This window comes from Acinonyx jubatus, chromosome B1, assembly GCF_027475565.1.
Source record: "Acinonyx jubatus isolate Ajub_Pintada_27869175 chromosome B1, VMU_Ajub_asm_v1.0, whole genome shotgun sequence".
Taxonomy (NCBI): Eukaryota; Metazoa; Chordata; class Mammalia; order Carnivora; family Felidae; genus Acinonyx; species Acinonyx jubatus.
This window is the reverse complement of record NC_069382.1, coordinates 19,230,090-19,302,178: the sequence shown is the minus strand read 5'-3', so window position 1 is coordinate 19,302,178 and position 72,089 is coordinate 19,230,090. Positions and strand designations below refer to the sequence as shown.

At 36.8% G+C, this 72,089-nt stretch overlaps 1 pseudogene; it reads left to right on the top strand.

Annotated features, from left to right (window-relative positions):
- Nucleotides 1–19,439: 19,439 nt before the first annotated feature.
- Nucleotides 19,440–38,740, top strand: LOC106988326 (nascent polypeptide-associated complex subunit alpha-like; annotated as a pseudogene).
- Nucleotides 38,741–72,089: the final 33,349 nt, after the last annotated feature.

Below are 72,089 nucleotides of genomic sequence, written 5' to 3'. Positions count from 1 at the left end.
GAATGCCTATGATTCTTCTGGCTATTGCTTTGTGACAAGATGGCACTTGGAGATGCAGCCAAATGTCTGATTGGAGGCAGCAAGAGGGACGAAAGGGTGGTATCCATGTCAGGAAGAGTGGCATACTAAGGTGGTAGGGGGGAGTGGTGGACGTTGTCTGCCTAAGTGCAATAAGGGGTACATTGTCTGCATAAATGTAAACACGAAGTAAATCTGACCAAAAGCCTTTTGGCTTTCATTATCACCATGAGCCAGCAGCTTGAAAAAAATGTTGGTAAGAAAATATTCCCAGTGGGGTGGTCCTCTCTCACTCTCTGTGTTCCCCATCCCCACCCTCCTGGTATTTATCAGAAAAGGGAAATCTTTCACAGACATTTCCAGATGTATACATAACAGCTATATCACATAACCAATAAGGAGAGTCTGGGGAGGTGTATTTTCAGCTTTCAAATTTTGACAGATGATTAAGAAGAAGAAAGTGGATTTGTATGGATGCTACATGAGTTTACCTATAATATTTGCCACAGACAGGAAGGGCTGGACTGAAAGATTTCCTCCCAATGATACCAAGGTGCCTTGGGTCTTGTGTAATTATATCTAAAACTAGAATAAATACTTTGCTGAGGATTTTGTGAGATGACACATGTAAAAAATTAAAGAATTGGCCCACACTTCAGACTTCTGAGTTCTCCAGTAGCAGGAGGAGACATTCTGGGAGGGTAAGTATAGAAGAGCTATCACGGGGCAAATTTATGAGACAAAAATGAAAATGCTTGTCCTCCATGTTCAATATTTGCATAGGTGGATATCTTGAAAGTAAAAACCAAAGAAAAGAAAACAAGACATTTCTTTAATCAGAATAGGGGTGAAATTATCCGTCATAATCTTTCAAATGTATAGTTTGTTTCTCTTAGAACTACTCCTTTTTGTTGATTCCATAGTCTTATCTCCTCTTCCTTACTTCCTCTTACATGCATATATGTGTGCCTTTTCTTGGTGATCTCTTTTCTAGGAATCTGTCTTCTACTCTGTTTATTAACTATTTTTTATCAGTTATGTTTCCCTCTCTACTGGGCAAGTATCACAGATCAGCCTGTTCCTATTGCCAGAGGTTCGTTTGGAGGTGAGTGACAAACTGAGTCTCTTCAATAAATACATGCTCTTTATTTTGCTAGTGTGGACTGTGGAATCTGTGAATCAATTATCTGTCTCTGTGGTCCCTGATGCTATTTTGTGAAGCTTATTAAGACTGAAACATGTTTCCACAGGGATGTAGAATGTAGAATATGTGGCTAGTCTCAGGGATCACACAACATGTGGCAGAGTACTTAAGAGATAAAGTCCTCTGTGTCTGAAAGTTTCTTTACATAGGCTTACAACTCAGGAGCTGTAATTAAACCAACAAATAGAAAACAATGTCATACTCCCTTCCCCCAAAAGAGAATTCTTGCTCATGTTTCAAGGTCAGTCAGAACTTGCTTGAAAATTTTCAGTAGGTTTAATAGAAGTAATGGGATATTCCCTCCATTCAATTAGCCCATTCCTTCTCTATAAAGAGAAACATTCTTATGGTCAGAAACAGTATTATCTTAATGTCAAAAAATAAATATGGATGGATATGGGCTGTGCGTCCTGAATTTGCACACAAATAGATCTGAGCTTTGGCAGTGCGGTGTCACAGACTCATTAGCTCTTGGATGGTCTCAATCAGGGCTCTTGTGTAATGCTTCTCAGAGGAAAGTCTGAGTGGAATGGGATGTGTATAATCCATTGGCCTTGCCAGCAGCAAACATGATGAATGACCTTGCCCTTCTCTATTTCATTGGGTCATGCTGAATGTGGCCAAGGATATATCTTCTCCACATGGACATGGGCCCATGGAGCTGTTGGAGGAGACTGTGTTTGAGATCCTTAAGAAGCTCATGGCATATACCAAGTTGCATTCTTTTGGGTCTACTGGGATTGGATGCAGCACTGAATCTCTGCCTTTCCGTGTATCAGATAATCATACCTGTTTGTGGCTGTTGTTCAGTTGTAGTGGTGTCTAGACTAGCTTCAGTGTGACTGTTCTCACAGTGCGTAAATATTCTAGAATTTAAATGTCTGTATATTGTATAAACAGTACTTGATATGAAAAGAGTTCACCATATTAGGTATCCATTTGCACTATCACATTTGCCTTCTTTAGGATTAATACATATCTTTTGTTATTTTTTCCCCCATATTAGCTTACATTTTCTTATTTTATTGGCTATCTTAGAGATTATAACATATATAGTGATATCTCACAATCTAATGCAAATGATTGCTTTTCCCACTTCCTTGATACTGATAGAACCTTAAAACTTATCTCCATTTATCCAGATCTTTTCCTTAATTTTCTGTTTTAAATCCCACAAGACAATTGTCATTGTGTTGTACAATTTTTATATCCATCCACAAATTTATTCTTTTAATTCTTGTTCATTTCTTCCTGAATTTCATTATTTCTCTTTGGGGTAACTTTTCGTTAGCCTGAATAGCTCACTCACTTTAGTGTGTGTGTGTGTGTGTGTGTGTGTGTGTATCTTGTCTGAAAGCATCTTTATTTCACTTTCATATTTAAGGAATATTTTTATTTGTATTAGATGATGAATAATCAGGTATTTTTTTTTAAGTATTTCAAGGATTCTATTCTGATTTCCATTAACTTCTATTGAGAAAGCAGCTACAGTCTTGAGTTTCTCTTCATTGAGAGTAATGCATCCTTTTTCTTTTGCTGTGTAAAATTACTCCCTTGTTTCTGTTCAGACATTTTAGTGTGATTGAAGTGTGTTTCTGTTGAATTTTTCTTGCTTGGGCTTCCTGGATCTGTGAGTTGATACCCTTTTTCCATTTTTGGAAAATTCTTGGCCATGTCACCTTAAACTTCGCTTTTTCCTCCTTCTTCCCTTTCCCCCAAATCCTGGAATTTCTCATGATGTGTTATTTGTTCCTTATTCTCGGTTCCATCCATGTTTGTCATTACTTTTTTTCATTGTGTTTTAGATTAGGTTCTAATGACCAGTGTTCAAGTTTGATAATTCTGTTCTGTATCAAAGCCACAGACCCATTCAAGTTTTCACATGATGGTATTTTTCAATTCTAGAACTTCTTTTGTGTTGATTAGTGACTCCTGCAGTCTGAAGAGATTCTCCATTTTTTAAAATTTATTCCTCTCATCATTTCCTCTGTTTTCTGCACATAATATTTACATAGTTACTTTAGATTTCTCATCCTCTTTAAGTCCAATATATCATTCACCTGTATTCCTGTTTCTATTGTTATTATTTTCTTGGATGGTTTGTTAGAATATTCTGTTCTTTGCTAATTTTTTTATTATTAAAGGCCCCTTATTATGCATGAAATAACTGTCATAGCTCCATGTGATGTTGCGTTCTTCCAGAAATGATTACTCTTTCCTCTGCTAGGTGAAGCGGGCTATGATAGTGGCAAGAAAAACATTGATTCAAGTTACGTTCTGGTCATAGGGTCAGCAAGACTTGAGGATGGTTGGGTGGAGTTTAGATGTCCAGGAGCAAAAGAATGTGAGGAACCAAAGTCGATTGCCAGAATTCCGGCCAAGGCAGCTTGGTGGTTTTTGATGCTGTTGCTTGGGCTAGGGAGCATGGAGGAATGAACTTGTTTGAAAGGTGATGGGAGCAAGGGTTCACATCTGTATGTATGAATCTAAGGTGTCTCTGTGCCGTGGAAGCAGAGGCAATGTTACATGGAGATTTCTATATGCACCTGTGTCAACTTGCAGTGAGTTGTGATCTGCTTCTCATTATTGCTTAGCTCTTTCAGTCTCACTCCTGAGAAAGGGTAGATGGTGCAACAATTAAAAGTTACTGTATTTTAGCAAGTAAGTTTTTCTTCAATTAGTGCAATCTGGCTCCATGCCCTCATTTTAGCGTTTATAGAGAAATCTGTTAACTACCATCTGTGCTCTCCCTGGAAGGCACGATAACTGTTGTTTGATTTGAAATAGGGATCTTCTTGTCCTCAACTATTATCTTAGTATGCAGTTCTTAAATTTGCCTTACCTGACGTTGAAAGCAATGTCTGTGTGCAACAAGCTTGGTTCAGCTGCCCATGGGTACAGCATAATCACTCTGTGTCGTGGCATTTTTTTGATGGACCAGCTTGTGTTCTCATCATGCCCCTACAACCTCTAAGTAACTTGAGGACTTTGTCTTTGACATTTGTCTCTGCAGGAATAACAATGAAAACACTTCCTGAATTTCAGCAACCTTTATTTATCCACATTTCGTGTATAAAAAACACTCCACCTGCTGCTGACTCCTGTCTGTTGAGAAACTGTTGCTTATTGTTTTAGAAACATTATTGAAGAAAATAGTCCTCAATTCATTGAAATCAGTAGACTGAATATTGAACATGTTTCAAATACTAAATTTCTTAGTGTTCAGCCTATTCCTGAACTTTATTCTTTATAGATAGTATTCTGAATGAGGTTATTTATTCCTTGTAAATTGTAGAATTGGCTTTTTTCCCCCAAAATGCAATTTGTTTTGGTACTTTCCATTTTCTTAGTTTTTGCTTTTGCCATTGTTATTCTTTTAGGAAAGGGCCTGAAAGAAAAAAAAATCCTGCCAGTTTCTCCTTTTCAAGCCTACCCTTTCCTTTCCTTTCCTTTCCTTTCCTTTCCTTTCCTTTCCTTTCCTTTCCTTTCCTTTCCTTTCCTTTCCTTTCCTTTCCTTTCCTTTCCTTTCCTTCCTTTTCTTTTTTTCTTTCTTTCTTTCTTTCTTTCTTTCTTTCTTTCTTTCTTTCTTTCTTTCTTTGTTAGCCCTCAATTTCTCAGAATTTTATAAAAAGCTTAAGCAACAGGTCCATAAATCCCTGTTCTTTAAAAAAAATTTTTTTAAATTCATATTTGAGAGAGAGAGAATGAGTGGAGGAGAGGCAGAGAGAGAGGGAGACACAGAATCGGAAGCAGGTTCCAGGCTCTGAGCTGTCAGCACACAGCCTGACGCAGGGCTTGAACTCATGAGCCGTGACATCATGACCTAAGCCAAAGTCAGACACTTCACCCACTGAGCCACACAGACACCCTATAAAACCCTGCTTTTGAAGGCACAATGTATTAGAAAGCTAAACTCCTTTTTATTTACTACTCTATCCCCAGCCCTCCTGGCAGTGCCCATGAGATACTAGGCATTCAATTTCTGAATAAGTAGCTGGGCTAGTGTATCTAATGGTTTCTGATTACTTGTTAATGAGGGAAAGCTTCATACTCCAGTAGATCTCCCAGATCTGGGCCAACCACTTCCAGCTCAGTCTATTTTTAATCCAATTACTTGCAAAAGACAGGAGATGAATCTCTCTTCACGTTTCCAATGAAGAGGTCATGTAGCATAAAGATAGTGACATAGATTACAGGCTAGTTCAGGATAGTGTTATTCTGTTTGTTTTTTTTATTGCACATAGAGTCTAGGAAAAGAAGCAAAAAATATGTTTCTCAGTCCCACTCTTGGCAGGTTACAGGCTTTCCTGGGATCGATCAGCATCTCTGGGGTAGGGAATCATTTGGGCAGCCAGGGTGAACACTTCTCTGTCAACTTTGCTTCATATGTATTAAATTCTCAGTGAACTGTCAGCTAAGAAGTATTGCTTGGGATCAAAGGTGTGTGAGAAAAAAAAAAAATCTCTCAAATGTGGCCCGGTGCCCTTGACTGGGTTAATGGCCCAGACTCTATTCTTTGTCAGGGGAGGCACTCCCAAGAATTAGTAAAAAGTGCAAGAGCAAACCTGACAAGGAATGAACGGCACAGCCAAAGTGTACAGGGAAATACTCAAAAGAGAAATTATGTTATTGTTGAGCAGAGAAACCTGTGCTTTGGGAAAGGCCAGGAAAAGAAATGTACTTTGAAAACCAGGGCCTTCTGATAAAAGCTTCTTGGTGTGGTTTGTAAATGGTACCTCCTTGATCGCATCATTAACGGAAATAATGGCAAAAGACAACTGTGTTTCAATATAATCAAGATGCCACTGGACATGTCTGACTGACACTTAAGGATTAGTAGGTTGTGTATTTAACGTTGCTTACTGTATGCAACTGTACATGATGGGCTCTGGGATCGCTGGGTTCTCCTGAAGCCAATATTGTACTGTATGCTAACTAACTTGAATTTAAATGAATCAGTAAAAAAAAAAAATAGACAAAATGGCATTTTCTCTTTCGTTTCTTCTCTACCTAAACAAGGGGTACAGTAAATACTAATACCAATAATATCACCAATGCTGTATTTACTGAGGGCTTGATATGTGTCAGGAATTATTCTCAGGTCATTATCTTCATGGACTGACCCTCGTAGTAACTGGCAAGGTAGGTACTCTTATTTTAACCACTTCACAGATGAGACAACTGAGGTAGAGAGAGTCAGTAAGTTGCCTCAGGACCTACAGCTATGCAAGTCAGAATAGAGATTCCAATCTGACCTGACTGTGGAGCACAGACATTCAACAAGCAAGTTATACATCTTTGGCCTCCTTGTTACCTTTTCTTTTTTTTTTTTTTTTTGCTGGGGCTGGGGTCGTGGGGGGGGGGCGGTGGTGTTAGTTTAAAATGATGATTATGAGTCACTGATGAATACAAATAATTTTGAAAAGCTTCAAGTCTTCAATCAAAAGACATGCCGCTATCTTTGTTGGGAAAGTAGCCCCATAGCTGATATAAAATCAGTGAACAGGGATAGAGAGGCTTATAATACTTGGCTTTCTGCTTGTTTCTGGCACATGCACCTGTCAGATCTAAAGTCTATTATTAACTAGGGTATATAAAAGATTCATTAATTTTGCCAGTGTTAATACTTCAGGGCTCAGCCTAAAGGATTATTTAGTCAACTGAAGGCTGTTTATTATGGGGTCATTAATTGGCAATATTTATATATTATTCTGTGTTTGTTTGTTCCTGAAGCTAATTATAATTGTTAGCTATTTTAAATCGTGTTCCAAGGGATACAAATTTAGCTTTTAAATAAATAGGTCCTTAAAAATGTATCATTATATAACACTAGAGCCTCCTAGGCTGTTAAAACTCTTCTTGCAAAATGACTTTGTAACCTTAACTCCTCTAGAGCTTTTTCTTCCCATCTAACAATCATACTAAGACTTTGCAGTCACCCTTTGTGTGGGGTTGAAAATTGGAAAAATTTGGACTGCAAATGATTGAGGCTTTAGAAAACTTTTTCTAAAGTTTGTTTATTTTGAGAGAGAGAGAGAGAGAGAGAGAGAGAGAGAGAGAGCGCGCACAAGTGGGGGAGGAACAGAGAGAGAAGGAGAGAGGGAATCCCAAGCAGGCTCTACATTGTCAGTACAGAGCCGGACACGGGGCTCAAACCCACGAACCATGAGATCGCAACTTGAGCTGAAGTTGGGCGCTTAACTGATTGAGCCACCCAGGCACCCCTGAGGCTTTTTTTTTAAGTTTATTTATTTATTTTGAGGGAGGGTGAAAGAGAGCAAGTGAGTGAGCAGGGGGAGAGGTAGAGAGAGAATCTCAAGCAGGCTTCACATTGTCTACACAGAGTCTGACTCTGGGCTCAAGCTCACCAACCATGACGTCATGACCAGAGCAGAAATCAAGAGTTGGACGCTTAACCCACTGAGCTACCCAGGTGCCCCTATTGAGGCTTTTTATTTTTTTTTTCTGTCTCATGGCCACATCCTTTAATCTTTTATGATTTCAGGGTTTGGTCCTAGCCCAGTTCTACATTTTCTCCTTAGTCCAAGGACTGCCTGTGCTTCCTTCCTTACCTTATCTGTGTCAACTTCATGTCTGCAATAAGGTACTTTGTTCTCAGTACACTGGGATGGCAACAATGAAGACAGTGAGAAAGACAAAACCTGATAAGCAGTGTTGTGTTAGCTCAGAAGGAATGGTGCAATGCTGCCCCATGTTTTATGTGCTAGGAGGAAAATTCTGAAAACCATGTGACTTTAGGAATGGAAGTTTTATTGTTGCAGTAATATATTGTAATACAATTTAGATATAACCTTTCTTCAGATAAATATTTATTACTACTTACTAATTATATATTTCATTGCTGGGAAATAAGTTGACATATATGGCTGATATTTTCCAAATTAGTGTATTTTCTAGACTCCTCTTCACATTTGAACATTTTTAGATTGGAATATGTCTTAAAACTAAGGTGGATCTTTAATTTGGTACTTTATTTGTCCTTGGAAAGCTGTTATTAAATGTACTGTGTCATAATATGTATATCTCTAAATACTAAATTATCTGAAATTTGAAAGAGGGAAGAGGAAGGATAAATTGTATAGATGGAGATCAAACTATGTGCTGAGTGATCTGGACTGGAGACTACATTTAAGAACACATATCTGGCCTGGGGGCCATGCATGCTTTTGCCCTATGGCAGCAGAAACATGGAAGTCTGACTCTCCTGTGAACAAGATGCTCTGAGAAAACAAAGAGCAAACCCAAGAGAGTTTCTTGTCTAGTTGTTGAATTGTTACACATTGCTGCCTCCTTAGAGATAAGCTATGTTTCTCTCACCCTTTTCTCAACTGGGAGTGGAATGGAAGTTTTCACCCTTCTTGAGAAACTTGGAGAATTTGGCAATCTTTGTTCCTATCATTAGAATTGAGGAAAAGTGGTAAACTATACATAGTACTGCCTGTGAATAAACTAGGATAAACAGAAAAAAAATCATGACATTGTTATTCTAAAACATCTTCAACCATTTTCCTACTTGTACACTTATGGTCGTAGAGAAATGACTTTCTGCCATGACCTTTAGTCTGTAGTGGAGATGTTGAGATGTTTCTATCACCTTTGCCCCATTTCTTACAAGAGGCGTTATCGGTAATTTGGCTTGACAATTCTTCATGGTATATACCCATTGTACAGAATGATGCCACTTTTCTCAGGACAGTTTAGCATCCCTGTGATTGTGTGAAACAAAAATACCCTCATTTCTTTCTCCCAGTGGTGTCATCTGACACCCTTGTGAACCACTGAGTCTGCTTATTTGCTCCTCTTCTTGGCAGATGGACTGATTAACGTGGTGAGGTTGGTGACAGCCCAGCATTCACTGGCCATGGCTCTCTAATGGGCAGAGCTGGGGTGGGAAAATTCACTCTTTTTTTTTTCTCTCACTGATAAAATTAAAGACTGTTTTTTGAGAACAGTTTCAGACTCACAGCAAATACAAGGAAGTACAGAGATTTTCCATATATCCCCTGCCTCCACACATGGATATCCTCTCCCTTTGTCAACATCATCAGAGTAGTACCTTTGTTACAACTGAGAAACCTACACGGACACATCATAATCACCTGAAGTCTATAGTTTAATTGACTGGTCACCCTTGATGTTGAACATTCTATGGGTTTGGACAAATGTATAATAACATGTATCCGTCATTATGGTATCATACAGCTTATTTTCACTGTCCTAAAAACCTTCTATGCTCCATCCATTTATCCTTCCCCCTCCCCTGAACCTCTGGCAACCATTGATACATTTTTTTTACTGTGTTTATAGTTTTGCTGCTTTAGAATGACATATAGTTGGAAATGTACAGTATGTAGCTTTTGTTCGCTTAGTAATACAAATTGAAAGTACCTCCATGTTTTTTCATGGCTTGATAGCTCATTTCCTTTTAGTGCCAAATAATATTCCATTATTTGGTTGTGCAACAGTTTATTTATCCATTCACTTACTAAAGGGCATCTTGGCCGCTTCCGAGTTTTGGAAATTATGGATAAGGCTGCTACAGACATCTGTGTGCAGGTTTTTGTGTGGACATAAAATGTTTACACTTTTGGCTAAATTCTAAGGAGGGTGATTGATGGATTGTATGGTAAGAGTATACTTAGTTTTGTAAGAAACCACCAAACTGTCACCAGCTGAGACTCACTTTTCAGGCAGGACCTCTTTGTCCTTTTATGTCTTGTGCTGTGCTTTGGTGCAGCTGGCCAGGCAGCTTCTCTGCCCAGGCTCATGCAGGTCCTGTTGGTAGGCGTGTGGAGGTAGCACAGAAGTTTCCAACTCCACATTATTGTGAGTCAGAGAGTCCATTGCCTAAGAGCAGCTGGGCCCTTGCCTGCCATTTTTAATGACATGGGAACTTGGATCAGTTAATGGGTTTCATCTGCCTCTTGTCTTCTAGTTAGGTCCAAGTAGATAGGGGGATGTTTTGGGTATCTGGATGCCTATAAATCTTAGGAACTCTTCTGAAGGGTCTTTATCTAAGGCTGTTGTAAATTCCTTGGGGGCTAGGATTATGCATTACTGACTTTGTCTCCTGAAAAGCTTTGTGCCTTGTTCATTGTGGGTACTTGATCTATTCAACTGAGATAGTAGCTTACACATATTGAGTGCTTACTATATAGGCCAGGCACTGTTTTAATGGTTCCATATGGATTAACTCATTTAAAACAACTTAAAAACTCTATGAAGGTAGTTATATTTATTAGGCTACTGAATAGATGCGGACACACAGGCTCAGAGAAGTCAAGTAACTTTCTCATGATCACCCAATTAGTAAATGTCACAGCCCACATTAAAAAACTAGAAAGCCTGGTTCCAGACTGCAGAGCATGAGATAGTGCTTTCAGACAACAAAATAAAGCTGGAGATAAAAAAATAACACTTGAAAAGTACTCTCCATTTAGACCTTTTAAAAAATGATTTTTTAGTAAAAAACACTTAATGAGTGGTGGGAAGAGGTCTTGAGAGCCCATTTAGCAGGGTTATTTTCAAAATAGGTGTTTTGGACCTCCTCAAGAATCATGCCCTGTTTGAGTGTGTGTGTGTGCACATGTGTGCACATGTATATAAGTGTGTGTGTGTGTGTGTGTGTGTGTGTGTGTGTGTGTGTGTGTAGTGGTCCATTCCAAGACCTAGAGGAGAATGGGGTGCTCTGGGCTCTGACCCCATTTTAATTCGTTCTACATACTGCACTCCTGTGTGTGATTCCAGTTGAAGAAAACGTTCAGCTACTTAAATGTTTAAAAACCCCAGCAGAACAATACCCATATTGCCTAGAGTGACTGGATTCCATTTATTTACGGAGTTTTTAGTGTGAATATTTTATTTACTCTGTTAAGTATACCAGAGAATGAAAGCCACTGTGTTACCTCTTTAACAGCTAAATAATTAAAAATTAAAAATAGGTTGGATCCTTTTCCTCAGAAGTTAGTAGGCAATCTACCCAGTTGACAATAGCATATAAATACATCAAATCCTAAATTACGGAAAGTATTCTCAAAGGAAGGAAGTTAAGATGCCAGATATTAGCAGGGAAGGTGTGCTTTGCGGTGTTTTCAATTACAGTTCTGCTTTATCTTCCATACCTTAAATGCTTAAGCCATAAAATCAGGTTATGTCCTTGCTGGTTCCTTCGGCTTCCATAGATCAGAACTTGTATTCACATATTTTCTTTGCATCCATGACCGCTTCAAGGTTCCTCTCCCTTCAAGTGGTTTGCCTGTTGGTGTTTGGGCCCCTTCAACAGATAATCCATAACTTTCCGTGCATTATATTTACCACTTCTGTTTCTGTAACGTTGTTGAATGTACTATGGGGGTAATGACCATCTTTTTGGATCTTGAATTCATAGGCTCATAACAAATAAAAGTCAAGCCTTCAAGGTCAAACGAATAGTTACCTAGATGCTTTGAGAGAATTATAAGGCAAGTGTAGAGAAAAAGAGGCACTGTTTAGTAGCTGGTTAGATTTAGCTACAGTACAGATAAGATTTCAGAATAGATCTTTTGTTTTACTTCGACAGGCTGAAAAAGATGAAAAGGATAGAGAGTAAATTACTTAAAGATTAGAAACAAGATAAGAATCAACAAACAGATAAGAATAAACACTATACTTAGTAACAGCTGAGCCCCCAAAAGTTCTGTAGTATTCACTTAATTTATGTTGTGAATCATCACAAAATAGATTTGACATCCTACACCTTTAACATTTCAGTTGAAATCCACTTGTGTATGGGAAAAGAAATTAAACATAGATGGTTGCCTCTCTGCCCTGGGATTTAAAGAAATGGCTTAAATAAGCACCTAGCCAATGAGTTAAAGAGAATTATTCTTGGAAGAATGAGCTCTGAGAGATATTTGAAAGAGTATGCTTTTTAAAATTTTATATTTCCAATTTTACAATCATTGTATAGCTGTTTAATTTGACACTTGTATATATGTGTTTACACTAAATTCCAGCAAATTATAACATGCAATACATTAATAGTTTCAGGCCATAGGAATCAATCTTTATCAGTCCTAGTAATTGATTACTTAATAAATAAGTAACACTGGGAGTAGGGATTGGAGTTGGCACATTAAAACCATCAACAAAAGAATAATTATGAATGCAGTTTTTTCATTGCTCTGGAAGATTGAGTCCAAATTAACTTTTTAGTTGAAAGGAAAAGGTAAACACAGGTAGAATTGGTTAAAATGATACTTTTAAAAGTTGGTTAGTTTTTCTTTAAAAAAACAAAACCAAACCCAATTTTGTCTTACACATAGGAGTATCAGTGTAGGTGTTACTTTTCTGGCAGTGTATGCTTTGTCTGTAAATTGAGTTATGACTAAAGATAGACACAACCATTTTGCTACTTTCAAATTAGCTGGCATCAGATGATGATTAGTAATTGAGCAAGAAAGGTCATTCCTATGTCTCTCTTGCTTTGTGATGCAATAATTTTCAAGCCATCTGTTCTTTGGAATATTTATGTGGAGGAAATGAAGAACTCGGAGATTTATGTAGAAACTTTAGAAACCTTGCAGAGCTCATCCATAAGCCTCAGAGGACATCAGGCACATATCAGAAAACACAGGATGAAGGCAGACCAGTAATACCCCAGAAGGAAGTGCTCCAGACGGTACATCTCCCCTTAATACCTGACTGTGTTCTTATGTATCTAATCTTTGACAATTTTATTCAATAGGGAATTCTCAATCATCATAAATTAACTGGTAGAATCACACTATTGATAATCCAACTAGAATTCTAATCTTAAATGAAAACCAAGCCAATTTAGAGAATATAAACTCTCCTAAAATATTAAAACATGACGAAGGATGAAGTAAAGAATTCCTATTTTTCCCAAGGGCTAGAAAAACAGGAAAAGACCAGTTCAGATACCTGAAACTTTTCTTCTGGAGCTAATTTTTGTTCATTATCTCATGTTTTATGGTCAGAAGTTCGGACTGGGGGTTGACAAACACCACTTACCCAAAAGCACTTGGCTATGTCAGCTGAAACAGAGGTTGCTCGAGAGATTGCGTATTTGGTTATGCTTTGAATCAACATTTGGCCAATGTCGAAATGCCAGGAGGGAACGCAGCTGTTAGCGAGCCCAGTTTTGCTGGTGCATCCGGCAGACTCATAAGCTGTGTTTTTATGACAGGGCCTGGGTTTAATTTTCTTGGTTTGACAAAATCTGACTGTCTCTGGCAGAGCAATCTGTCCATTTGACACATTTGGCCCCGGCAGAATATGAAGAACAGGTAATGCAGCAAGGGAATTGGCAGTTTTAGAATGCTCCAGTAAGAACTGATCTTACATCAAAACGTGCAGCATTATGGGGAAGAGGATTTGAAGGCCCAATATTTTATACTTGATCAGAGAACATACGTGATGTTCATGGTGAGTTCTTAGCTCCCCCTTACTTACATGTTGGTGAGAAAAGGTCCTGTGAGCATACAGAAAAATGAATCGGGGTTCTTTACAAACACTGCACATCAAATCTAGAAATTCTCTCGCTAATATCAGTCATTTCTTCCCTCTGCAAATCTGAGAAGTCAAATGGCTATAAAGAAGGGTATTGTCAGCCTTTTCACAGGGATCATTACTTACGAATTTACCTTGTAAAGTGTTTTGTCAAGAGTATACAAATACATAAAATGTAGGTAGATCGTTTTTCATTTTGGAAATGAAGTTGAAGATTCAGCATTACTATTTGTTCTGATTCATTTTCTCACAATGTCTAGACTCCAGTGTTATGCAGGAAGGCTTACCAACATGTTCACAATGAGACCAAGAAAAATGCATCATGTAAACAAGTGACACTGGACTGTAGGGGTTTATTAGCTTTGAACTAGCATGATTGTGCTCTTACACAGATGATTGAAGGATATTGTGTTCACCAGCACCTCAAGATTTGAAACAAAAGCTAAAATAAGAATAATGCTGTTCTCACTTCCTGTCATCCCCTAGTAAAAATTTTTTAATTGTTTTTGTATATGTAATACCAAGATGTAAATTATTCGTGCCTACTGTCCCTTTCCATATGATTTACTGCTTTGACTCTTTCAAAATTCCATGTCAGAGATGTTTGTTTTTTCTGAAAGCTGTAAAATAAAATAATAAAAATAGTCAGCTGATTTAATTGCAGGAGACCCCAAATGTCAAAGGAGTATGCCCTTTGGTTAAATACCACGACAGCTCTTATCGTGATGAGGATTGTGGTGGGGAAGAAGGGTAAACTGGATGGTGATCCTTCCTTGTGCCTACTCTGGAAGCAGGTTGACAGGTTACCAGACTGCCTTCCACTGTTGTTAGACTCAGTTCAGCTTAAGCCTTCTCTGGGGTTTCAGATGGAGGGATTAGAACACACAACATACTTTACAGATCATTCCTGTTGTTAAAAAGTTCCAGGAACAGGCTAATCACTAGGAGATTTCAGACACAATTCATAATCTACTTCATTCTTTCTCCTTCCCCCACGTTTGTTTGATTGTCTTTTTGTAAGTTTTTATTTTAATTCCAGTTAATGTATAGTGTTATATTAGCTTCAGGCGTACAGTACAGTGATTGAACAGATACATACATCACCTGAGGCTTATCATGACAAGTGCACTCTTTAATCCCCATCACTTATTTCCCCCATCCCCCACCCACCTCCCTCTGGTGACCATCAGTTTATTCTCTATAGTTCAGAGTCCATTTCTTGATTTCTCTCTCTCTCTCTCTCTCTCTCTCTCTCTCTCTCCTCTTTTTTCCCTTGTTTGTTTTCTTCTTAAATTCCACATATGAGTGGAAATCATAGGATATTTGTCTTTCTCTGACTGATTTATTTCACTTAGCATAATACTCTCTAGCTCCATTCTTGTCATTGCAGATGGCAAGATTTCATTCTTTTTAATGACTGAATAATATTCTATTGTATGTGTGTGTTTATGTGCCACATCTTCTTTATCCATTCATTAATCAGTGGACACTAGGGCTGCTTCCATATCTTGGCTCTTGCAAATAATGCTGCAATTAACATAAGGGGTCATGTATCCCTTTGAATTAGTGTCTTTGTATTTTTTGGATAAATACCTGTTAGTGCAATTGCTGGATTGTAGGGTAGTTCTACTTCTAACTTTCCGAAAACCTCCATACTGTTTTCCACAATGGCTGCACCACTTTGCGTTCCCACCAATAGTGTGAGTGTTCTTTTTCCTTTGCATCCTTGGCAATACCTGTTGTGTCTTGTGTTGTTGATGGCCTTTATTCCACTGACGTATGTTCCCTTTCTAAACCGACTTTGTTGAGAATTTTTATCATGAAAATGGATGTTGTAGTTTCTTATATGCTTTTTTTTTGCATCTATTGAAATGATCATACGGTTCTTATCCTTTCTTTTATTGATGTGATGTGTTACGTTGACTGATTTGTGAATATTGAACCACCCTTGCAACCCAGGAATAAATCCCACTTGATGGTGGTGAGTGCTTTTTTTAAATGTGGTTTGGATTTGGTTTGCTAGCATTTGTTGAGGATTTTTGCATCTATGTTCATCATGGATGATTTTATTTGTTTTTAAATCACTCTTTGAGGGGCGCCTGGGTGGCTCAGTCGGTTAAAGCGTCCGACTTCAGCTCAGGTCACGATCTCGCGGTCCGTGAGTTCTAGCCCCGCGTCGGGCTCTGGGCTGATGGCTCAGAGCCTGGAGCCTGCTTCCGATTCTGTGTCTCCCTCTCTCTCTCTGCCCCTGCCCTGTTCATGCTCTCTCTCTGTCTCAAAAATAAATAAAACGTCTCAATACTATACCATTTGCCAATCTGATAAGCTGGGGTGTGTGTGTGTGTGTGTGTGTGTGTGTGTGTGTGTGTGTGTGTGTGTGTGTGTGTGTGTGTTTATATTTTAAAAATGTTTCAAGGGGCGCCTGGGTGGCTCGGTCGGTTAGGCATCCGACTTCGGCTCAGGTCATGATCTCATGGTCCGTGAGTTCGAGCCCTGCGTTGGACTCTGTGCTGACAGCTCAGAGCTTGGAGCCTGTTTCAGATTCTGTGTCTCCCTCCCTCTCTGGCCCTCCCCTGTTCATACTCTGTCTCTCTCTGTCTCAAAAATAAATAAACGTTAAAAAAAAATTAAAAAAAAAGTTTCAAGTGGCAGGTACCTAGGAATTTCCTTTCAGGGTGTTATCAATCATTTTAGGAATGCTTCTCAAACTTATTAATCTTGTGAAAGTTACAGTATGGGACACTCTGAGATCAGAGAGTTGTACCAATCAGAGAAACCTAGCTCATAATAAAATTGTGTTGCCTTCAGTGATTGTGACTTTTTTCTCTTAGAGGCTCAAAAACTATCCTTTCATAAGCTTTATTGAAATTAGGCAAAGGAACATTAAGCTCACTGGTCTGGTCTCTGATTCTTTGGTCCCCTTTTTTGGATGTAGCATATTTTCAGTTTTTCTTCAACTTTTCTTGAAGAACTCATTGAAGTGCCCTGAAAGCAGCTCAGAGGCCTTACCAACAGGGAGCTGGGTGTGTTGGTGGGGTCGATTCTGTCGGCTGGCCTGCCTACACTCTGATGGACAGACATCCACACAGGATACTTGGAAGAATGCAAAGAGGAAACTGAGGCAGTGGCCATGTGGGGAAAGGTGACTCTTGCAACAGTGTGCTGGAGATACTTAGTTCTTCTGGAATGCTCTGGTTAGACGTTCAAGTATCAGATCCCTGAATGGTGACCAAAATTTGTTTCCTTGTGGTGCCAGAGATTCTGGAAGCTTTTTAGTACCCTATGATAAAACAATTTCAGTGTGTGTTAGTCTGCTCGAGTGGCCATAACAAAACCATAGACCATGTGGCTTAAGCAACAGAAATTTATTTTCTCAGAGTTTCAAAGGCTGGATTTCCAGGATCAAGGCCCAACAGGGTCAGTTTCTGGTGAGTACTCTTTCTGGCTTACAGATGACTGCCTTCTTGGTGTGCCCTCACATGGCAGGGAAGGAGCAAGCTGTCTGGTGTCTCTCCTTAGAAGGACAGTCCATTTGGATCAGGACCCTACTCTCATGATCTTAACTACTTTTGAAAAGGCCCATCTCCAAATATGGTGACATTGGGGGTTAGTACTCCCACATACGCATTTGGGGAGGCACACAATTCAGTGCATAGCACAGCTTAACCTATCAGAGGATTCTGGTTTGGGCAGTGAAGGACCTTCATCAAAAAACATGGGGTGTCATTTCTTGTTTTAAAGCTTGATTTTAGAAGCACCCAATGCTACTGGGTAATCTTCTTACCACATCTGATCTTGAATCTTTAGTATCTACTAAATATCCCATAACAGTAAGTATGGAAACAAAATAGAAGTTGAAGATTCCTAGTTTTTCTCCTTTTTTATGTCAATGTATGATTTCACATTCTGAATAAAATATATTTGGGTACAGTCTACATATAGTAAAATTAGTCCACTAATTTAAAAAATGTGTAGTAATTTTGACCATTGTATATACCCATGTAACTGCTACTTCATATTAGATGTAGAACATTTCCACCATTCCAAAACCTATCCTTTTGTCCTTTCCCAATGATAAATGAGTTTATAAATTTAAAATGTGAAATGAACCATAACCCACCCCTGGCAACCCCTCATCTAATTTCTATCATTATAGTTCAGTTTTGTCTGTTCTAGAACTTCATATAAATGGAATCAGATAGGATGTATCTTTTATTCTGGCCTCTTTCACTTCAATATTTTTGAGGCTTGTCCATGTTGTGGAATGTCTGTGTAATACATTTCTGTTTTTTGAGAAGCATTCCATTGTAGGCCGTAACTTGTTTATCTGCTGACCTATTGATGTATATTTGAACTGTTGCCAGGAGTTGGCCGTAATAAATAAAACTGTGATCATTCAGATACAAGTCTTTTTGTAGACATAAGTTTTCGTTTCTCTTGTATAAATACCTCGAACTGGAATTGCATCATAATGTAAGTTTATGTGTAACTTCATAAGACACTACCAAATGTTTTCCAAGGTGGTTATAACCTATTGAATTTCCAGCAGCAATAAAAAAAGATAGAGATTCATGTCTTCACCAGTGCCTGCTCTTTTAGTCTTACCCTTTTAGCCATTTGTGTGAGCGTGTAGTAATCTTACTGCACTTTTAATTTGTATTTTCTTTGTGGCTAACGTTAAGCTCTGCTTATTTCATGTTTCCTATAGTTGATGTCTAACCTAAAATCTTTCTCTCTTTACTTTTTAGTTTTTATATTTTCCCTTTATTCTGGCTTTAATATGTCTTAGGTCATGCTCATTTTCTTTCATGTGTCCTTGGTTATGCACGAGTCTTGCATTTATTATTCATAACCTTTTGAATTTGAGCTTATTAGGAAGATAATTGATATGCCGCCTTGATTTTTGAAAGTACGTCTTTATTTTCTTCCTCACAGTATAGGTTACAATAAGAGGCAGAATTCTTTGCCTTGTAGAATCATCATAGAAGCTGTTGCTTTTTCTCTTATTTTGAAATTTGCCTTGTAGATTTATTAGCTCAAGGTACAGACCATGACTCATAATTTTATCTTTCAATCATTTATTTATAATTTCAACAACAGCAACAACAAAACCTGTTGTTTACTCTGTGCTAGGCATCTTTCCAGGCAAAGGTGCTACAGCAATGAACAAAGCAAATATACAGTGTTGGAGGAAGACTGTGGATGCTTATATAACTTAGATATTTTCTATTAGCCTTTTTTTTTTGCAACTTAATTAAGTAATGTTTGATGGCTTGAACATATTTATTGAGCACTTACGTATGCAAGGCACTGCAGGGAAACAACAGGAATGAATAAATTCGATGAATTTTTGTCTTATATGGGGCATAGTTACTAGTTGAGTAAAAATCACACACTGGAAATGTCACCAGGTGCTAGGAATGCCCATGTCAGGAAAACAAGGCATGGTCCTGGTGTTCATCTAGGGGTGGCAAGGGGAGGCAGAGGTTATTCAAATATTCAGACAGGGAACTAGAATCTGTAATAGGTGTTGTGAGAATGTGTAACAAGAAGATGTAGCACGGGTGGTGGCATGTGGTGTTCAGGAAAGACCTTGCGGAAGAAGTGAAATCTGAGACCAGCAGATCTAAGAATCAACCAAATCGAAAGGAGAGAACATTAAGACCCTCATCCAGAGTGAGATGACATGTTGGAGAAGCTGGTGAAGGCTTCTGTGGTTACACTTGGAGAAGAAAACACACAAACATTAGTTTCGTTCTTCAGTGCCCTGCAATCTGGCTTTGGCCTAGAATTTTCTACAGCAATTGATCCTGCCACGGTCAACGGTGATCTTCTAGCTGTGAAATCCAGTGGGTATGTTTCATTCTTCATATTACTTAGACTATTTCCAACACTTACCACTCCCTCCAATATGAAACTTCTGCCTTGGTTTTAGGATGCCACCACTCATTATCCTTCTACATCCCCGTGACTCCTTCTCAGTCTACGCTTATGAATGACATATGAGTCTCCTCAGATTTGGGCTGCTACTTTCCGGTGCTCTGCCTTTCCCCATATAGTCATGCGTGATGTCATGCGTGATGTCTGTACAACAGGAGATGGCTGTGTCTGCTTCAGTAATTACAGTGGCTGCAATGGGTCTCTAAGATTTTAGAAGTCATTGTATATTCAAGTTTCAGCTATATAAAATTATTTTCCTCCTATTTTATGTTTCTAACCTAAGTTGACCCTGCTAATCAAAGTTTTATATTAATTAATTAATTAATTTTTAGGGAGGGAAGGAGAGAGAAAGAAAAAGAGAGAAAGAATTTTAAGCAGGCTCCATGCCCAGTGTGGAGCCTCACATGGGGCTCGATCCCATGACCGTGAGATCATGACCTGAGCCAAAATCAAGAGTTGGATGCTTAACTGACTCAGCTACCTGGGCACCCCAAATTTTATTCTTATTTTTTACTTAAAATGTAAGCCAGGAACTGTATTAGATACTGTGGAATAAGACTCTAAAGTTTTCTGCTGTAATTGTCCTCTGGACTCAGCTCACAGGGATCTTTTCCTGGAAATTTTCTTGAACCTTGATACTTTGCTAGGTAGTCTCATTATGAGGCCTTATACTACCATGTGCTTTCCTCCTGCATGTTTTATAACACACTGGAAGCATCAGTTTGTTTTTTTTTTTTTTTAATCTTCCTTTCCAAGTTGGGAAGCCCCTCCTTCATATATCCACAATGCCAATGCCAATTCAGTGCCTGCTACAGAGCAGGTACCTAATACACACACACTCCTATCCTCATTATTCACATGTTTTGTATTTAAAATTTGCCTAACCACTAAAATTAATTTGTAATAACAAAATCAATAATCCTGGTGCATTTTCAGTCTTTCAGAGACTTGTGCAGTGTAGTGAAAAATTTGTGCTTCCTGATACGCACGTTTTCAGCTGGGGTTGAATAAGGAGGCACTCTGCCTTCTCATTTTCACTCTCACACCAAAAAACTGTCCTTACAGTCTATATAGTATCATTTTTTTGTTGCGTTTTGTGCTTTTTGTTAGGACTTTATTGCTTAAAATGTCCCTCAAATGTAGTTTTTCTTTTTCTTTTTCTTTTCTTTTCTTTTCTTTTTGTTTCTTTTCTTTTCTTTTCTTTTCTTTTCTTTTCTTTTCTTTTCTTTTCTTTTCTTTTCTTTTCTTTTCTTTTGAGAAAGAGTGAGCAGGGGAGGGACAGAGGGGGAGAGAGAGAGAAAGTTTTAATCCTAGCATGGACCCCAATGTGGGGCTGGATCTCCCCACTCTGGGATCATGACCTGAGCCAAAATCAAGATAAACCAACTGAGCCACTCCTGTGTGCCCTTCAAATGTAGTTCTGAAGCACTGTCTAGAGTTCCTAAGTCCAAAGAAACTGTGATGTACCTTATGGAAAAAATACAGTGTGACAGGAAATCTTTATTCTGGCATGACATTTTAGTATTGTTGGGTGTGAGTTTGTTAATGAATTAAAAATATATATTAAGTAAGGTATTTTCAAACATAAAGACATACACAACATGGTTATGTATCGATAACAATGTTGACAACAGTGTTGTGACCTAAGACTTATAGGAATTAACCCTGTATTTTCCCGAGGAGTTCAGTAGTTGCTGATTCAGTGTTTGCAGTGACTTCGTAGAACCTATGTAACTATAGCAAATAATGAGAATCATTTGTGTCTTGTGAAAAGGCAATTAGAGAAATAAATAACATACAAAAAATTTTCAAAAGAAGGAGAGATAATATCTTCTTGAAGATACCAGGATATGTTATATAAGGGAGCTGCTGTTTGTGATAATCCTTAAATAAAGTGTAAACTTGAATATGTAGAGCTGGCTCTAAGGGAATTATAATAGAAGGTAAGAAAACAAAGTCAGAGGTTAGGGAATGTTGAGGAATTTCTAGGTAGTTGAACTTAAGCATAGCAAACAGATTAGAAAGTTAGTGCCATATTTTGTTGAATCTCAGGTGGGAAAGTAAAATCTGATTTATTTAGCAGCCATTACTCGTTCAGCATTCAGCCTTGGGGCTTAAAATAGTGCCTTACATCCTTTCCTATCTTTCCAATTAAATATCTATTAAGATTAAAAAACAAAGCCAAAATTCACAATAACACACAAAGTAGGTCCAATGATCAACACTGCCAGACTTTGGAAGGAGTTTCCAGCAAGCAGAAGACCATTAGGATGAATTGCTTCCTGGAACCAAGAACAGAGTTGCTCGTCCTTATTAAGACATGTAACGTCTTTAACTAGGCAGTCATCTCTTCCATGTAAATGTTGCTCTTGGACCAGCCGGCACACTATCCCTTCTTCCTTTAGAAACACCAACATGCTGTAGGCTCAGAAAACAAGTGAGGAAAAAGAAAAGAAAATGTGGGATACTACCCAAAGCAATGTACATATTCAATGCAATCCCTATCAAAATAACACCAGCATTCTTCACAGAGCTAGAACAAATAATCCTAAAATTTGTATGGAACCAGAAAAGACCCCCAAATAGCCCAAGCAATCTTGAAAAAGAAAACCAAAGCAGGAGGCATCACAATCCCAGACTTCAAGCTATACTACAAAGCTGAAATCATCAAGACAGTATGGTACTGGCACAAGAACAGACCCTCAGATCAATGGAATAGAATAGAGAACCCAGAAATGGACCCACAAACGTATGGCCAACTAATCTTTGAGAAAGCAGGAAAGCATATCCAATGGAATAAAGACAGTCTCTTCAGCAAGTGGTGCTGGAAAAACTGGACAGGGACCTGCAGAAGAATGAACCTGGACCACTTTCTTACACCATACACAAAAATAAACTCAAAATGGATGAAAGACCTCAATGTAAGACAGGAAGCCATCAAAATCCTTGAGGAGAAAGCAGGCAAAAACCTCTTTGATCTTTGCTGCAGCAACTTCTTACTCAACATGTCTCCGGAGGCAAGGGAAACAAAAGCAAAAATGAACTACTGGGACCTCATCAAAATAAAAAGCCTCTGCACAGCGAAGGAAACAATCAGCAAAACTAAAAGGCAACTGACAGAATGGGAGAAGATATTTGCAAACGACTGTCAGATCAAGGGTTAGTATCAAAAATCGAGAAAGAACTTATCAAATTCATCACCCAAAAAACACAAATAATCCAGTGAAGAAATGGGCAAAAGACATGAATAGACACTTCTCCAAAGAAGACATCCAAATCGCCAAGTGACACATGAAAAAATGCTCAACTTCACTCATCATCAGGGAAATACAAATCAAAACCACAATAGGATACCAACTAACACCTGTCAGAATGGCTGACATTAACAACTCAGGCAACAACAGATGCTGGCGAGGGTGTGGAGAAAGAGGATCTTTTTTGCAATGTTGGTGCGAAGGCAAACTGGTGCAACCACTCTGGAAACCAGTATGGAGGTTCCTCAAAAAACTAAAAATAGAACTACCCTATGACCCAGCAATTGCACTACTAGGCATTTATCCACAGGATATGGATGTGCTGTTTCAAAGGGACACACGCACCCCCATGTTTATAGCAGCACTATCAACAATAGCCAAAGTATGGAAAGAGCTCAAATGTCCATCAATGGATGAATAGATAAAATGTGGTATATATATACAATGGAGTATTACTCGGCAATCAAAAAGAATGAAATCTTGCCATTTGCAACTGGGTGGATGGAACTTGAGGGTATTATGCTAAGTGAAATTAGTCAATCAGAGAGAGACAAATATCATATGACTTCACTCATATAAGGACTTTAAGAAACAAAACAGATGAACATAAGGGAAGGGAAGCCAAAATATTATAAAAACAGGGAGGGGGACAAAACAGAAGAGACTCATAAGTATGGAGAACAAACTGAGGGTTCCTGGAGGGGTTATGGGAGGGGGGATGGGCTAAATGGGTAAGGGGCATTAAGGAATGTACTCCTGAAATCATTGTTGCACTGTATGCTAACTAATTTGGGTGTAAATTATTAAATAAAAAACATTAAAAGAAAAAAAGAAGGAAGTGTGGGAATGGCATTATCACATTACAATAAATCTGGGTTGTGTGTTTTTTCTGCCTTAGATGCTGAAAATTGACCTAGAGGTCAGGCACGTAAACAATTGGGCTTTTATAGCAGAGGCGTGAATGGGCAAAAAAGCAAGGACAGTTGAAAATCCTAAAGAGGATGTTCACATGGGAAAGGCAATGGTGGAGAGGAACTGTGAACTCACAGGTGAGCACATAGGAATGGAGAACTAATGCCTCAAGCTCACTCCCCTCCCTCCACCTGAGTTGCTGTCCCTTCATGAATCCAACCAGAATCCAGAAGGCTAAGGAGCCTTTTGATTTAGTCTACAAGGGCATGCAGGAGGGTAGAGAATAGTGGAGAATGAATTTGAAATCACTCAAGGGGAGAACATACACATATACTATGTTTACACTCTAATATATCTAAGCCATTAAGTTTTTTAAAACCCATTGCACAGTATAATGTAAAGTATAATTCAATTTAAACTTTGGTAGGCCAGTATCCCAGATTTCTATTAATGGCTATTATTAATTGCTGAATCAGTTATTAAGACTGATTAATTCCCTTTAGATTTAAGAGAACAGTCAAATCATCAGTATTCAGTAGCTTACAGTTAAGACTGCCTAAAGGTAGAATGCTTGGCTCTTTGAATATATTAGTTCTCTATTCCCTTGGTCCTGAATAAGAGAATGCCATGGTCTGGAGACTGTCCTGAGTGAGGAAATAACTAAGTGAAATTGTTCTAATGCTAAGTCAGGAGACTTCCTGTTAGACCTTACTCTTGATGTATAAAAAGCTTAGAAGTCATCACTCTGTCCTTTCACTGAGAAGCTGAACATACTGAAGAGCAGTGACTTTTTTTTTTTTTTTTTGATCCAGTGGGGAACTGAGGTCCCAGGGCAAACCCCTATCCTGAAATCTGGAGAAATAGGTGAATATAAAAAAATCAGTCAAGATCAGCTTAAAAGCATCAGCAGTCATAAACTTGTAGGGATGCTTAAATGCTAATTTTTATAAATTGCTAGAGGATGAATGTAGACTAACTTGCGAGTAAGAAAGTGCTGGGGAGTCTCCACACTCTAGATGGAACTTGGAATCCCACCAGGATCTCGTGGTGAAGAGCTGAGAGAAGGCTGTTGTGGTTCTGGCACAGGTAGGATAAGAGTTATTCTTATGAAATATGCCTGGAGCCTTCTCTGTAACAAAGGCCCAGTATCCAGGGACAAAGACTATTGGGGAATTATCCCGCCTGGGGACTCCAGCCCCTCCTAACCATCCTCTATCACAACTGAGGAAGGGAAGGAGAGCCAAGGCACATTAATGAAAGTGAACATTGATGGTTAACACTGAGATTTAATCATGAGATTCTAGAATGAATCCTGTCCCCCAAACCTTAGCACTACACCAACAGGGCTCTAGTATAGTAACAGTGGATTACAGCTGAGCTGAAAGACACTGACTATCTATGGAGCAATTCTTAAGGAAACACAAAGACAACTAGAGACATACATAAAGAACTCTAGAGGAATTTGAAGCCTTGGGTGTCTATGGTCACAGCAAATAGTAAACATAGCTCAACTTCTAGCCAGGTTAATATAAATCCTCATACTAAAGGGTATGCAGATCTATATCTATGTCTGGTTTTCAACAAAAAATTGTAAGACATGCTAAAAAACAGTAAGAAGAGACAAAGCAAACATCAGAATGAAACTCAGAATGATGCAGATTTTGGAATTAGCACACTGAATGGAAAATAATTATGAACAGTATGTTAAGGGCTCTAATAAAAAGGTGGTCAACAGGTAAAAACAGAGGGATAATGATACCAGAGAAGTAGCAATCAAATAATCAGAAGAAAGTCTAAGAAATCAAAAATATAGTAAAAGAAATGAAGAATGCCTCTGAGCTTATGGGTAGATGAGCTCAGGTTCACCTCAGGTTCATCTGAGGAAAACACTAGTGGACTTGAATATGTATCATTAGAAACGTCTAAACTAAAATGCAGAGAGAGAAAAAGAATAATTATAAAAAAAAGGGAACATTCAAGAATTGTGGGACAAAAGATACAATATACATTGACTTAGATTATCAGAAGGAGAAAAAAAAGAACATGGTAGAGGAAATATTTAATGACAGCCGAGAATTTCTCAAAATTGGAGATATCAAATGACAAATCTGGTTAGCTCAGAGAACACCAGAAGGATAGATATAAATACAAATCTACACCCAGAGTTGTCAAATTAATATTGCAGAAAACAAAAAGTCTTAAAAGAAGCACAGGTACTGAGGGCATTGATGGACAGACTAACATAAATAACATAAATAATATAAATAATGGCTCTGAAACAAACATTGTAAGTAGTTCTTCAGGAAGAAGAAAAATGATAGGTCCAAAACATGTATCTACATAAAGCAAGGAACAGCATCGGAGTAGGAGTCAGAGGAGGTAAAACTTCTTTTACTTTTCATATTGTTAATTGATCTTTAAAAGAGTATAGCCCTTAAAGTAATAATAATAACACTGTATCTAAAAGTAGAGCCTTTAAAGTAATGATAATAATAATAACATACTATAATAACAAAGTAATAATAATAACAACATGTGGCAGCATATGGTTAAGTGAAATAAATGATAGAGTATTAGTCTGCTCTGGCTGCTATAATAAAGTATCGCTTACTGGGTGGCAAACAACAGGCATTTATTTCTCCCAGTTCTGGAAACTGGGAAGTGTAAGACGAAGGGGCTGGCTGATTTGATTCCTGGTGAAGGTCCTCTTCTTGGATTATAGATGGCTGCTTTCTGTGTCCTCATGTGGCTGAGGGAGAGAGGGAGAGAGAGCGAACTCTGTTTTTTCTTTCTTTGCTTTCTTTTCCCCATTATAAAATCATACCTCCACTCTCATGACTCCTTCTAAATGTAATTAACACCCAAAGACCCTGTCTCCAAATACCATCACATTGGAGGTGAGGACTTCGACAGAGGAATTTGTGCAGGGTGGGGGTGGGAAGGAAGGACATGACTCAGTTCATAGAAGGTAGCAGTGTCATAAGGGATACAAGGGAGCTATTAGAAATTCTTTTACAAGGTACTTGAAGTGGTATAGTGCTATTTGAAGATGCAACTGGCTTAATTAAAAGATACATTACAAAATTGAAGACATCCACAACAATTAAAAAAATTATAGTTGATATGCTTGGAGAGATGATAAAATAGAATCATATAAAATGTTCAGTTACAATGAGATAAGGCACAAAAAGAGGGTAAACAGAAAGAAAACACAAATGCAAGGAAGGAATAGAATCCTTACAAACATCTTAGGTATTAATCCAATTGTATCAATAATCCCTTTAAATCTTAATGGTCTAAATACACTATTAAAGAGACAGATTATCAGAATAGATAAAAAAAAAAAAATAAGACCCAACTATGTGTTGTCTACCTGAATCCCATTTAAATATAAAACTCATGTAAGAAGTAAAAGGAAGCAGGAAGATTTACAAGGCCAACTGTGAACACTATGTTTATGGCAGAAGTTTAAGAAATGGAGTCAGAGTTACACGCTGTTGCTTTTATAGTTGGGAAATCCAGGGAATCCAGCATTCACCAAAATCCTTTTTTTCCATTCACCAAAATTCTGATGCTGCCAGGAAATAGAATTAATGCCAGTTTTAGCATTAGTTAAGTCTTAGGGATACTAATTTCATAGCTCCACTTAAAAAACCAAACATCAAAATACAGTAGATTAATTCTTCAGAGTTATCCACAATTCGTGTTCAGTGATATTTTAGATCACATTTGTCTTGAAGAATAAAAGAAGACTAATGTGACAAGCAGCAAAAAAATCCAAAATAAATTGATTAACGTCCTCCTTGTTTTACTGTTTTAAAGCTGGCTACATTAGTTGTGAGGCCCTACCCTTTAGAATTAGTGATTTCATTTGGGTATCAAAAGTAAAGTCACTTTGTATGATAAGGAATTACGAAGACATTTATTCTGACTTTTAGAGAAGTACAGTTGTACATTCCAGCAGCTGACATGATGTTCTTTCTTATGACACTCCTCTGATTATTGTTTCGAAGTGCCACCCACAGATTACTCTTCTCCTTGTCTTGTTAAGAAACGATGTTGAAAATATGAAAGGTTGCTAAGTGCTTTTGTGGGAATAACAAGGCAAAATACACTATTTAAAATTTTTTCCATTCCAGAAAATAAAAGAGCACATCATGTCACATCTCTCCATTTATAATCTTACAATGCACATCTTGCTAAAATGTATTTTATTGAAAGGATTCCTTCTTTTAGAGGAAGTAACACACATATATTCCACCTTGACTTTAATACATAATTTCCTTGAAATGACATTTTAAGAATTTAGAATATTTTTTTTATATGCCAGACTAAATGTTGGAAAACTGTTTAATTGGGCCATAAGCACATTGGGTATATAAGCACAGCTTGCATTTAAAGAAAGTTTAACTACTCTGTAGCTGTTGATAAATTTCTCATTGAAATGAGCCTCACATTAAAGAACATTTCAGGTATATAACATACTTTGTGATGCTCTGTACGTGTATTGTTAATATAAAAAGACTCAGAAGACATTCCTGAATTCTTGTGCTGTGTAAGTAAATGACCGTGATTGCACCAAGAAATTCATTTGTCATACTGCAGGCTTCCTGATTCCTAGAGTGGAGATGATGTATTGAATAGTTTCTTTGTCCATCTATTTGGTGATGAAATAAGCATACATATATATCATATATACATAATAAACATATTCTGTGTACTTATATCTTTATACATATGTGCTTGTATCTTTGTGTGTGTGTGTGTGTGTGTGTGTGTGTCTTCTGTTCCTGGAGTAATCCTTGTTGTTATATAGTACCTTAGTATATAACCTAGTATAAAACCTTAGTGTATAACCTAGTATAAAACCTAGCCTGTTTTAGTGTGTTGCTGACCAAGTAGTATTAGGGAAATATAGCTTGGCTCACAGAAAGTCCAACAATAACCAGAGAAATTTCTCTTTGCTTCCCTCTTCTAGGGAAAATATAAGTAAATACTCAAGCTGGAATTTTGCACAGTGCTGTTTAGTTTATTTTATTTTAATTTTTTTATTAAATTTTTTTTAATGTTTTTTATTTATTTTTGAGACAGAGAGAGACAGAGCATGAACGGGGGAGGGGCAGAGAGAGAGGGAGACACAGAATCGGAAGCAGGCTCCAGGCTCTGAGCCATCAGCCCAGAGCCCGACGCGGGGCTCGAACTCACGGACCGCGAGATCGTGACCTGAGCCGAAGTCGGACGCTTAACCAACTGAGCCACCCAGGCGCCCCAGTGCTGTTTATTTTAAATATGTACCAGTAGGCTCCATATGCAGCTTTGTTTCACTTCATTTCTGGGATAAGTGACCTACATCTACACTGTGAAATTTTCTAAAGTCTCAAGATCCAAAACTGTTATATGAAAACAACGTGTTACTCAATCGGTGATTTTATGAGACAGCATCATCTGTATGTTTACAAACACTGACCGAGGTTAAAAGCAAGTGAGAAGGTTGCTGCCAGTCTATAGCCAATCGCAGTTTGCACCAACAGGGAATTGGCAGTCTCAGCTGAGGCCATGCTGGAGCTAAAGGTTGCTGACTCTTTCACTAGAATTCAGTGTGACCGCCCTGTCATCTGCTTGAGGCATGAACATTTTAGTTATAAGAAGAGTTCCTATCTCATAGAACTCTTTAACCTGGATGTTCCTTAAAATCACTACTTTATGAAACTGTGCCAGGATTTTTCCTTACTAAGGTTCCAAGAGGTATCAATGGGGGAGTGCCGTTCATTACTCCAGATGAGCCAAACCAAAGTCTTGAATATTTAATATTTTATTTGTCTTGGAAAAGTGAGCCACCGGTACAAGATAAGTCAGGGGCGTGTTGTAGTACCAGAGAGTAAAGAAGGGCTCAGGAAAACCTAAAAGGATGAGGATAGGCCATAGGGACACCGGAGCCAAGGGGAAATAGTGAACTCTCAATTGCCAAAGCTGAAACAGTTTAAGTGACAAAATAGACAATGTAGTATTAGATCATAATGACCAAAAGTATACAATAAATATCCATGTGTCTATACTGATATAAAAATGATTACAAATAAATGAATGAGGTAGAAGTTACAGAAGACCTCCAAATAATAGATGTAATTATTTCACTTTAGAGAACATACAGCTTTAATCCCCCTCATCCCTCCCCCACCCACCACAGGCTGACCTCAGTGACTCAACTCTATAGAGTAGGGAATGAAAAAAAAAATGGTAATGCCAGATTGGGAAAACCTAGCACAAACCACCTTAAATGAGTGGTAAAAATTTTCATGTGCAGTGATGTCATGTGGATATCATCTATTCCTGATAGGATGTAACAGTAAAAACACTTCATCCCTATGATATTCTCCCCATATCTGTTCATGACAATGACATCAGGCAAACCCACACTGGAGGGTTTTATGTGGGATAGGTGGTCAGTACACCTCAAGATTCTCCAGGTCATGAAAAATTAAGGAAAGGCTAGGGAACTGTCACAGATAAGATAGAATGTGGAAGACAGGACACCTGAATGCATTGTAATGCCCTCAGTTGGTTATTGGAATAGAAAGATGACATTGATCAAAAAAAAAAAAAACTATTTGCAGTTTAGTGGATAATAATAAAGTAATACAAGTAAAAAAAAAATAATAAGGCCAATCAAAAGATAGGTCCATGTCCTAATCCCTGGAATTTGTGATGTTACCTTACTTGGAAAAAGTATCTTTGCAGACGTAATTAAGGATCTCCAGATAAGATCATTCTGGATTATCTGGCTGGCTTAAATCCAGTGGCTAGTTTCTTAAAAGAGAAGCACAGAGAGATGTACAGAGATGAGAAGGCAGCAGTGTGACCGTGGAGGCAGGGATTGGAAATTGGAGCCACAAACCAAAAAATTCCAGCAACCACCAAAGGTGGAAAGAGTTAAAAAGTAGAATCTCCCCACCAAGGTCTTTAGAGGGAGTGTGGCCCTGGGGATACCTTGATTTTGTTCTCTGGCCTCCAGAACTGTGTGAGAAGAAATGTCAGTTGTTTTAAGCTACAAGTTTGTGATAATTTGTTATAGCAGCCTTAGGAAAGTAGTATGGTACCAATGTCCATTTCTTGTTTTGAGTGATGTGCTGTGAAAATGTAAAATGTTAATAATAAAGGAAAGTAGATGAGGGGTATATAGGAGCTCTCTTTACTATCTTTCCAACTTTTCTGTAAATCTAAAATTACTCCAATATAAAAAGTTTATTAAAAAACCCCACAATTCAACGGAAAGATATATATAAATTTTAATTGTACTTTGTTATGAGTCAAACTTAATACTTCTTTGAATAATGTGACTACTGTGCCATTAGAGATATCTTACAAATGAAAACAAACATTTACAGGGGCACCTGGGTGGCTCAGTCGGTTGAGTGTCTGACTTTGGTTCAGGTCATGATCTCACGGCTCGTGATTTTGAGCCCCACATCAGGCTCTGTGCTGACAGCTTAGAGCCTGGAGTCTGCTTCGGATTCTGTGTCCCTCCCTCGCTCATGCTGTGTGTGTCTCTCTCTCTTAAGAAAAAAATAAAATAGTAAAAAAAATTAAAAAAAAACATTTATAGGAAAGAAATCTTTGTCTTTTTTTTCTTTAAAGGTATTTTATTTTTTTATTTTTTGATCATTTTTAAGAGAGAGAGGGAGAGACAGAGTGAGCTGGGGAAGGGCAGAGAGAGAGGGAGACCCAGAACTCAAAGCAGGCTCCAAGTTCTGCACTGTCAGCACAGGGCCTGAAGTGGGGCTCGAACTCATGAACCAAAATCGGATGCTTAAGTGACTGAGCCACCCAGGCGCCCCAAGAAATCTTTCAAATGGGAAACATTGTTTTAGTAAATGCCAGGTTTGGAACAATACACTTGCATATTTGGATTTCATTGTGTTTCAGAGCTACAGTAGTTTTTCTCTGCTTTGTAGTTGATTAAGGTGAGTGACCTTAACCAGTGGTAGAAATGATGCTTAAGCCAAGTATCACTTGACCTTCAATAATACATAAATTTTCTCTATCCTGTTTCCCTAATTCCTTGATAACCCGTCAGGATTTAACTAGTGATCCAAATCAATTAGATTTTCTTGTGTCTCCGTTCTTTTAATTAAAAGTACATGACTCAGAATTGGCAAGGAAAGCAAAAACACTTTGTACAAGTTTCTTTAATTAAAAAAAATATGGAAATTGTCATCATGACCACCTAACACTGCTCAGACCACAGAAGAACCATTTTGGTATCATCAGCCAGCCCAAGGAATGGCCTGTAAAATCAGGATTTGACTTTAAGTATATGAACAACTCAGGAAAGAATTTGAGGGTTATTGCAGTATTTCATAAGGATGTGATGGCTTCAGTTAAGGCCAGCATTTAGACCCTAAAGAAAGTCAACCATTGAATTTCTCTGTGGGTGAAACAGAAAGAACTGCAGAGCTAAAAGGGTCAGTTAAATATCTAGAACAAGTGCTTAACACTCGGGACAAAAAAGAGAATCTGTTTTTTTGACAGCATATTGGTAGCTGTAAAGCACCACAGATAGCCTTACAGCTATTTCTGAGTTATCATCGGTACCTCATTGATGACTTTGTGAAGCGTCTGTGGATTCATCACACTCTCAGCTCCACTTACTGCTTTGCTCAAGATGGATTATGACATGTTATGTAGAGAATGCAACATAACATTTTTTTTTAATGAAAGGATTTGGCCACTTAATTCACATGTAGTAAAAAATGACCAGAAATAACTCTTACAAAATTTTATAGGGGAAATTAAAACATTCAAGACCAAGTATTGAGAAGAATAGATATCATTTTTAATTTAGTAATTATAAAGCAATGCTTTTATGAGAGAAAGCCTAATCATACCTTGATTAATGCATGATTTTTTTAATGAGTTTTCTTAGTTCAGAAAACGCAAACCAATTCCTTTTAAGGATGAGAGTTCTTGATTTATTATTTGTGAGAAAGTATTTTTTAAATCTGTAGACTCTGGTTTTTATGGAGGTATATTTGGCCAAAGTGCCCTTATTTCCCATTAAAAGCCCCTAATTATGCTTTGAGGAAACAAAAGACTCTTAGCTTGTTAAAACAAAAAGAAACAAACAAAAAGAAACAACCTACTGTAAAATGATTCAGGCTGATAGCTAAATAAATAAATAAATAAATCAAGCAAGCAAGCAAGCCTAGCCTATTATTTGAATAATCAACCTTTGAAATGTATGTAGTAAACCCATGGCCAAGAAAAAGGTTCTCTCATGAAATATTATGAAACAAAACATACTGGTGACATGTCTCCTCTAATTTTCATACTCATAGGGCCCGCTTACTGTCAATCAGTGACATTTACTGTGTGTGCCTAGTGTTCTCTGAGTTCTAGTGAAGACCTACCTGAGGGTGGCCTAAAAGAGAGTATATGACATTTTCACCTTCAAGGTGTCTAAATTCTATTCTTTTCTCTTCCTTCCTTCCTTCCTCCCTACCTCCCTTCCTTCCTTCCTCCCCTCTCCTCCCCTCTCTTAAAATTATTTAAAAAATTTTTAAGTTTATTTATATATTTCGAGAGGGAGCGAGCAAGCAGGGGAAGAGCAGAGAGAGAGGGAGAATCCCAAGCAGGCTTTGAACTGTCAGTGCAGAGTCCAAGGGGGAGCTCAAACTCATGAACCATGAGATCATGACCTGAGCCAAAAACAGGAGTCAGACGCTTAACCAGCTGAGCCTCCCAGGAGCCTCTCCTTTCCTTTCCTTTATCCACTACTAGGTATTTATTCCTCGCCCTCTCTTTCCTTTCCTTCCTTTTTTCCTTCATTCTTCTTCTTCTTTATTTTTTTTGCTATAGGTGCCATTATTTATGGAATGCTCATTGTAATGTGCTCATAATCTTTCCAGAAATTGAGACCAGGCTTTATCACCTTTAGGACTATTGATGTTCTGGGCCACATCATTTTTTGTTATAGAGGAATGTCTTGTGCATTGTAGGATGAGACAGTGTGGTGGTTACTTTTGTGTGTCAACTCATCTGGTCCATGACACCCAGATACTTGTTCAAATGTTATTCTAGATATTTCTAGAATGTATTTTCCTGTATGAGAATAACACTTGAAGTGGTGGAATTTGAGTTAAGTACATTGCCCTTTATAATGTGGTTTGGTCTCAGCCTATCAGGTGGATATCTCAATAGAATAAAGACTGACCTCCTCTGAACAAGAAGGAGTTTTTCTAGTTTGGTGCCTTTGGACTTGAACTGTAACTTTTCCCTGAGTCTCCAACCTGCCAGCCTCCCCCATCGTATTTTGGACTTAACAAGCCTCCAAAATTGTGTGAGCCAATTCCTTAAAATAAATCTCTGTGTCTCTCTCTCTCTTTCCCTCTCCCTCCTTCCTTCCCTCCCTCTCCATATGTGTGTGTGTATGTATGTGTATATATGTGTGTGTGTGTGTGTGTGTGTATATATATATATATATAATATATATATATATATATATATATATTATATATATATACAGGTGTGTGTATATATATATATATCTCCATACATCCATCCATCCTATTGGTTCTCTTCCTCTGAACAATACTGAAAACTACAGAATTTGGCACTGAGAAATGGAGTGCTGTTATAAAATACCTAAAAGTGTTGAAGTGGCTTTGGAACAAGGTTGTAGACAGAGGCTGGCAGAGTTTGAAGTACATGTTAGCAAAAGTCTAGATTGCATTTAAGAAGTTGTTGGTAGAAATATGGACATTAAGAGTATTTTTGTTGAGACTTCAGGTGGAAATGAGGAACATGTTATTAGACATTGGAGGGAAGTGGCAAAGAACTTGGCTGAATTGTGTTCTCGTGTTATGTGGAAGGTAGGATCTGTGAATGGATATTTAACTGAAAAGATTTTTAAACAAAGCATTTGAAAATGTTCTCAGATAATTATTGAGCCTTATAATCTAATGGAATTTGCCCTAATAGGTTTTGAACTTGATTCAGACCCCTGATCCCTTTTGCTTTCTTATTTCTGGCTTTTGGAATGATAGTATCTGTCCTATGCTTGTCCCACCATCATATTTTGGAAGTATATTACTTGTCTGGTTTCTCAGGGTCATGGCTGGAGAGAAATTTCTGCCTCAGGATCAATCATATTTTGAGTCTCACCCCCACTACATTTAGATGATAGTTAGATGAGTTTTGGGATTTAGAGTTGATACTAGAATGGATTAAGAATTTGGGGTTGTTGGTTGAGAGGAGAGCAGAAAAGAATGGGTTCAAAGGTAAATGACTATCAACTTATTATAGACTGCTATTTGCCAAAGAGGTCATATATAACCCTAAAGGAAGTCAAGTATCTAAAAGCACTAATAAACATGCAGAGGATAAAGAGAAATAAATCCAAATATATCACTAAAGAAAATAATCAAAATGAGAAAGAAAGACAATAAAGGACCAGAGAAAATCACCGGAAAAAAAACACAAAACGAGTAAGAATATGGTAATAAATACATATCTGTCAATAATTACTGTGACTATAAATGGGCTAAATGCTCCAATCAAAAGACAGAAGATAACAGAATGGTTAAAAAATCAGATTCATCCATAGGCTACCTACAGAGACTCATTTTAGACCTGAAGACACCTGCAGATTGAAAGTGAGGGGATGGAGAAACATATATTGTGCAAATAGATGTCATAAAAAGATAGAATGGCCGTACTTACATCAGATAAATTAGGCTTTAAAACAAAGGCTGTACTAAAGATAATTCAAGAAACTGGAGATGTTGGTGAGGATGCAGAGAAAGGGGAACTTTTTTGCACTGTTAATGGGAATGGAAACTGGTATAGCCACTCTGGAGAACAGTGTGGAGTTTCCTCAAAAAGTAAAAAATAGAACTACCCTACAACCCAGCAATGGTACTACTAGGTATTTATCCAAAGGATACAAAAGCGCTGATTTGAAGGGGCACATGCACCCCAATGTTTATAGCAGCAATATCAACAATAGCCAAATTATGGAAAGAGCCCAAATGTCCACCAACTGATGAATAAAGAACATGTATACACACACACACACACACACAATGGAATATTAATCGACAGTCAAAAAGAGTGAAATCTTGCCATTTGCAACATTGTGTATGGAACTAGAGTGCATTATGCTAAACAAAATAAGTCAGGCAGAGAAAGACAAATACCATATAATTTCACCTACATGCAGAATCCAAGAAACACACCAGATGAACATAGGAGAAGGGAAGGAAACATAAGATAAAAACAGAGAGGGAGGCAAACCGTAAGAGACTCTTACATACAGAGAACAAACTGAGGGTTGCTGGAGGGGAGGTGGGTGGGGGGACGGGCTAAATGTGTGATGGGTACTAAGGAGGGCACTTGTTGGGATGGGCACTGGGTGTTATATGTAAGTGATGCATCCCTGAATTCTACCACTGAACCTGTTATTATACCACATGTTAATTAACTTGGATTTAAATAATTTTTTTAATTAAATAAAACAAAGACTAACGAGACAAAGAAGAGCACTATATAACAATAAAGGGGACAATCCAACAAGATCTAAGAATTGTAAATATTTACACACCCAATATGAGAGCACCCAAAAACATAAACAAAAACAAATGTAAAGGAACTAATCTATAATAATACGATAATAGTAGGAGACCTTAACACCACAGTCACATCAATGGACAGATTATCTAAACAGAAAATAAGCAAGGAAACAATGACTTTGAATGACACACGGGACCAGATGGACTTAACAGATATATTCAGAACATTGTATCCTAAGACAGCAAAATACACATTATTTTATTTTATTTTTATTTATTTTTATATTTTTTTAATTTTGATGTTTATTTGTGAGAGAGAGAGCACAAATAGGGGTGGGGCAGAGAAAGAGGGAAACGTAGAATCTGAAGCAGGCTCCAGATTCCAAGCTGTTGGCACAGACAGCTCAGAGCCTGATGTGGGGCTCAAACTCACGAACTGAGAGACCATGACTTGAGCTGAAGTCAAAAACTTAACTGACTGAGCCACCCAGGCGCCCCTCAAAATACACATTCTTTTAAAGTGCACATGCGACATTTGCCAGAATAGATCTTACATGAAATCATAAGACATGTCTCAACAAACATAAGGCAGAAGTCATACCATGAACCTCTTTTGACCACACTGCTATGAACTAGAAGTCAACCAGAAGAAAAACTCTGGGAAGACCACAAATACATGGATGTTGAATGACATACTACTAAACAATGAATGGTCCAACCAGAAAATATAAGGAAAAAAAGTTTTTTTTAAATACATGGGAACAAATGAAAAGGAAAACACAGTGGTCCAAAAACTTTAGGACAGAACAAAAGTAGTTTATACCAGTCCAGAAAGAAGCCTAACTTTACACCTAAAGGAGCTAGAAAAAGAACAAATGAATCCTAAAGCCAGCAAAAGGAAGGAAATGCAGATTAGAGCAGAATTAAATGATATTTAAACTAAAAAAAAAAAAAGAACAGATAACTGAAATGAGAAGTTGGTTCTTTGAAAAAATTAATAAAATTGATAAACCTCTAGCCAGAATTATCAAAAAGAAAAGATTAAGGACTCACACAAAATCACATGAGAGAAGAAATACAGATAATTATAGGAGAAATACAGAGAGTATTCTTCTATAGGAGAATATTATGAAAATCTATATGCCAACAAATTGAACAATGTAGATGAAATGGATAAATTTCTAGAAACATATAAATTACTGAAACAAACAGGAAGATAGAAAACTTGGACAGACTGATAACCAGCAAAGAAATCGAATCCGTAATATCTCCCAACAAACAAAAGTCCAGGACCAGATGCTTTCACAGATAAATTTCACCAAACATTTAAAGAAGAGTTAATACCTATTCTTCTCAAACCATTCCAAAAAATAGAAAAGGAAGGAAAATTTCCAATTTCATTCTAGGAGACCAGCATTACCCTTATACCAGTACCAGATAAAGACACCACAAAAAAAAAAAGAACTATAGGCCAATATCCCTGATGAACATAGATGCAAAAATCCTCAACAAAATATTAGCAAACCAAACCCAGCTGTATATTAAAAAAATAATAATTCATCATGGTCAAGGGATTTATTCCTTGGATGCAAGCGTGGTTCATTCTTCACAAATCGGCATGCTATATCACATCAGCAAAAGAAAGGATAATCCTTCTGCAACAGGCATGGGTCATATTCTTGTTCACTCTCTTTCTGCTGTCCTCTTGGTTCTTTGTTCCCTGCACAATATGCCAGGTGAACCCACAGAAAACATTACTGCTATACAGTAGCAGTTACTCTGGCTCCAGACTGAGTTAAGGTCTGGAACACATTCCAACAGTGATGGATCAGCATCGGAGCTTGAGAAACAAGATTGCATGCAGGCAATGCCACAACAAGCCTGGCTGGCAGCAGCAGCTGAAATTGATGAAGGACCAGTCAGCAGCACAAAACAGAGCCAGAAATAAAACAAGGTATGGAAGGCTATGTCCAAAATGGGTCTATGATAGCGTCACTATGTGGAAATCTAAGAATATCCTCTATGTCATCACAAAACCAGATGTCTACAAGAGCTTAGCTTCAGATACCTACATAGTTTTGGGGGAAGCCAAGGCCAGGGCTTTGTCTTAGCAGGCATGACTAGAAGATGTTGAGAAACTCAAAGTTCAAGGTAAAGTTGTCTCAGACATTCAACACAGATTCCAACTGTACAAGCGGAGAGTGAAGAGGAAGAGGTTGATGAAATATATGTAGATGTTAATGATTCAGAATTAGTCACGTCACATGCAAATGTGTCAAGAGCGAAGACATCCAAGCCCTGAAGAACAACAGTAATGATACTATAAATCTTATTATGAAATTAACAATGTAACCATCTGAAAACAAGGGCTCATTTTTGTGTGTTTCAAAAGAATAAATGCAGATTAGTTTGAAATATGTACTGTTTATATCCTTAATAAAGTTATGGCTTCTTGTAGGATGAAAAAATAACCAAATGGATAAAGAAAAGGATAAGAACCATATCCTTTCAATAGATGAAGAAAAGCATTTGACAAAGGACAGCATCCATTCATGGTAAAAACCTTCAATAGAGTAGGATTTGGATATAATAAAGCACACATATGAGAAACCCACAGCTCCTAGTATCCTTAATGGGGAAAAACTGAGAGCTTTTCCTCTCTGGTCAGGAACAAGACGAGGATGTCCACCATCACCACTTTTATTCAACATAATACTGGAAAACCTAGTCACAGCAATCAGACAACAAAGAAAGAAATAAAAGGCATTCATATTTTCAGAGAAGTAAAACTTTGACTATTTGCAGATGGCATGATGCTCTATATAGAAAACCCAAAAGACCACCATAAAACCACTAGAGCTGATAAACAGGATGCATAATGGATATACAGGAATCTGTTATATTTCTATATACCAAAAATGATGCAACATAAAGAGAAATTAAAAAAATCCGTGGGGTGCCTGGGTGGCTCAGTCAGTTAAGCGTCTGACTGTGGCTCAGGTCATGATCTCACAGTCTCCTGATCTCACAGGCTCGTGAGTTCGAGCCCCGTGTCAGGCTCTGTGCTGACAGCTCAGTGCCTGGAGCCTGCTTCGGATTCTGTGTCTTCTTCTCTCTCTCTGCTCCTCCCCTGCTCATGCTCTGTCTCTTTGTGTCTCAAAAATAAATAAAAAACATTAAAAAAAAAAGGAAAAAAAAAAAAAGAAAATCCAATTTACAGTTGCACCAAAAATCGTAAGATACCGAGGAATTTGGTTGGAATACCAACCAAAGAGATGAAAGACTTCTACTCCCAAAACTATAAAACACTGATGAAGGACATTGAAGATAACACAAAGAAATGGAAAAGCATTTCATGTTCATGCATTGGAAGAACAAATATTGTTAAAATGTATATACTACCCAAAGCAATCTATACATTTAATGCAATCCCTATCAAAATACCAACAGCATTTTTCAGAGAACCAGAACAAACAATCCTAAAATTTGCATGGAACCAAAAAAAGACTCTGAATAGCCAAAGCAACCTTGGAAAACAAAAGCAAAGCTGGATACAGCAGAATTCCTTACTTCCAGTTATAGTACAAAGCTGTGGTGATCAATACATTCTGGTACTGGCAGGAAGATAGACAAATCAGTGGAACAGAATAGAAAACCCAGAAATAAACCTACAACTATATGGTCAATTAATTTTTTCAAAAGCAGGAAAGACTGTCCAAGAAAAGACAGTCTGTTCAATAAATGGAGTTGGGGAAACTGGATAGCTACATGCAAAAGAATGAACCTGGACACACACAAAAATGCACAAAATATCTTACACCATACACAAAAATGAATTCAAAATGGATTAAAGACCTAAATGTGAGACCTGAAATCATAAAAATGCTAGACGAGAGCATGGGCAGTAACTTCTGTAACATCAGCTATACCAACTTCTTTCTACATATATCTCCTGAGGTAAGAGAAGAAAAAGCAAAAATGAACTATTGGGACCACATCAAAGTTAAAAGCTTCTGCATAGCAAAGGAAACAATCAACAAAACTAAAAGGCAACCTATGGAATGGGAAGAGATATTTGCAAATGACATATTCAATACAGGGTTAGGATCCAAAATATATAAAGAACTTATAAAATTCAACACCCAAAAACCAAATAATCCAATTAAAAACTGGACTTCTTTTTTTCCAAAGAAGACATAAGGTTGGGCAACAGACACATAAGATGGACACCACCACTTATGAAGGAAATGCAAATCAAAACTACAATTAGATATCACCTCACGCCTGTCAGAATGGCTAAAAGCAACACTACAAGAAATGACAGTGTTGACTAGGATGTGGAGAAAGGGGAAACCTCATGCACTGTTGGTAGGAATGCAAACTGGTGCAGCCTCTGTGGAAAATAGTACAGAGTTTCCTCACAAAGTTAAAAATAGAACTAGCCATTACACTACTAGGTATTTACCCAAAGAATAGAAAAATACTAATTCAAAGGAATACATGCACCCCAATGTTTATGGCAGCATTATGTTCAATAGCCAAGTTATGGCAACAGCCCAAGTGTCCATTGTTAAATGAATGGATAAAGATGTGAGATATATATATATATCTTTATTATCACATCTTTATTATCACATCTTTATATATATACACACATATATATATAATGAAATATTATTCAACCATAAAAAAGAATGAAATCTTGCCATTTGTCATGACATGAATGGAGCTAAGGTACTATGCTAAGGTGAAATAACTCCGTCATAAAGACAAATACCATATGATTTCACTACAAGTGGAGTTTAAGAAACAAAACAAACAAGCAAAGGGAAAAGAATAGAGACAAACCTAGATACAGACTCTTAACTAGAGAGAACAAGGTGATGGATACCAGAGGGGAGGTGGATGAGGGGATAGGTGAAATAGGTAATAGGGATTAAGGAGTGCACTTGTGATAACCACTGGGTATTATATGGAAGTATTGAATCACTGCATTGTACATCTGAAACTAATACTACACTGTATGTTAACAAGAATTTAAATAAAAAAAAAGAATTTTGGGCCCTTGGGGTGGGATGAATATATTTTGCTTGTGAGAGGGATATCAATTCTAAGGTATCTAGAGGGTGAAGTGTTAGGAACTGAATTGTTTCCCTTCTGAATCCATATGTTGAAACCCTAACCCCCAGTACCTTAGATGTAACTGTACTTAGTGATAGAACCTTTAAAGTGTTACTTAAGTTACAATGAGCTCATTTAGGTGAGCCTTAATCATTCTGACTAGTATCCTTATAAGGAGAAATTAGGACACTCAGAAAGACACTGGGGATTTGTACAGATAAAGGCCAAATGTATACATAGCAAGAAGGCCACCATCTGTAAGCCGAGGAGAGAGGCCTTAGGAGCAACCAAACTCCTGAGGCACTTTGATCCTGGATATCCAGCCTCCAGAGCTGTGAGAAAATGTTTGTGTTGTTTAGGTCCCTCAATCTGTGGAATTTCATTTGGGGAGTTTTAGCAAATTTTACAGGTGGCATTTCTTGTTCTGCCCACCATATTCTAGTAGCCTGTCTCCCCTCACTCCATTTTGCTTCCATAGTTGTGAATAAAAACGTCTTCAGATACTGTCATATATTTTTTGAGGGACAGAATTGTCCCAGGTTGAGAACCATAGCTCTAGCCATAAACTGTAACAAGAAATGAGAGTATGGAATACCCCTTTTGAACCTTGTGGTTTGGCATTGGGGACATTGTCCTCTCCATATCCTTTTCAAACCCAGTGCCTGCGCCTTCAAATGGTTAAATGTAGATACTTCCTAAGGTTACTTCTGCCTTCTTTTCTATTTTTCTCTATTTTTCTCCCTAATATTGTCATTTCTTTAGAAAGTGTTATGTCTAAACAAATAGAGTTCACATGTAGTCTCTCTTGTCTTGGCACCTTTCCTGATTCCCAAATGTGATTTTCTACCTGCCAGTTTTCCAAACAGTTCTTGAAATGTCCACCTGAATATTCTTTTACTGCAAACTCCATGTATCTCAACTGAATACATAGTTTTCCCCAAACTGTCTCTTCCATATTCCCTATTCAGTTATAGTTTTAATTCAATTCAAAAGCTATTTTTAGTAACTCAAGATTTTGTGGTTTGGTACAGAAGAAAATCATTTAAGCAGATTTAAAGTAATGTGATAAGCACAATGATTATATATATATATATATATATATATATATATATATATATAGAGAGAGAGAGAGAGAGAGAGAGAGAGAGAGAGAGGGAGGGAGGGAGGGAGGGAGGGAGGGAGGGAGGGAGGGAGGGGCAGGCATGCAGAGACCTCTAAGGCATTCAGAGGAGGAAACTCTTATCTTGTCTAGGATGTCAGGAAAAGCTTCCTAGAGAAAGTGACACATGAGCTGAGACTAAAAGGAGAAGCCCAAGTTAGGTAAGGAAGAGAAGGTACAAAGGTATTTCAGACAGGTAAAATAGCATATTTAATTACAGTAGGTGGAAAGGATAACAGAAAATACCCAGTTTATTTTTTGTTAATTTATGTCAGGCAAAGGTGAACATGTCTTCTGTGTAAATACTGTGTGCACCTATATTTCCTTTAAGAAATCTTAAATTTTAATTTGTTGCTTCAAAAACTGTGGAAATTTTATGGAGTGCCTGGCTGGTTCATTTGGTAGAGCATGCAACTCTTAATCTCAGGGTTGTGATCTGAAGTGCCACGTTGGATTTGGAGTCTGTTTAAGTTAAATATATACACACACACACACACACACACACACACACATATGTGTGTATGTGTGTATAATTAAATAGATGTATATTTATAACAAATAAAAAGCACTATGGACAGTTTAGAGGCCAAATTTTCTTCTACAATAATTTTCCTTTGCCATATTAATTAACAATACCAATTTCCCATATCCTTGCTAACACAGAATATTATTAACTTCTTCCATTTGGTCTTAAAATTGTTTTTTAAGCTTCAAAGATACTGATATTATTTTTAATGATATCTGTTCTGATCAGGATCTCCAACACTCCTATATTGATAAATTCTCTAAGCCAGGCACAAATTGTGACTATGCCCTGAAGAACATTGTCTATAAAATGTTCTATGTTGTTTACACAATAGAGTGGCCCCTATGGTCTTCTAAGTATCTTCTGGCTATGCTGTTGTGAATAGCTAACTCACTGATTTCATCTGCTTACAGTTTTAGCTAATCTTCAGAATTAGCAAGGATTCTGAATGGTGTGCTTCCTCACTACATCAGAGGCAATAGTACTTCCAATGCTCCTTGCTGGGGAAGGCAGGTATGGTTGCAGGAGCTTTAGTATAGAGTCCCAGGATGCTGGGGCTTTCTTATTAGGGCAGGAGAAATACCTTTTTCTAACTTGTTTTATTTTTAATGTTTGCACTATGTCTAGTAGATATTGATGGGTTGATTGATTGTACATGGCTGGCATTTCTTCTTGTTTACCAGTCCAGATACACATTTTACTCAATTTTTATACCCACCCGGTCATTTCAGAAAGATACCATATCTAACTTTAACCCATCTATCCTAAACCCTTGCACTGACTCTTCTCTTAATGAACTTTTCAAACATACTCTTAAAAATGAACAGTTTCCTTTTAGGGTCTAGTACTTTGGTAAGACACTATATTCTCTATTTCTTGTAGAAAGTCTGCAAGGTAGGTACTATTTTCATATTTTGTCAGTGAGTAAACTGAGACTCAAGATCCTTGAACAACCTATCCAAATTATAGTAGACATATATCTAATCTGATTTTTAGGTCAGCCAAACCAGTGTTCCCTCTTTCTAATGGTCCAAGCCTTCTTGAGGTGATGTATCTTTAAGTCACTTAAAGCTTAGAAAATAACATGTAAAAAATACGTAAGATATTTCAGAATCTGAGCCATTAGCTGAATATAAAATATTTCATTATTGTGTGCATAAGTACTTATTTGGTGGGAATTATTTGACAGCTAATTTGTCTGAAAGATGTAATTTAACCAAGTGTTAAGAACTCTGTGATGTTGCCCAGGTATATATGGTTCTGTTGTAACTCATGTTCATGCAAAAGAGGAGAAATAAACTTGTCCAACTATTTTAGCTTGAAGATAGTCATGCCAGAAGCTGGAATTTCTACTTCAGAACTACCATCCCAAAAAAAGGAAACTGATAAAGTAAGTAGAGTTGGAAAGAGAAGATAATGAACACAACAGCTAAAGCCATGAGTCTCAATATAGTTTTCTTTGTTCCCTAAAGACTGTAGCACAAGCACAGTCTCAGAGTCACTACTTGTACATGGTAGGGACTGGCTCAGTCCAGAAATCTCAGTTCTTGCTCTGGCTCTGCCTTTGTATTCCCAGGTCTTACATCATCAGTTGGAAACAATATTCACTACTAATACTTGGACATAAGGAAATTGTATAAGCATCAAACTCTAGTAGTTATTTCAACCAAACTTAGCTCCAAGGAGACTCAGTCTTTGTATTAGGGGAAAAAACAGAGTCCCCCTAGCTTGACAGATTTTAGAAGGCTATTTTCCTGCAATTCAAGGGAGTTGTGATTGTGTGTGTGTGTGTGTGTGTGTGTGTGTGTGTGTGTGTGTGTGTGTTTAACAGCTTGGACATCATCTTAGAAAATTAGAGGCAGAGACCCCATTATTTCCCATATCTTCCTTCTGTAGGATAAAAGGTAGCTCGAGATTAAATTTTCTGGGATGTGTATGTGGGATGAGAGGAGTTGGACACCTGAGGAGTTTTTGTCTATTTTAGTCTTGGTGGTAATTTGATATTTCTTCATAGGTAAATTTGAAGCACAGAACATTATATTAGTAAGAAAACATAATCTAAAGCAAGCGTTTGCATAAGTGCCATCTTCAATATTTTTTTATTGTGCATTTCAGTTGTTTTTAATAATAGAAGTTGGCTCGTAAAGAAAAGTACAAAGAGAAGAGAGGGTCAATTCGTGAGTCATTAATAGTGACAAGTGAAATTATATGGAGAAAGGAAATCAATCCCACCAAATGAAAAAGGGCAAAGGAGGGGTTGAAATAAATGAATCATTACCCACAAGAATCCATTTTCTCCACATTTGTGAGCTAGAATCCGAAAAAGGCCTTGATGCATTATCAGTAATGAAATATTATCAATAGATTTCTAACCAACTTCAGAGACAACGACTTGTAACCGCTCAGGGTATGTGCTTTGCTTTGCTGGGAGAAAGCTGTGAAACATTCCAAGGAAGAATCTCTCATGTTAATTTTATTTTTTCTTCCCATTTATGCTCATGAAGTTTAACTGAGTAGAGTTCAGTTGGATTTGTAAATTTTATTTGGATGTATCAAACATCTGACTATGCAAAGTATTAGAACAACTCTGATTTGAATTAAAGATTGCATTTGAGTCAGAGCCTCACTTCAGCTGATCTGTACCCTTGGGAGACATATTCATCTTGTTGGCACTCTTTTTCTCTTCCAGACACTGAGGCTATAGATCAGCTTGCCTTTCAGGTTTGTTCCAGCTGAAAGTCTATGGAGCAGGAAATGATAGTTAATTCCTCTACTGACTATATGAGAGAACATTACCATGTCCTTAAAAAATGTGATATCTTAAACTATTACTATTAGAAATTTGTATTAGAAAATTGTATTACAAATTAAATAAAGAGGAGGATCCAGAAACCTTACCAATGTTGACTACCAGGGTAAAATTTACCCCAGCTTTTGAAACTCTAAACTGAATTCAAAGATTTGTCTTTTGAAATATAACTTATTCTGTTTGTATTACTCAGGGTTCTCCAGAGAAATAGGACCAATAGAAATTGAAATAGAACCAATATATACACACAGATCCGCACAAATAATTATAATGGATGAAGGGCTTATTAAAAGGATTGGCTTACAAGATTATGGAGGTTGACAGGTCCCACAGTGTACAGGATGAGTCAACAAGCTGGGGACCCAGGAGAACCAATGGTGTAGCTGTGATCTGAAGGTTGGCAGGCTAGAGACCCAGGAAGACCCGATGTTTTAGTTAGAGCTGGTAGTGAGGAAAAAGCTGATGCCCCAGTGTGAAGGCCATCAGGCAGGAGCATTTACTCTTACTCTGGAGAGGGTCTGGTTTCTGTTTTATTGAGGTCTTTCACTGATTAGATGGGGCCTTCCCACATTATGAAGGCCAATCTGCTTTACTCAGTCTTCCAATTCAGATGTTAATCTCACCCCAAACACCCTCACAGAAATACCCAGAAGAATGTTTGATGAATAAATATCTGGGTATTCCATGGCCCAGTGAAGTTGACACAAAAAATATATCATCCTACTATCCAAAGACTCATAGCTATTGTGTTCTGTGTTCCCATTTTATTTTGTAGTATATGTGGTTTAAATTTGGCAGAGAGGCTAATGTGCTATTTCTTAGATTCATTTGGAATGCAAAACTGGCACTTTGCCATGAGAAATGCCTAATGCCATTATGCATGTGTGTTTTTGGTTAAGTTAGTTAATGAGATCCCATTTTCTTGGAAAGGTTTATGTTCCTTAGAGGAATGAGGTATGCTCTCTGAGAAATGATTTGCTTAGCCTAGGATTGCACCTATTATTATAATCATGATATGGAATGAAATGTAGAAATTAAATAGTATGGTCATGTCTACACAACAGCAAATATTTCAGCTAGGAACAAAATGGTACCTGAGAAATGAGAGCTTTTATTGGGGATCTTTAAGTGACTATTTCAATTCAAAATTAAAGGGTAAGGGAAATCAGTTTTGTATCAAAATGAAAGAGTTGAGAGAGAAAGGAGATATGAAAAGAATTACCAAAAAAAAAAAAAAAAAAAAAGAACTAAAGAATTAGGGCCTACTTGTCTGTGTAAAATGGTCATGGTTTCTCTTTAGAGCAGGTTTTATTGCTCTGCATCTAGGGATAGGAAATGTTTCACACTTGGCACTCTGGTCACATGAAGCCTGACTGCTAAGAGTCATAGGTGTTTTTGTGAGTGATCTTTTCATTATCCTGCCCTCTTCTAGACTCTCATCTTCCTATGCACCCTACCTTTGCATATTTCATTTAATTGCCTTCCACATTCCATTCAAATGCTAGGCCATTTTTAAAAAAACAGATTATAATGGTAAGAAGGGGGAGTAAGTCTGCTTTTCAGTGAAGAAATCGAACAGTCCCTTTGCTCAGACACACTTCCCAATGATAAAAGATTAAATTCTACCTCACAAATTTATTTAAAAAAAGAAAAGATTATAAAAGGATACTTTTAAAAACTTAATTCATGGAAGCATTGTCTCTGAATCTCAATAAATTCCATGGGCTGCATTAGGATTCTGGAACTTTCTGGTTAAGAGACATCCCTCATTTATTTATATATATGTGTGTGTATATATATATATATATATATCCTCATATATATGTATATATTTATTTATATTTTGTATATATATTTATATAAATATATATTATATATTTATATATATTTATATTTATATATAATATATTTATATATTATATATAATATATATATTATATCCTCATATATATCCTCATATATATTATATATATTTTATATATAATTAAATAAATATATATTATAAATAAATAAAATATATTTATATATTTTATTTATTTATATACATATATTTATATATATCCTCATATATATGTATATATTTATATATATCCTCATATATATGTGTGTGTATATATATATATAAAGCAATATTTATACATAAACTTACAATTCTTCATGCAATACAAGTCATATTTTCATAAGGCTTTTTTTTTCTTTTTTTGTGCTCCTACTTCTTCTGTGTCTGACACTATACCCAGGTTCACTGTACTACAGCTGGGGGAAATACTGGGAGAGGAGGAGAGGGAAAATGAGAGATTTAGTACTTATTAGTGATACTCTGAGGGTAATGGTAATTCTGCCTGGCTGTCTTCAGTCAGCCTTCCTGAGCCCTGGGATACAGGAGGTAAACTTTTCTTAAAATTCTCCTGCACCCAGGAGCAGGCACCTTAATATTGGTTATATTTTAGGATTATGATGATCCAGAACAAGGACTGGAGGATCTAAAGGAAGATTGTATGGGTCCTAAAGTAAATTCTACTTATGTCTTGACTTTGTATGTATTCAACAAATATTTATTGATAGCCTATTATGTTTCAGGCACAGTTCTAGCTAGCAGACAAGAGATCTGCTTTCATAGACAAATATGTGTTCTAGGTAGTAAGGGAACAGTAAAAATTAAAAATATATGTATATACATATAAAAATTTTCACTATTACATATAGCAGTGTGTGTATATTTATATGTATTATATATACAATATGTTATTGTAACATAGTATGTTATAACATAGTATGTTGTTATAACATAGCAACATTATATATAATAATGTAATATATAAATGTATAATATATAGTATATAATATACATAATAATGTTTTATATGTAACATTAACATTATATATACATCTCTCTCTCTCTCTCTCTCTCTAGAGAGAGAGAGAGAGAGAGAGAGAGAGAGAGAGATGTATATATAAGAAGAGAGAGAATATCAAGTAGTGATACCACCAGAGTGATAAGTAGAGCTATGGGATCACTATAAGGGAAGAACTCACTAAATAAACTCGGGGACTGATGTCTGAATGATCAGAAATAGCAGGTAGCACTCAGACACCAGACTCTTGCCTCACTTTGTCCAGTCTGCTGGATCATACAGTGGAATTTATTCATTCATTCATTCATTCATTCATTCATTTATTTATTTGACATTCTGTATTTGAATTGAAAAATGGCTGCTTTAGGAGAAGGAGGGAATTCCATTAATCATAGCTGCTCTCAACCATCGGAAATATAACCACATAAATATGGATTTTGTTAAAACAAAAATCTCTGCTTTATGGTAGTGTTGCTTATGTGTGTATGTACACTTCTTTGCCATTAATAAAAGGGCCACTCTTACCCACTGTCCTTTAACTGATACAAAAATAATAATAATTTCTGCTATATTATAAGTCTCAGGCTCTACTGACTGTAAAACAGTTTTTAGTTATTCCAGAAAAGTGGAAAATATGAGACAGTCTCTATAGTTGAGCCTTTCTGCTCATTTAATAATTGTATCTCTATTTGTCCATCTGGCATGTGTATTCTTGTTTCAGTCAAAGCTTCACTTTAGCTTTGATGTTATATCGGCTTTTTACCATCAGTGAAATTTCTCCTTCTTGGAAAAAATTTTCCTCATGATCTGTTTTACTAAAGGTAGCCATCCAGTTAGGATGGTGAGTGCCATAGATTGTCTCTTTCCTGTTTGAATCTGTTCTGCTTATTGTTGTCATATGACGCAAGGCTTCTGATTTTGTAGAACTTGGTGGAGAGACAAGAAACACTGAATTCCCTTCATTGCTTTTATGCCATCAGTTTCTTGCCTTTTCTACTATGCTTTCTTTGTATTTTATGACCACATGAAGAACATCGGAATCAGTCTTATAGCATGTCAAGTCTGGGTGAGACTGAGATTTATAAGGAGTATTTTGAGGCTAGAGTTTTTGTTTTGTTTTGTTTTGTTTTCTTCCCCTTGGGCACTTTGCTGCCTTCCAAGGCTGTATTCCAGGTGCTAGTGGTCCTTCCATGGTTATGTCAATAGACTTTTACATATAAAACCAACTCAGTATTTTCTAACATGAAGTCCTCTAATTCCTCAACGGTATTATAGAGGATGTAGAGTTGTGGCCCAAAGTACTTTCTTTGTTCGATCACTACATGTAAAGCTTCTTTGAATGTGTGTAACTTTCTTATGTTGTGAACTTCTCATCAAGGTAATTTTTCTCCATTGTTTGATAGCTTTATATGGTAACTGAGATCAGGATACATAGATGTTTATTAAGATGATAAATGATTAAATTAATGAGACATGGAACACAGAAATCATGGAGACTAAATCAACAATATAGTTGATATTTGAGGATAAACATCTTTTACATGTTTATATGAAAATTTTAATTTAAAATAAGGAACCTATTAGGTAAAGCCATGATGAGTTGAGGCAGTTTAATTTTTAATTTATTTTTGAATGTAATTTGTCAAATTGGCTAATATAGTGTGTAAAGTGTGTTCTTGGTTTTTGGGAGATATATATATATATATATATATATATATATACACACATACACACACACAATATATATGTATATGTACACAATATATATATACCCCCAAAACAAAAAATAATATATATAGACTATATATATAGTCTATATATATATACACTATATATATACTATATATAGTATACACAATATATATATATACCCCCAAAACCAAGAATAATATATATATACAATATATATATACTCTCTCTATATATACACAATATACATATACTATATATACTATATATATACACAATATACATATATACTGTATATATACTATATATAGTATATATATTATACATATACTATATATATACACAATATACATATATACTGTATATATACTATATATATACTGTATAATATATATAGTATATATACACAATATATATATACCCCCAAAACCAAGAATAATATATATATATATACAATATATATATACTATATATATATATACACAATATACATATACTATATATAGTATATATATCATATATATACTATATATATACACAATATACATATATACTGTATATATACTATATATATACTGTATAATATATATAGTATATATAGTATATATATAGTATATAGATGTATATAGTATATACATATGTATATATATGTATATAGTATATACATATGTATATATATATATGTATATGTATATATGTATATATATGTATATAGTATATAGTATATATATATAGTATATATATGTATATGTATATGTATATTGTGTGTATATATATATGTACTATATATGTGTATATATATGATACATATATATATACACACATATACATATATATATAGTATATATACATATACATATACATATGCATATACATATACATATATATATATACACACACAAAGCACATCTTCTTTATCCATTCATCAGTTGATGGACATTTAGGCTCTTTTCATAATTTGGCTATTGTTGAAAGCACTGCTATAAACATTGGTGTGCATGTGCCCCTATGAATCAGCACTCCTGTATCCTTTGGATAAGTTCCTAGTAGTGCTATTGCTGAGTCTTAGGGTAGTTCTATTTTTAATTTTTTGAGGAACCTCCACACTGTTTTCCAGAACAGCTACACCAGCTTGCGTTCCCACCAACAGTGCAAGAAGGTTCCCATTTCTCCACATCCACGCCAGCATCTATAGTTTCCTGAGTTGTTCATCTTAGCCATCTGACCAGTGTGAGATGGTATCTCAGTTTTTTGTTTTGTATTTCCCTGATGATGAATGATGCTGAGCATCCTTTCATGTATCTCATGGCCATTTGGGCGTCTTCTTTGGAAAAGTGTCTCTTCATGTCTTCTGCCCATTTCTTCACTGGGTTATTTGTTTTTGCTGTTGAGTTTGGTAAGTTCTTTATCGATTTTGGATACTAACTCTTGATCTGACATGTCATTTGCAACTATCTTTTCCCATTCCATTGGTTGCCTTTTAGTTTTGTTGATTGTTTCCTTTGCAGTGCAGAAGCTTTTTATCTTGGTGAAGTCCCCATAGTTTATTTTTGCTTTTAATATCCTTGCCTTTGGAGATGTGTTGAGCAATAAATTACTGCAGCTGAGATCAAAGAGGTTGTTGTCCTCTTTCTTCTTTAGAGTTTTGATAGTTCCCTGTCTCACATTTAGGTCTTTCATCCATTTTGAGTTTATTTTTGTGTATGGTGTAAGAAAGTTTTCTAATTTCATTCTTCTTCATGTTGCTGTCCAGTTGTCCCAGGACCATTTGCTAAAGAGACTGTCTTTTTTCCACTGGATACTATTTCCTGCTTTGTCAAAGATTAGTTGGCCATACATTTGTGGGTTCTCTATTCTATCCCATTGGTCTGTGTGTCTGTTTTTATGCCAGTTCCATACTGTCTTGATGATTACAGCTTTGTGGTAGAGGCTAAAGTCTGGAATTGTGATGCCTTCTGCTTTGGTTTTCGTTTTCAATATTACTTTATCTAGTCAGGGTCTTTTGTGGTTCCATACAAATTTTAGGATTGTTTGTTCTAGCTTTGAGAAGATCGCAAATGCAATTTCGATTGGGATTGCATTGAATGTGTAGGTTGCTTTGGGTAATATTGACGTTTTAACTATATTTATTCTTCCAATCCATGAGCATGGAATGTTTTTCCGTTTTGTGTTTTCTTCAATTTCCTTCATAAGTCTTATATAGTTTTCAGTATACAGATCTTTTATGTCTTTGGTTATATTTATTCCTAACTATTTTGTAGTTGCTTGTGCAATTGTAAGTGGGATCAATTTGTTGATTTCTATTTCTGTTGCTTCATTATTGGTGCATAGAAATGCATCCCATTTATGTACATTGATTTTGTACCCTGCGACTTTGCTGAATTCATGTATCAGTTTTAGCCGGCTTTTGGTGAAGTCTTTCGGGTTTTCCATGTAGAGTATCATGTTAGCTGTGAAAAGTGAAAGTTTGACCTCTTCTTTGCAAATTTGGAACCATTTTATTTCGTTTTGTTTTCTGATTGCTGATGCTAGGACTTCCAACACTATGTTAAACAACAGCGGTGAGAGTGAATATCCCTGTTGTGTTCCTGACCTCAGGGGGAAAGCTCTTAATTTTTCCCCATTGAGGAGGATATTAGCTGTGGGGCTTTTCATATATGACTTTTATGATGTTTAGGTATGTTCTTTCTATCCCAACATTCTTGAGGGTTTTTATTAAGAATGGATGCTATGTTTTCTCAAGTGCTTTTTTTGCATCTTCTGACCATATCCTCTGGTTCTTTATTTTATTAATGTGATATATCACATTGATTGATTTGCAAATATTGAACCACCCCTGCAGCCCAAGATGAATCCCACTTGATCATTCATGGTGAATAATTCTTTTTATATGCTGTTGGATTTGATTTGCTAGCAAATATCGATTTGCTAGACTTTTTGCCTCCATGTTCATCAAGGATATTGGCCTGTAATTCTTTTTTGTGGGGTCTCTGTCTGGTTTGGGAATCAAGGTAATGCTGGCTTCATAGAATAAGTCCAGAAATTTTCCCTCCCTTTTTTTCGGGGGGAGGAGGGAGAGCTTGAGAAGGATAGGTATTAACTCTGCTTTAAATGTCTAATGGAATTCCCCTGGGAAGCCATCTGGTCCAGGACTCATATGTTGAAAAGTTTTTAATGACTACTTCAATTTCTTCACTAGTTATGGGTTTGTTAAAATTTTCTATTTCTTCCCATTTAAGTTTTGGTAGTGTGTGGGTATCTATGAATTTGTCCATTTCTTCCAGATTGTCCAGTTTGTTGGCATATAATTTTTAATAGTATTCTCTGATAATTGCTTGTATTTCTGAGGGATTGGTTGTGATAAGCCCATTTACCTTCATGATTTTATCTATTTGGGTCCTCTGTCTTTTCTTTTTGAGAAGTCTCGCTAGGGGGTTATCAATTTTGTTTCTTTTTTCAAAAAAACAGTTCTTAGTTTCATTGATATGTTGTACTGTTTTTTTTTCTGTATTGTTTATTTCTGCTCTGATCTTTATTATTTCTCTTCTTTTGCTGGGCTTGGGGTGTCATAGCTGTTCTGCTTCTATTTCCTTTAGGTGTGCTGTTAGATTTTGTATTTGGGATTTTTCTTGTTTCTTGAGATAGGCTTGGATTACAATATATTTTCCTCTTAGGACAGCCTTTGCTGCATCCCAAAGGGTTTGGACTATTGTGTTATCATTTTCATTTATTTCCGTATATTTTTTAATTTCTTCTTGAATTGGCTGGTTGACCCATTCATTCTTTAGTAGAATATTCTTTAACCTCCATGCATTTGGAGGTTTTCCAAGGTTTTTCCTGTGTTGATTTCAACTTTAATAGCTTTGTGATCTGAAAATGTGCATAGTACAATCTCAATTATTTATATTTAGGGCTGTTTTGTGACCCAGTATGTGATCTTTCTTGGAGAATGTTCCATGTGCACTCAAGAAGATTGTGTATTCTGCTGCTTTAGGATGAAAAGTTCTAAATATATCTGTCAAGTTCATCGGGTCCAGTGTATCATTCAGGGCTATTGTTTATTAATTTTCTATCTAGATGATCTGTCCATTGTTGTAAGTGGAGTATTAAAGTCCCTTGCAATTACCACATTCTTACAAATAAGATTGCTTATGTTTGTGATTAATTGTTTTATATATTTGGGTGCTCAGTATTTGAAGCAGAAACATCTATAATTGTTAGCTCTTCTTGATGGATAGACCCTGTAATTATGATATAATGTCCTTCTTCATCTCTTGTTACATCCTTTAGCTTAAAATCTACTTTGACTGATATAAGTATGGCTACTCCAGCTTTCTTTTGACTTCCAATAGCTTGATATTCTCGCTTTCATTCTGAAGGTGTCCTCAGGTCTAAAATGGGTCTCTTGTAGACAGCAAATAGATGGGCCTTGGATTTTTTTCCCCATTCTGATACCCTATGTCTTTTGATTGGAGCATTTAGTCCATTTACATTCAGTGTTATTGTTGAAAGATATGGCATTAGAGTTTTTGTATTATCTGTAGGTTTCATGCTTGTAGTGATGTCTCTGGTACTTTGTGGTCTTTGCAGCATTCCACTCAGAGTCCCCCTTAGCATCTCTTGTAGGGCTGGTTTAGTGGTGATGAACTCCTTCACTCTTTGGGAAAGCCTTTATCTTTCCTTCTATTCTGAATGACAGGCTTGCTGGATAAAGGATTCTTGGCTGCATATTTTTCCTTTTTAGCACATTGAATATTTCCTACCATTCCTTTCTGGCCTGCTCCATTTCAGTAGATAGGTCTGCTACTACCCTTATGTATCTGCTCTTGTAGGTTAAAGCCCATTTGTCCCTAGTTGCTTCAGAATTCTCTCTTCATCTTTGTATTTTACTAGTTTGACTATGATATGTCGTGTAGAAGAACAATTCCTATTATGTCTGAAGGGAGTTGTCTGTGCCTTCTGGATTTCATTGTCTGTTTCCCTACCCAGATTGGGCAAGTTATCAGTGATGATTTGTTCAGGTACACCTTCAGCCCCTTTCTATCTCTCTTCTTCTTCTGGAACTCCTATGATACGGATAGTATTATGTTTCATTGAATCACTTAGTTCTCTAATTGTGCCCTTATGGCCCAGAATTTTATTATCTTTTTCTCAGCTTCATCTTTTTCCATAATTTTGTCTTCTATTTCAGTTATTCTCTATTCTGCCTCTTCAATCCTTGTCACCACCTCTAGTTTATTTTGCACTACATTTACAACACTTTTTAATTCATCATGACTATTTTTTAGTTCCTTGATCTCTACACCAGTAGATTCTCTGCTGTCTTATATGTTTTTTTTTCAAGCCCAGTGATTAATCTTATGACTCTTATTCTAAATTCTTGTTCAGTTATATTGTTTATATCTGTTTTAATCAATTCTTTAGCTGTCATTTCTTTTTGGAATTTCTTTTGAGGAGAATTCTTCTGTGTGATCATTTTGGCTAGTTTTCTGTCCCTTAGGTGTTTTAAAAGCTTGTTATATGACCTGCACCTGCCAGCACTTCTGTATTAAAGAGGGGTCATACAATGTCCAGGGTCTGGGCTTTCAGGAGGTATTTTTTGGAGTGTGTTACTTGCTGTCTGTTGTGACTTTGGTTGCTTTATGTTCCTACTTGTAGTGATGTTTTGGACCCTCCATCAGATGTGCTTTGATTTGTTCCTTGAATTAACCCTGGAAAAGAAAACAAACAAAACAGAAGAAAAACAAAAACACCAGTTACAGCAAAACAACAGGGTGGGGCCATTGTTAATGGAAGAGGTCTTATCCAATACAAAGAGAGAAATGACAGGGGTAAGGAAAAAGAAAAGGAAAGAAAATTGACCAGGCAGAGAACCTATATGGCTTAATCCAGAGACAGAGACAGAGACAGAGACAGACAGAGACGGAGGAGAAAATAAAGGAGATATAGAACAGGTATAAAGAGAATAGTTTAAATATGTCTGCTTAAACAAACCAACAACCAGAATAACCAGACTAGAGGAGGGAAGAAATACGGAGAAAAGGAAGGAAAAAAAAAATTAAAAAAAAATGTATATATATACATATGTATGTATGTGTGTGTGTGTGTGTGTGTGTGTGTGTGTGTATATATATATATATATATATATATATATATATATATATATATATATATTTAGAATTGTCCAAGAATTAAATCAGAAAATGCAAAACCGCTGGGTGCCCTAGAACCTGTGGCACCTCTGGTCTGGAGGAGGGGCTGTCTGGTTCCTCGTCGTCAATCCAGCTCTTGATACGCAGTTACCAGGTGTGGAGGGGCGTGGTTTGGTGTGGCGGTCCCGCCTCCCAGGTGGGCCTGCTGTCCTTCCCTGGGGAGAAGGCGACACCTTGGTGGTGCTGGGGAGAACAATGGCGACACCCCAGTACCTCCTCCACCAGCGGGTGTTGCAAACCGCTCTGTTCAGGCCCTCCTCACAGTGCAGCAGGCGCGAACGAGGGCGTTTGGTCCCGTGCCTTCCTGGCACTTGGCTGGAACTTAAACCTTAATGTCTTAAAGGGTCCTGCTCTGTGCACCCCACTTCCGGGGAAGAGCTGCTCCATCGTTGCCTCGCAGTCCCGCGCACGCAGTTTGTCCCCCTCTGCCGTCTCCTGCACCTCCCTGCTCCTTGGCTGGCATTTAAACCCCGATGTCTTAAAGGGTCCCGCTCCATGCGCCTCGGTTCCAGGTAAGAGCCGCTCTGCGTCGCCTCTAAGTGCCGCGCATGCGGTTTGTCCCCCTCCACCGACTTCCACACCTCCCTGGAGCTTGGCTGGGATTCAAACCCCAGTGTCTTAAAAGGTCCTTCTCCTTGCTCCCCAGTTCCGGGGAAGTGCCACTCCATGCCACCAATAAATGGCCTCTGGCTGGCGGGCACAGGCAGTCTTTTTCCTTTGAACAGTTATATACCTTCTTCCCACAGCTCCAGGAAGGGGATTGCTTTCTTCCACTGCGGACTGTGTCTCTGAACTCACTACTGAGCCCAGGGCTGGCTTTCCTCTTCCCCAGGTGTGCCAACAGGGCAGCCAGCCCTGCCTGGAGAAACCCCCGTAGTTAGAGATTGGATCTTTCTCCGTCCTGGTCCATGGTTTTTCTCTTGTCCAGATACTGTCCTACACTTCCCCAGCCTCTCTTTCTCTTCCCTTTGTCTTTCCGGCAGAAGGGAATCTCTCCCATCTGTGCCTATGTGGCCCATTTTCTCTCTCCCAGCTTGCAGTCACGTACCTATGGCCTGCCAGGTTGTCCCTGTGGACCCTTGGAGATGTCTTTGTCACTCTGCAGCCTGGACTCTTGGAATTCAAAGTCCTTTGGCCTCAACACTGCTGGCTTTGAGGGACCAGGGAACTCCGGGTCCCCCTACTTCTCAGCTATGTTGGATCTCCTCCGTACAGTGGAATTTAAATTTCAGAAACTATTAGATTAGGTAAAATTGAGAGATCTTTAATGCTTGTGAAACTCTAAGATACACGTAGCCTTTGCTTTCTTTGGAGGGGGTGGTAGGGGTGGAAATACTAAAAATACTTTGGTTTTTACTGACAGAAAAATCATAACTTTATTGAGCACTTACTATAGCCTAGGTACTATTCATCATTTCATTTGATTCTCTCAGCAATCCATTGTGTTAGGGCTTGTTGGTGGAACCCTGTTACCTTGCTGCCTTCTACCTAATCTTTGGCACGTGGCATTTCTGCAGTAGGAAATATCTTTATATGGCCTTCAATCTGTCTAAATTTTTCTCTAACTTATCATCTACCTTCTAAATAAAAGTTTATTAAAGAGTATTTGCCCTCTCTAATGCTTTCTCATAGTTTCATTTTGAGTATACTTTTTTCTTGTGTTTTAATTAGTAGTGGTAGATAGTAACTAAGTTGATTTACAACTCATTGTTTTCCAGTTTTTTAAGGTATAATTAAGCTATTTAATTTTTTTAATGTTTACTTATTATTTTTGAGAGAGAGAGAGAGAGAGAGAGAGAGAGAGAGAGAGAGAATGTGAGTGGGGGAGGGGCAGAGAGAGAGGGAGACACAGAATCCAAAGCAGGCTCTAGGCTCTGAGCTGTCAGCACAGAGCCTGATGCGGGGCTGGAACTCATGACTGTGAGATCATGACCTGAGCTGAAGTTGGATGCTTAACTGACTGAGCCACCCAGGCACCCCCAAATAATGTAAGCTATTTAAAGTGTACAACATGATGATTTGATCTTCATATATATTGTGAAAGGATTTCCCCACTACCTAGTTACTTAACACATTTGTCACCTCACATATTTATTGCATATTTTATCCATCCATCCATCCATCTATTCATCCATCCATCTATGGGTGAGATCACTTAAATTCTACTCTCAGCAAATTTCATTATGCAGTACAGCGTTATGAGCTGTAGTCACCATGTTACTTATTAGATCTTCAGACCTTATTTATTGTTCATCTCATAACTGAGTGTTTATACCTTTTTTTTTTTTTTTATCAATCTCTCCCTAGTTCCCCTTCCCTGAAGTCCCCAGCAACCTTTTTCTACTCTCTATTTCTGTGATGTTGAGGTTTAAAAAAAAAAATTCTCCATAGGGGAACCAGGGTGGGTCAGTCGGTTAAGTGTCCAACTTTGACTCAGGTCATGATCTCACAGTTCATGGGTTTGAACTCTGCATTGGGCTCTGTAATGACAGCTCAGAGCCTGGAGCCTGGCTCAGGTTCTGTGTTTCCCTCTCTGTCTCTCCTCCCCAGCTCATGCTCTATCAAAAATAAATACAAACATTTAAAAAAATCTGCATATAAGTAATACCATGCAGTATTTGTCTTTGTCTGGCTTATTTTACTCAGCATAATGCCCTCAAGTTTCATCCATATTGCCCCAAATGATTTTTTTTCTTTTTTAAGGATGAATAATATTTCATTGTGTATATAGGTGTATGTATACATATACTCACATGTTCTTATTCATTCATTTGTTGATGGGCCCTTAGGTTGATTCTGTACCTTGGCTATTGTGAATTATGCTGCTGTGAACATGGCAGAATAGCTATTTCTTTGAGACAATAATTTTATTTTCTTTGGATATATATCAACAAATGGGATTGTTGGATCTTCTTGTAGTTCTATATTTAATCTCTTGAATCTGTATACCAATTTTCTATAGTGACTCTACCACTTTACCAACAAGGGGCTACAGGGTTTCCTTTTCTCCACTTCCTCACCACTATTTGCTTTCTTGTCTTTTTTGTAATAGACATCCTAGCAGGTGTGAGGTGATACCTCCTTGTGGTTGTGATTTGTGTCTTCCTCATAATTAATGATGGTAATCACCTTCTCATGTGTGTTGGCGATTTGTAGGTCTTCTTTGGAACAATGTCCACTAAGGTTATTTATTTTTAATATTTTTTTCCTGTGGAGTTGTGTTTCTTATCTATATTGCCTATTAACTTGTTATCAGATAGGTGGCTTGCAAATATTTTTCCAATTCCATAGGTCGCCTTTCATTTTGTTTGGTTTCCTTTGCCATACAGAGACTTTTTAGCTTGATGTAGTTCACTTATTTTTGCTCTTCTTGAGTTTGCTTTTCATGTTATAACTCATTTTTGAAAATCCCTGCTATGTATTATAGCAGTTGTTGGTTTGTGTTTTGCTTCAGACAGATCAGGATTCAAATTGTTTGCAGTACATTACAATAAAATGTGATACCGTATTGCTTGTAGTACGTTAGTTCGTTGATCCTAATAGTAAAAAACATTTACTTACTATTTGAATTTTGAAAAAAAAAATGCCCTTTAATGCTCTTTTATCATCTATAACAAGTTAATAAAAGCAACTATTTTAAATAGTTTTTATGGAGCATAAATGAGGTAATGCATATAAAGCATGTAAGTTTGATACAACGTCTGGAATATATTGAGTGTTCAATAATTATTTTCTATTGCTTATTTTCATCATTTTTAATTTTGTCCTCTTTAAAAAAATTACATGATTTTAAGTATTATTTTCCAGTTATTTTCCTACTTCTCTACCTGCCGGAAAGAATCAACTGTTACACATACTAATAAACATAGGTCATGAATTTAATCACCTGCCATATCTTTGCTTAATTTGGAGTGAAGTTGTATTTTACACTATATGGCTTACTTCATTCTAATATATGAACTGAAGGATTTCCAAAGCAAAATATCTTAATGTAATACAAAGGAGCCACCTCCACGGGGACCTATTTTGTAAATTATTTGTCCTTAATCACTTCTTCTAGACAGCTAACATAAAAAAAAAAAAGGTTATATACACCAAATTTAAACAGTAATGTTCAACTTTTGATTTTATGTCTTCATATTCTCTTAATGATACCTAAGTATGTGTGATATTTGGTTCTCAAACAAACAAAAATGATTGCCAGCAATCCGAACATCAGTCTATTGTCCATATCAGTGAGTTAAAACATATTAAATGATACCAGGGAAGACTTAAGTTCGTTACTAAAAAGAAAACATTCTGGTTTCCTTTGATCAGTCAGATAATTTTGAAATAGAAACTCCAAAGAGTGTATGTGTTTCCATGTTGATAGTTTTGTTTTTTTAGTATTGCTTTATTGTACATTAAAAATCAAATATTTAAGCATCAAAAAAGTAAATATTGATACTCTTACAAAGTATTAACAAAGTCTTATGTTAAACAGAAAACTACAAAAGTGTAATTTTTATCTGTTTTTTAATGCTTTTATGACTAAAAAGTATGAAGTATTTCATTTTACATGTAGATGAGTTTCATACAGCACTGTATTTCCTTTTCATTTATTCATTTCATTCCTTGTTTCCAATAAACATTCCCAGCTCCATGTGAATTTCCTAGGTTATTCATGGGATGCTATGTTGCTTATGGTACATTAGTTCATTAATACTAATATTAAAAAACAGAATTGTATTGGAGCACTTGGTTGGCTTAGTTGGTTGAGTGTCCAATTCTTGATTTCAGCTCGGATCATGATCCCAGGGTCATGGGATCAAGCCCCACATTGGGCTCTGTGCCCAGCATGGAGCCTGCTTAAGATTCATTCTCTCTCTCTCACTCTCTCTCTCGCTGTCTCTCTCTCAATCTCTCTCCCCCTTTCCCTCTCCCACACCCCCCACCCTGCTCTTCTCCTCCACTTGTATGCTCTTTCTCTCTAAAAAGTAAAAAGAAAAAAAAAGAAAAGGCAAAAAACAGCACTGTATTTTGCTAAAATGTGTTATGGTAGAGCTCTGCTTGCCTGCTCTTTGAGATGACCCTAAGTTGTGGAGTGAGAGTCACATCATGACGTGATTTAGGGGCTTCTGGGTTATTCCAATGTCAATGGGCTGTGGCTATGCCTATTTAGCTTCAAGGCAAGAGATATACAATGACATGCTTAATGTTGAAAATCATAAAGTTCTTGAATAGCCACTCGAGGTAATAACATTGATTCCTCACAATAACACTCTTTTTGGTTCTATAGTTGCTGTATGGAATAGTCAAGAATTACTTACTGCTCCGTGAAAATTTTTAGGATGTTCACGTCTGCTTGGCTCATTTACCATGTATTTTAGATATAAATTTAATAGTTGCTAAGGATAAAATGTCTTCCAATAGTTACAAGAACTAATTCCTGGTTATAAGTCACTAGCACATACCTGTAAAAAATAGAAAATGCAGCAGATCTAGTAGTTTGATTTGTTACGCTTAGTTCATGAGCTAAATAAGTTTCACATTGTCTTACTTTAAGGTGACCATTATTATTAAAAGACCAAGCATACTTAGAATTAACCACTCTTGTATAATGCTTTAGGATTGGCAGATGTTTTTCTGTGGATTGTATGAGTTATTCTTCATAGCACTCTGTGAAACATTGATCTTACAAAAATGATAAGTGACTCAAGCACATAAGTTATTTATCAATGCCTTATATGTGTTTTCTCACAAATAATTTACTGGTTTACTACCATTATTTGTATACATTATATTTTTAGAAAGGTTACATCACTTTCTCAAAAGCTTATGCCTAGTTAGTGGCCAATATAGAACTTGAACTCTGGTCTATCTGATTTCAAAACTATGCCTTGAACCAAAATTACCACGTCACTTTATTTAATTGTGTTGAAAGAAGACTTCATTGTGGTATGGCTAAGTCTGAATGTTTAGGGAAGTGTAGTGTGGAAGAAAAAATAATCAGTGTTGCTTCAAAGGTAAGATCTCACCAGGACCAGTGAGGTTAAAAGTGACGCAAGTTTCAACTTGGTATAAGGTGGAATATTCTAGTAACTAGTGTTTGTCAACAATAAATGAGGCTTTTTTTTTTTACAATATTTTTTACTGTGGTGAAACACATGTAAAACTTACCATTTTAACCATTTTAAGTATACAGTTCAGTGGTTTTAGGTTCAGTCATAATGTTTTGCAGCCATCACCATCTTCCATCCCATCTCCATAGCTCGTTTAATCTTGTAAAACCCAAACTCCATACCATTAAACAGTTAACACCCCATTCCCCTTTTCCCCCCGCCCCGGCAACTACCATTCTACTTTCTGTCTCTATGATTTTGACCTCTCTGGCTGTACATGGAATCCTATATGATTATGTAGTATTTGCTTTCATGACTGGTTTATTTCATTTTGCATATGTCTTCAGGGTTCATCCATGTTATAGCATGTGTCAGAATTTTCTTCCTCTTTGAGGCTGAATAGTATTTCATTGCGTGTATATTCCACATTTTTCTTACCCACTCATCTCTTGATGTTCACTTGTGTTGCTTTTACATTTCAGCTATTGTGAATAATAATGATGTGAACATAAGTATATAAATATGTCCTTGGGGCCCAATTTTCAATTTTAGGGAGTATATACCCAGAAGTGGAGTTTCTGGATTATATGGTGATTGTTTTTAATTTTTTGAGCAACTCTCTTAAGGGTTGTACCCATTTTACATTCCCACTAACAGTGCACAAGGGTTCCAATTTCTTCACATCCTCACCAACACTTGTTATTACCTTTTTTTTTTTATAGTAATAAATCAGGCTGTGTTTGGAAGTGTGCAAACCATATCTCAGGGATAAAAGAGAAGCAATTTATGTGCCTGATGGGATTCAGACCATAATCCTTGAGTGGCTTTTAAATATTAGATTCTATGTTGTATATACACTTCCATTGGATTAATCACTACTGGGCATGTTGAAATAACTTAACTACAAAAAGTAAATAACTATGGAAGGCATGTTCAGGTCTCCACTAAATATCCCTCAAATTCCATAGTAGGTAATTGTGATTAAAGGAGTTCTTCTAATAATTAAATATAATTGGTTATCTTTTATCTCTCCTCAACAGTAAAAGATATAAGATATTCCTGAGAACATAAGACTCAAAGGATGGGTACTTAAAGGCTTGTAGGGAGAATGAAGACACCTGCTGGGAGGTCCCAAGTGCCCTCCCATCACTAAATATTACAGATGACAGATGTGCATTACACAATGTGCAGCCAAACTGTCTTTACAGACAGAGAGAGGAGTTTCATACTGAACTCTGTCCATAATAAGTAAAGAATATAGAATACTTTAGGTTTCTCACCTCACATTATTTCAGTTTGAAGTATGCTAAGGACAGTTTTACTGTTATATTATTTCTGTCGTCATTGCTTCGTATGAAATAACAAACATCTTTGTGATGCTGTGTATTTCTAACTGCAGTGTGTGTGAGAGTTTTGCATTTAATAGCCTTTTCTTATTATTTGTTATGAGAGATATATTAAACATAATATTCTTTTGGAAGATCAAGATGTTTTACATCCAAGAATATAAATATCTCCAATTGCTTTTAGTTTTCCTATTTTCTTGGGGCTTCTGTTATTATTTCTCAGGACTGTTAGTTTTGTTTCTTCTAAATTTTAATATTTGAATGGAGTCATGCTCCAATTTGCTTTTTTGAATTATTGTTTTTCTTTTATTATACAAGTAATGCACTGACTTAGTAAATAATTCAAGGAGCTCAGAGTACGAAAAAGAGCCAAGTCCTTCCACCAAGCCCCCTTCCCTCTCCACAGAGCTTACCTATTTTTGCTTCTCCTGGTAATCACATTTATTACCACCTTAATAATTAATCTATTTCCACCCTAATTTGTTATATCAACTACAAGCTATAGGTAATAGGAAATCACTATTACAAGGGGTGACAGGCATTTCTCACGTTATTCTAACCTCACCTCACTTCCTCACCACTTCCTTCTCCTGCCAGTATTTGATAGGATTTTAGTCAGTTCCCTCCATTGATATCGTTATAATATTAATATATGTAAATTTTTGTTTCCTTATCTGGCAGCTTTAAGGAGTATACCTTGACTGTCCAATTTATAAATTCAAGACTTTGTATGCTTCCGTGTCCTTCTAGTGCGGTCTGCCTCTGAAATTTTGCCATTTTTCAGTAATTTTAGAAGCATAAAGGTTTACAGAAATGGCATTATGTTGCTTTCTCTTCTCTGTGTGTGCAGATTGATCTAAAAACTGAAAACCAGTAAAATAAAAATGTGCACTTCCAAACATTATTCATAGATACCAGGTACCGCCTGCCTGGAGAAAGATAAACCAGGCAACTCAAAGATGAATATTCTAGATCCCAAGATGAAATAAGTTCTCTTTTTTTTACATTTAGGTGTTTTCTAAAAGTCATATCACTTTCTTTTTCATGAGGACCATGTCATTTCAGTGCCGTTGTAATGTTGCTTTCCCTGGAGATTTCATCATGTATTTTCCTTCCTTTTTTGCAAAAGAAATAATATACCTTAACACATCACTAACATCATCTTATTGCTTCATCATACAGCTGATTAAAACAAACTCAAAATCCTTTTGAAGTTATGCTTCCAAGAATCCTCTGCCTCTCTTTATATGTGGACTGCCTGCTTGGATGGTATTGTGCAACTACATCAGGTCCACTGTTTCTGGTGTCCCATATACTCTTCTCTCTTGGATACTGTTTCTATACGATAATAATAACAAGTAAATTTTTTTCCACTAAAAATGTTTGGAAGATAAATATCATGAGTTTTGAAAACCCAAAAATGTCTTTTGCCCCCATGATCTAGAATGGTATCTTGACCACGTATTTTGCTAGATTGAAAATAATATTTTCCTCATTGCTTGTTGCAGATGTCAACTTGAGTTTTATTTCATTAGTATCCTGTTTTTGTTTTCTTTCCTTTATGGAGACTTCTGTAACCAAATCAGAGACAACTTTTACCACAGTGTAGAGAATGTACTCGGGTAGGCAGCGCCAGAGTGGATTCGGAGACAGCAGCTAGGAGGCCATTGAAGTAGGTTAGATGCAAGGTTATGTTGGTTTGAGTTTGGGGATTAGGGGAAATGGAAAGAAGTAGATGGATTCTAGGAGCATTTAGAATCTGTTGATGGACAGGACATGGAACGCTAGGGAGGGTGGTGTCAAATACTAAGGTTTCTGGTCTAAAGGCACTGTATGAACAGTGGTGACAATGTCTGAAATGAAAGGGTGGGGTGAAAGAGAAACAGGTGCATGCAGAAAGGTCATGGTTTGGCTTTGAATGTGTTAAAATTCAGTGGCTATACCTAAGAGGCTATATAAAATTGGATTTATGAACCTGGAGTGGAAAAGTAATGTCTACACTGGAGATAAAAATTTGTGAGTTATTTGCTTATAGGTGGGAATTGAAACTGAATGAAAAGAGATTTTCTATGGAGTGCAGGTACTGGAAACAGAAGAAGACACAAGGATCTGAGGAATGCCACTATTTATCTTCTGCCAAGAGGAGAATGGATTCTTAACAGGGCAGATCACAGTGGCCGTATTAGTTGAAGGAAAAAAGGGACATTTTTACACACAGAAACAAAGGAAGGAACTTGCTTCAGAATGAAAGAATGGTTAATGGTTAATGAAAGAATGGTTAATGGTCTTTCTGAAAGGACATGTGAAATGATAATGAATCTATGCATATTCTTTGGTGACATTATTGAAAGTTTATTTGTGAAAATGATAGTCCCCGAAGCCAATATGGTGTGGGTTGATGAGTGATTGGAAAGGAAATAGAGATGAACATTGAGAACTTTCCAGACCAGTTTGGCTGTGAAGAGAGTCAAATTTGTGATTGGAAGGAAAAAAAGGGTGGAGTGAGGTATCTACTTCCCCCCCCCCCACCCAAATGGAAGTGATCTGGGTATGATTAAGAACAGTTAGAATAGGTTGATATAAAAGGGGAGGAATAATCTATAGTTAATACTGGGAATCAGCAAACTTTTTCTGTGAATATTTTCGGCTTTGCAGCTACATGGTCTCTGCTACAGCTATCAGCTCTCCCACGATAGGACTGCATCCACCACAGACAATACATAAATACCTGTTTTCCAGTAAAACTATTTATAGACACAGATTTGAACTTTATGTGTTTCTCACATGTTATAAAAACTTTTTCCAGTCATTAAAAATTGTAAAAGCCATTCTTTGCCCTGGGCTATACAAAAACAGGCAAAGACCTGGTCTATAAAGTGTAAGATACCTGAGGAGGTAGGTGGGACTGGAATTTTCAAAGAAAGAATAGTAGTGGGGATTAGTCTCAAGTTTAAGAGAAAAATTAAAATTCTGGCTTCAATGCTGAGTAGCTCTGTGACCATGGGAAAGTCACTTAGCTGTTCAGGCCCCAGCTTTCTCGGGTGGCTAATAAATAGCTACCTCATAGCATGATAGTGAGAAATAATTGGAATAGTGTATGTAATGTGCTGGGTTCAATGCTGAGCACATCAGTCAGTATCATATAATAGGCTGATCTTTTCTTCTATATAAATACTATTACAAATATGTCTGAACTTGCGCATATTTGATCAACTATAAATCTTTCATAGTAAAACCGAAGGCTATCCCCTGATTATTAACTGCTGAGTTAATAGTAAGGAAAGGGAGTTTTGTTTAAAAATATAATAAATGATGGACATTTAGGCTCTTTCCATAATTTGGCTACTGTTGAGAGTGCTGCTATAAACATTGGGGTACAAGTGCCCCTATGCATCAGTACTCTTGTATCGCTTGGGTAAATTCCTAGCAGTGCTACTGCTGGGTCATAGGGTAGATCTACTTTTAACTTTTTGAGGAACCTCCACACTGTTTTCCAGAGTGGCTGCACCAGATTGCATTCCCACCAACAGTGCAAGAGGGTTCCTGTTTCTCCACATCCTCTCCAGCATCTATAGTCTCCTGATTTGTTCATTTTGAGCCTAAATGTCCATCAACTGATGAATGGATAAAGAAATTGTGGTTTATATACACAATGGAGTACTACGTGGCAATGAGAAAGAATGAAATATGGCCCTTTGTAGCAACGTGGATGGAACTGGAGAGTGTTATGCTCAGTGAAATAAGCCATACAGAGAAAGACAGATACCATATGTGTTCACTCTTATGTGGATCCTGAGAAACTTAACAGGAACCCATGGGGGAGGGGAAGAAAAAAAAAGAGGTTAGAGTGGGAGAGAGCCAAAGCATAAGAGACTCTTAAAAACTGAGAACAAACTGAGGACTGATAGGGGGTGGGGGCAGGGAGGGGAGAGTGGGTGATGGGTATTGAGGAGGGCACCTGTTGGGATGAGCACCTGTTGGTGTTGTATGGAAACCAATTTGACAATACATTTCATATATTGAAAAACAATAAATAAAATAAAAATATAAATGAGGGGCACCTGGGTGGCTCAGTCGGTTGCACCTCCAATTTCAGCTAGGATCATGATCTTGCCGTTGGTTAGTTTGAGCCCCGCTTCTGGATAGCTACTGTCAGCGTGGAGTCTGCTTGGGATCCTCTGTGTCCCTCTCTGTCTTTCCCTCCCAGATTAAATTCTCCCCTGCTCACTCTCTCTCTCTAAAATAAATAAAATTTTAAAAAATTACAAAAATATAAATGAATTTCAAAAAATAAACATAAGGAATTTATGAGAAAATATGTAAGTATGTTTATATGCAATTACATATTCATAGAGAAGATATAAATTGAGAATTATTCTTTATATATTTTAGGGAAAATATTCCTATTTTTTTAAACATAATTATTGGATTTTCAGTGGTATATGAAGGCATATAAAAATGTACATATGCCCTAAACGTGTCTATATTAATATATGTGCATTATAAATATGCATAAATATGTATAAATACATATGCACTATAAACATATACACATAAATATATACATATACAAATATGTGCACACATGTAAATTTATGCATATATGCAAATTAAATATTTTACATACTACATGACATATTCTGAATACATGGTTAATAATTTAGAGCAGAGCTCAGCAAACAAGACCTTGCCCTGTTTTTATGCCCACAAGCTAAAAATGGTTTTAACATTGTTAAAGAGTTGTAAAAAGAAAAAAAAAAACAGAATATAGGACAGAGAATGTATATGACCCACATAGCTAAAAATATATACTCTGCTGATATTTTACAGAAACACATATTGATTCCTATTCCAAATTTAGATCTCTATTTGTTTGTTTATTTATTTATCTATAAGTAGGCTTCATGCCCAGCATGGAGCCCAACGCAGGGCCTGACTTCACCACCCTGATACCAAAACCTGAGCTGAGATCCAGAGTCATGCTTAACCGACTGAGGTAACCAGCTGGCCCAGCTTAGGTAATTTAACTTTGCCCAATATCTTGAGTCTAGCCTGATCTCACTTGGGGTCACTTTCTATGTGTGGTGAGTGGAAGTTATTCTCAGTTTACTATTGAAAAAAGAAAAAAATATATATTCACTAATTTACAGTATTTCTAAATCATAACAGAAATGCAGAAAATCCTTAGGGAAGGTGTTAAACAACTTTTTTTCTACTTAATTTTAATGATTTGATAATTTTTCATAGGTAATACCTTCTTACATAGACTATCAATATACAACTACAGATAATAAATATATTCCCAGAAGAATTGAATCCCAATTATTAATGAATGATGTTAATATAAATTTATTTGTGGGGCACCTGGATGGCTCAGTTGAGTAAGGATCTGACTCTTGATTTTGGCTCAAATCATGATCTCACCATTTGTGGGTTTGAGTCCCACATTGGGCTCTGTATTGACAGCATGGAGCCTGCTTAGGATTCTCTTTCTCCCTCTCTTTCTGTCCCGCACCCCCCCCTTCTCTCTCTCTGTCAAAAATAAATAAATAAACTTTAAAAAAGAAGTTTATAAAAAGTTGTAACAACATAATATAAATTCATTTAGTTCTTGTTCTCTTTTGCAATATTTGTCCTCCTTTTGTTTTCTTGATAATTTCCAGGGCCATTGGAAATAGAATATTGCATGGTGTCTTGATTATTTTTTAAGGTAATTTCTTTTAGAACAAATCTAATGACAGTTAATGAACAGTACTTTAGGCTTTAAGTGAACAAATGGTTTTTCTTTTATGTGGAGTTACATGTATCACTGAAAAAAACAAAATGAACATGTAAACTAGTTAAACAAATACAAAGATATACCTGGGAGACTAATTTTACAGTTTTAATTATTTGTTTTGTATTTGCATCTGTTTGTCATTGTCTTTGCTTCTTTCATTTTTATTTTCCTCTTGAAAATTCTGTTGGATATGTATAATCTATCCTGAGATTGTTTCACAAAAGAATCTTCATAAAGATGCAACTTTGCAGGTGATAGTGGTATTAATCCACAATCTTCTGTGCATGTCTTCATAAATGGAAAATGTTGTAGTTTTTATCTTTGGTGCCCAATTCAAGAACATCAAAATGTGGCTATTATATATAATCACTGAGTTTAATCATACTATGTATTTCCTCAATGGGAATTCAAAACAAGATCATTTTCTGATGAGAGAATTTGGTCATGTCTATTCTCTGCTTGGCCTTGTTTTTCATTTTGCTTTTTCCTATTGCAGATCTAAAAATGCATAATTGCTTTTGTTCTGATTAGCTCTTTTGTTATCCTAAGACTCCAGAGCACGTAAGGATCACATTACCTCTTGTACTTATTGTGTGTGTGTGTGTGTGTGTGTGTGTGTGTGTGTGAGAGGGGGGGGGAGAGGGAGAATATGTGACTTGTCTGTTACAAATTTTGAAAGGGAACATTGTTATTTTTTTATAAAGTTTATTTATTTATTTTGAGAGAAGGAGAGAGAAAGAGATAGAGATAGAGAGGGAGGGAGGTAGAGAGAGACAGAATGTGAGCAGGGGAGGGGCAGAGAGAGAGAATCCGAAGCAAGGTCCATGCCACCAGCATTGAGCTGGATGTGGGGCTTGAACTCACAAACTGCAAGAATATGATCTGAGGCGAAATCAAGAGCCAGATGTTTAACTGACTGAGCCACCCAGATGCCCTGAAAAGTTTTTTTTTTTCCCCAGTGTAATTTCTCTCCTATTGATTTTTCTGTACTAAAGCACCAATTTGGCTATTATGAAATTATTCGTGTCCAAAGAACCCCCTGTCATCTAGATTAAGTGAGGCTAATCTGTTAACTTTGGGGTAGAGAGAACTTGACAAGCATTCCAAGGACTGATGCTTGTTCTGTCTTCATCCCCCCATTGCATATCAGCTCTATCCTGGGGCGGGGGGGGGGCAGGGGGCTTGGAGCAGGCCCTCAGATAGGGACTACATTTTCAGCTGAATGTGTAAATATTGGTGATAGGCGTGTAAATGGAAGTGACATGTGAAAATTCCAGACCAAGTATGTGAAAATGCTTACCTGCCACACATCCTTTCTCCCCTCGCAGAAGCATGATGGTGACCGAAATTTGAGTGTGCAGGTGAGGACAGTCCACTCAAGACTAGGGAGTAAAGTAGGAATATAGAAATAACCTGATGACATCGTGGAGAAAGTACGCCTAATGAGCTCAGACTGTCTGCCAACTTTCCAACTGGTTTTGAAACGGTTTTTTGAAACTGTTTCAAGCTGGTTGCAGAAGGAAAAAGTAACTTCTGTGTTGTTGGAGTCATTTAATTTGGACTCTGTTTAATATAGGGTTAACCTTTACCCTAACACTCACTGTTACAACCATGCTAAATCCTATAATTTTCCCTTTTCTTGAAAGAAACACGCTAAGCCCCCCCAAGATACCTCTCATCAGCAGTGTTCCCAGCATTGTAATAGTTGTTTGGATAATTTCTCTCTGAACAAGAGTGATTTAAGGTCTAAGCTGGACACTGGAAAAAATTAAATCCCGGATGCAAATGTCACTTCTTTATTACACACCGATGTATCATCTTATTCGAATGCTCCCAAAACCATATACAAAGTGAACACGTGTCTCTTCTGAATATCAAGAAATTCCTGAATTCAGAGACTCATGATAGGATATCTAGATTTTAGTGAATTTTGATAACTATTGCTATTGTTTTATACTGCTCTATGAACTTCCCTATTTAGTAAAGAGAATGATCTCACATATGAATGATAATAACTAGCATATTTGCTCTCTCCCTGACATCTTTCAGGGCTCAAGTATCAAAGCA